The 72,089-nt window shown below is 48.2% G+C and overlaps 1 protein-coding gene across 1 annotated transcript; it reads right to left on the bottom strand.

The window, feature by feature from the left end:
* Positions 1-54,191: 54,191 nt before the first annotated feature.
* Positions 54,192-68,833, bottom strand: LOC122365738. Its single transcript, XM_043337209.1, has 9 exons — positions 68,705-68,833; positions 66,425-66,632; positions 62,554-62,731; positions 60,056-60,140; positions 59,551-59,614; positions 58,699-58,812; positions 56,910-57,068; positions 56,320-56,505; positions 54,192-56,168 (listed from the first exon to the last, which is right to left on the bottom strand). The coding sequence occupies exons 2-8, from the start codon at positions 66,626-66,628 to the stop codon at positions 56,356-56,358; spliced, it is 954 nt and encodes a 317-aa protein (XP_043193144.1). The 5' UTR covers positions 66,629-66,632; positions 68,705-68,833; the 3' UTR covers positions 54,192-56,168; positions 56,320-56,355.
* Positions 68,834-72,089: the final 3,256 nt, after the last annotated feature.

Below are 72,089 nucleotides of genomic sequence, written 5' to 3'. Positions count from 1 at the left end.
ATCCTCCAGCAACGGGAAGGAGGAGGCCTATGCAATCCCCTTGTGAGTTGTGATCCCTCCCTCAGCTGAGACATGCAACCGGAGAGCATTTTTTTTCTTGGTCGAGACTACTATCAAAATGGTTTATCATTTCTTTACACTTTCATCAGTCATGGCGATATCTCCTCTTTTTCAATGTCGTTAGCAGCAGGGAGTTTAGAGGAGATGGAGAGAGAGAGAGAGAGAGAGAGAGAGAGAGAGAGAGAGAGAGAGAGAGAGAGAGAGAGAGAGAGAGAGAGAGAGAGAGAGAGAGAGAGAGAGAGAGAGAGAGAGAGAGAGAGAGAGAGACGAGAGAGAGAGAGATTTTACCACATACGACATATAGCTATAAACCTAAAATAATAATCGGTTACACTTATTGGTAGAAAGTCGCTCTATGGATTGATGGCTAGAAGGATCTTAACGAACATTAAATTAAAGAAATTTAATCGTGCATACGAAACTCTTATTGCAGAAAAATCGTATTCTAGAAAATCCTAAATGGAAGCTGGGCATTATAAATGGGGTAAAATCTATTTGATATTTTTACGCTTGGCGTAGCTGTTTTTCGGCAGAATTAGGAGCATGTGTCGATACTTTACGAGTGAACTGACCTTTGTCTTCAGCAGCTAATTCAAAGTGGAACGATCGCACATTCCACAGTGCGTATATGTGCGTCTGTTTATATCGAGTTCGTGCGCCGCAAGTGCGCGATAATGCCCTTGGGAGATCTTCCTCGCCACACATGTAGGAGACTGTGCACAAAGTCCATGTTTGTTGTATATTGTGGGGGCCATGCGCGGGCAATGATGAAGAGATGAATGACCACATCTGTTTATTTTCGTCTGGAAGTGCTGGTTCCCTTCAACGGCGGGTCCTCCCCTCATTGAGGGCTGTCCCCTCGCCTTTGCTGCGTAGAAGCCGCACTTCTTGTTGATTCGTGCCCAATGCGTACCAGAGCTGCACTTTGGCACTGCTTGTATTCGATATGTGCGCTTCGGAGGAAGTAAAAGGCAAGTGGTCGTGAGAGACTTCGTAAAACTTGTTTCTTGCTTGTATAGTGCACTTTGACACATGATGTAGACTGTTGAGGATTGCCTAAAGAAAATAAATTAGGAACAGATACTGAGGAAAATATGGGCGAGGCTACTCTATAAAGACCCAATGGCACTGCATATGCTGAAGGCGGTTGTATCCAGGGTTGTATACGACTCAATCAATAGCAATCAATTCAATCACGACAAATCTGGGAAACAAATCAAATCAATCAAGTCAGAGCAGTTTTCGGGAATTGATTCAATCGACTCAAACGCGACAATGAAAGGAATCAATCAACTCAATCAAACGACTAAAACCAAGACATACATTAGGTTTTTTGCCCCACCAACTTGGAAAAGTGTCCATAGCAGTCTGGTGTACCTAACTACCTACCTACCTACAGAAGAAACATAAAAATATTGTCATTTAAGATTACTAGAGGTACAGGTTTACGCGATAACTGTATGTTTTGATTTATGTTACGTTACGGGTGCATTAGTTTGGGTGACTGACTTGTATTTTTAGATGCATTATTTGGATAGATTTGGGTAGCTGTTTTTAATTAAACTGTAAGGGTTGGTGATAGGTGCGGGGTGTTCAAGTGTTTTGTATGTTAGTCCCTTTCTGAACTTAACCCTACCCATACCCTACCCTACCCTACCCTACACTACCCTACCCTACCCTACCCCTACACTACCCTACCCTACCCTACCCCTACACTACCCTACCCTACCCTAACCTACCCTACATTACCCTACCCTACCCTACCCCTACACTACCCTAACCTACCCTACCCTACCCTAACCTACCCTACCCTACCCTACAATCCCCTACCCTACCCTACCCTATAATCCCCTTCCCTACCCTACCCTACCCTACCCTTCCCTTCCCTACCCTACCCTACCCTACCCTACCCTACCCCTACCCTACCCTACCCTACCCCTACAATCCCCTACCCTACCCTACCCTACCCTACCCTACCCTACCCTACCCTACCCTATCCTACCCTACCCTTCCCTACCCTACCCTACCCTACCCTACCCCTACCCTACCCTACCCTACCCCTACACTACCCTACCCTACCCTACCCTACACTGCCACCGACAATCCAAGTTTCAGCTAAATCGGCCCAGAAACGGCTGAGATATTGCAAGAACAAATTTATTGTATTTACTGGCGAATCCCCTTGGCGAGCGGTGCCCGGCGTCGGCCTTCGTTGTCAAAGGTCAATGACCTGCCGGCTCTGATTTCGCTCAGTTTTGTTTTGCAAGCGAACAACTGAGCCTAAAGCACGTGCCTTCTGCTCGGCGCCGGTCGCGGCCCCACCACGTGCACACCGCTGAACCCACCCCCTCGAAAATTTCATACGACAAATTAGTGCACGCGTCCGACTTATGGCGAAAATTTCACCCCCGTAGCCCTTACCGTTCGCGAGCAATAGTCTGTTGCCGATTCTAGTGTAAACCCTATGGCACACCACGTGAGCACGCGCCACGGGCGCACCCCCGGCCACATCGTGCCCAAAATTTAATACGACCTGTTGAATGACGTGACCCACGAGTCGTGAAAATTTCACCCTCCTGCGTCAATCGACCGCGCCGTAATAAGCCTTTTAGGGAGTAACCCCGACGGCGGCGGCGAACTTTTTAAGATTTATAATAGTAGACTAGAGGTACAGGTTTACGCGATAACTGTATGTTTTGATATGTATGATTAACGGATGCATTAGTTTGGGTGTAGAAACTTGCATTTTTATTGGTATGATTTTGGTAGAAGTGGGTACCTAACTGCTTTTAATTGAACTGTAAAGTATGATGGTGATGCATGCGAGTTCTTCGAGCCCTTTGTAAGTTAAGATGTTACTGAACGCAACCCTACCCTACCCTACCCTACCCTACCCTACCCTACCCTACCCTACCCCTACACTACCCTACCCTACCCTACCCTACCCTACCCTACCCTACCCTACCCCTACACTACACTACACTACACTACCCTACCCTATCCTACCATACCCTACCCTCTACCCTACCCCTACACTACACTACCCTACCCTACCTTACCACTACCCTACCCTACCCTATACCTACCCTACCCTACCCTACCCTACCTACCCTACCCTACCCTACTCCTACCCTACCCTACCCTACCCCACCCTACCTTACCCTACCCTTACCCTACCCTACCCTACTCCTACCCTACCCTACCCTACCCTACCCTACCTTTCCACTATCCTACCCTACCCTACCCTACCCGTACACTTCCCTACCCTACCCTACCCTACCCTACCCTACCCTTACACTACCCTACCCTACCCTACCCTACCCTACTCCTACCCTACCCTACTCCTACGCTAACCTACCCTACCCTACCATACCCTACCCTTACACTACCCTACCCTACCCTACCCTACCCTACCCTACCCTACCCTACCCTACCCTACCCTACCCTACCCTACCCTACCCTACCCTACCCTACCCTACCATACCCTACCCTTACACTACCCTACCCTACCCTACCTTACCCTACCCTACCCTACCCTACCCTACCCTACCCTACATAACTCTACCCTACCTAACTCTACCCTACCTAACTCTATCCTATCCTACCCTACCCTACCCTACCCTACAATCCCCTACAATCCCCTACCCTACCCTACCCTACCCTACAATCCCCTACCCACCCTACCCTACAATCCCCTACCCTAGCCTACCCTACCCTACCCTACCCTACACTACACTACACTACACTACCACCGACAGTCCAAGTTTCAGCTAAATCGGCCCAGAAACGGCTGAGATATTGCAAAAACAAATTAATTGTATTTACTGGCGAATCCCCTTGGCGAGCGGTGCCTTGTGTCGGCCTTCGTTGGCTCTGATGCTTTTCACTCAGTTTTCTAAGCGAACAACTGAGCCTAAAGCACGTGCCCTCTGCTCGGCGCCGGTCGCGGCCCCATCACGTGCACACCGCTGAACCCACACCGTCGAAAATTTAATACGACAAATGAGTGCACGCGACCGACTTGGCGTGAAAATTTCACCCCCGCAGCCCTTACCGTTTCCGAGCAATAGCCTGTTTTTGCCGATTCTAATGCTAACCCTATGGCGCACATGAGCACGCGCCACGGGCGCACCCCTTGCCGCATCGTGCCCAAAATTTAATACGACCTGTTTTATTACGTGACCCACGACTGGTAAAAATTTCACCCTCCTGCGTCCATCGACAGCGCCGCAATAAGCCTTTTTGGGAGTAACCCCGACGGCGGCGGCGTGGGCGGCGGCGGACTTTTTAAGATTTATAATAGTAGATAAATTGCCATGCCATTCAAAGTTTCTATGTAATAAGGAAGGATAACTAGTGATGGACAGGTGGATCATGATATTGAAGCTCAATAGAATTGGAGCAGAAGTTTCATTTAATGGGTGCAAAATAACCCAGTAGGTAGTTGACTCGCCCCTTAGCACAAATCACCACCTTTTACCTAAAAGTTGTCAATTTAATTTTGGTCATATTCCAGCTAAGTCATCAGGCCATCTACCCCATGTAAAGCCCCTGTCTATCTCTTATGTGAGTTATGCTGAGCTCTTCTGAAATGACCCTGAACATAATGAACCTAGCTAGGTTTCATGCCACACTGACACCACATGAAAGTGATGAAAATGTGCTACAGATTTTACAACTTCATTAAATATGCTTTATGAAGACAGCAGGAAAGCAGGTAGGTACCTACTTACCTGCTTAGATGTGTCACTGGCTACCAACAGTACCAACGAAGGTAGATAGGTTATTTGTGAAGAATTCAAAACATTTTATTGCAATACAATTTGAAACTGTTAGGACTGGGGGATAGGGATGAGGATTAAAAATATATTTAAAAAGAAATGGAGAGGACAGGGACTCTGGAACCACAGGATAAGTTAAGGACAAAGGAAGTAGGAACAAGGAAAATTAAGACGCGAAAACGGCACGGTGCGACTGCGAAGCAAAGAAAACGTTTTGCCAATAAGTATGCTAAGCTTTTATAAATCCTTATTCTACGTCTTTTGATTTTTTGGTAAGATGACGTCATTGATTATCATGTAGTATGGTAGATCATCATAAAATAAATCGGTTGTACAACACCAATTTCGTTTTAATTATTATTTCATTTGAAATAAAACCACTTAATAATATTCGGTAAAATATTTTAAGGAAAATGAAATATATTAAATATGTTATGCTTAGGCTCTCAGGAGAGAAGGATCAACAAACGTTCTGCTGCAAATTAAACAATGCAGCAAATTAGCTATTAATTAGATACGTAAACGTAATTAGCGAGACGAAAACGTCGCTTTTGTTTCAGATATTTTTTGGAGATATTTTTTGGTTTCAGATATTTATAGAGTTCAGTGGGTTGTTTCTGAGGAGATGTGGAGATGTGAATTATTAATTAATCACACTTTATTAGTATATAGGGCCTTGCACTTTATCATCTGGATTATAAAAAAACGTTTCCTGCTGAGTGCAGAAAGGTAGGCAACTAGGTAGGTGCATCGCCAGGTTCTATCACCAGGATTGGAGCAGTTATTGCAGTTGAAAGACAAAGTTGGCTGTTCATGTTTAGGCCCTGTTCTTTATTTGGCCATCTACCCCATATTGCAGTTGTGATGACAAGCAATTTTCAGTGTAGTTTTGTGATCTTTGATTTCATCAATTGGTGTCATTATTTTTCGTCAACTAAAACTTATTTGAACTTTCCATTCAATCGACTCAATCATGCGAGTCACTCTAATTTTCGGGAATCAAATCAGTCAACCAGTCGCTAAAGTCAAACGAGTCAGTCAACCAGTCATCTCGAAAAGTCAATCGACTCAATCCAATCAACTCAAAATACGCGTTGAAACAAATCAATCAATTCAATCGACTTGATTGGTATATGTACAACCCTGGTTGTATCTTGACTTCCTGAGAGGGGAAATTTGTAGAGCACAGTACAGAAAGCCTGTGTGCTGACAATTATTTTTGGTCGGTCGCTGACCTAAATGGTTGCTGACCTTATCACTAAACTGCATCCTATCATATGCGAGATGGGGCGGGCATTCAACCCCAGATTCCTTTTTCGTTTTGTTTTGAAACAACCTTAACCCCACATATATACCATCTAGCTAACAGCGTGACAACGCGAAGTGATGTCACTTTAGTTCAAAGCAAACAGCAAATGATCAGACAACACTATCACGCTGATCAAAAAGTGTGCCAATCATGTGTCACAAATGTATTGGGTCATTTATGTCTGCTTACTAGTTACTATAGTACGAAATCCTTAAAAAGAAAACACTCCCTTGGTATTTGAATAACTGACACCATGATTTGCAGTTTGTATGCTGCAAAAACAAGCCATTTTTACAGAATACAGATGTTCGTAGAGGAACTCTAGAATCCAATGTCAAATAGAAGTCACAATTGAGCCAAATATTGTGTAACATAAACCATGTTTTTTGCTAAATGGGCACGCCTCAGTTGGTACCACGTGCAGTACATCTGCTAGGAATAAACAACTCTATCAAAAACGCCTCTCAATCATCTAAACATCCCCACTTAATTCACGTTGTAAATACAGCCAGGATCCCGGCACAGTCGGCGCATGTGGAACTGAGGCCCTGGATAGCTGTCTCTAAGGCCACTCGCCATTCCCTTTTTGTGACATTGTGACATGCGGATGCCACGACATCACCAAGCTGACACCACATGGCCACCACCCCGCTGTCACCCCGCTGTCACCGCGCTGTCACCTCGCTGTCACCTCGCTCTCACCGTCTAGCTGACCGCAGTGGGGGTTCACCTGACCCGCCGGTGGCCCCCTTCTCAGGCCGCTGACCGCACGCACGCCAGGCGACAACAATGCCGGGCTCATGTTTCTGGGAAGCCGCAGAAAAACTGGCCACCGCGAAGCCGCGGCGGGATAACAGTACCGTCTAAGCTGCCGGCGGCCAGCGAATCCCTGCGGCTGGCTTCCCCCGTCCTGGCAGACGTCTGCGGTATTGTCGAAGGAGTTGCTGGGCGGACTGGGACTGGAGGGAGCTGATGAGGACTGATGGGACTGGAGGAAGCTGATGGGAGCTGCTGGTAGCTGATTGGAAAGTGATGGGACTGGTGAGAGCTGCCGGGAACTGGTAGGAGCTGAGGAAACTGGTGGTAGCTGATGGGACTGATGGGAGCCGATGGGACTGATGGTTGCTGATTGGAAAGTGCGTGGGACTGGTGAGAGTTGCTAGGGAACTGATGGGAGCTGAGGGAACTGGTGGTAGCTGATGGGATTATGGATGTATAGCTGAAGGAACGAGTTTTTGCAAACCTGAGTGGAGCTGCTTGAAAAGTGCATGCTGGCCTGGTATGAGCTGATGAGAGTTGCTGGGGCTAATGTTACATGATGGGATTGAGAAACTGATGGGAGCTGGCTGCTGTGACTGCAGCAGGTCCCGTGGGAGCTCCCGGCAGCTCCCACCATGGTGGGAGCTGCTGATAGCTGGTGTGACTGGTGGGCGTTGCTGTGACTGATGTGAGCCGCTGGGAGCTGAATGCTGATGGCGACCATTGCACCCGAAGCAGATCAGGATGGTGATGGGGATCGCAGAGGCTTCCATGGCTTGCTGAAGCAACTTCAACTGGCATCAATTCTCACGTGTTTTATTTGTATTTTGTGTATGTATGTATTTTTATTTGTATTTTGTATTTTATTTTATTTGTGTTTTATTTTTATTTTTTATCACGTGTATTCTATGTGTTCAATTTCCGATTCATAACCAATGAAAATGTAACAGAAGAACGAAGTGCACCTGCACTAAAGATCGCCACAACGTCGCTTGCTCGGCCGGCCCCAGACGGTTACCCCAGTCCACACAGGTCACCTCACATTATCCTCGGGCTACAATCGTCATTTGTCAGCGCTAGCCTGGCCTTTCTACGAATGAATGAGCGACCAAAACACGATCCAGGCGTCGGTGGGAGGTCACTGTTTGCCGTCGAGCTCACCTCGAGTCGGGATGACACAGCACTCCCACGACCTCGGGCGATCAGCTGCCCCCCCCTGCCCCCTGTCTCCCCCGGCCGGGGTCTTCTCTGGGGGGGGAGGGGGGGGGGGCACGGATTTCCGGCGCATCCGGAGCGCTGCGCATGTTGTGTGATCGCCCCAGGGCATGACTCGCACCGGACGAGATCGTAAAGCTGTTCTCGGCAGCTCAGGTAGCCGGAGAGATGGTGTTCTACCCAGGTATTTCCGGCGGTAAAAGCTAGAGGGCATGGCCCCGGTGTGGGATTCACGAGGACGGAGTTTTGTGGGGGTGGAGTGGCATGCGCATTGCGCCACGTGACATGCCGTTTGGGGCCGATTAGATCGTTACTGGCCCATTGTTCGAGCATTAGAACATCATGAGGTTGTGCAGACACGTAGAAGCTAGCGTGCCTTGCCACGTGCCAGATTATGTTGTAGATAGCACGCACTTACGGGGCATCCAGAAACGTCTCACACTTTATTAGTCTGAGACGTAAAAGCCCTAAACAGATGCTAAGATGTTAGGCTTACCGACGAACGAATAATTGCGGTTTTGTGAGAGCATCGTTGCATAACTCGTTGAAATCATCGGCCTGGAACTCAGTTCCGTCAACGTTCACTGCCAATGTCCAATGTCCAGTCACATATCACGATGACGATGTTATATAAAATATACTGCTAGACTCACCACTCTAGTTTGTGGGATAGGTCATATCAAAGCGGTTTGTGCGAGGAAGACACTCTGTAATCCACTCATAAATTTACCAAGAATTCACAAAGTAAAGTAAATCCTTGGTCATCCCGGGAAAAGAAGAAGAAAAAAATCAAACTTGATGGTAACAAAGTGGCCACTCAAGATACTTAGCGTTTCAAAGCTAAAAGTCGAGGTCAGGTTGTAAGAATCGCGTTGTTGTTTTGGAAAATGCCGCATGACGTGATTGTCAGGCGATCAGACCGAATGACAGTGTCGGGCTATTTACTAATTTATGTAATGTTTCCTACTAAAATCACATGAAATCACATGAGCTTAATGTCAAGCGGAGACGAGTTCACTGAAAATAAGCCAATGGAATTTGTGGCCTCGTGCTTACAGCCACCGATACCTAAAAGATGTATGAAGATCGGGTGAAAATGAAGTTCGCGTGGAGTTTCGTCATAGCGATGTCGTTATCGAAATTGTGAACATTTCAAATCATTATCAAGGGATTGTGTGCTACAGTTAGTAGGTATGTGCCGGATTGGCTTTCGTAGAACTGTTTTATAGCGGCACCGTCGTACAGTGATTGTATAACACTGGTATATGAAACTGTATATGAAAGAATATAGGCAGGAACACTTTTCCTCATTCCGTTCAGCCGAGTCACTTACATAATGAGCCCGCACGCAACTGTCAAATAACGAGTTTCCGATTTCGCGGATTTGGCCCAATTTATTCAACTTTGCAGTGTGCAGTCAGACCTAGATCATCATAAAGTCACTTTGCACCAGCTTGATTAATCAATGGACTTAGCTAACGTAGGTATATCGCATACAGTCCCTCCAGTTTCCGACAGTAGATTTATACAAATCGTCACACGATTTTTGATGTAACTTTTGTCGACGTCTTATGCGTCTCTGACTGAGACTGAAACGAAAACTCACGGACGTCATCTGCATAGCATATAATACGCCAGAGACACACATCGGCACAGTATGTGACATAACTGACATAACAAGTTTGCTAATGTCCTCTTATTTCGCAATGGCGCAGCTATAATCTGTAAACACATCTCTCGACTCCCGATCCTCTCAATTTCTGAAACATGCATTCGCAGACAATTTGGCAGGGATCAGCTTCGCATGCGGCATGTGGCCTGCAAAGGCGATCCGTCTATCGGGACCTCAGTGTCGGGACCACGTCGCTACCGATCGGTCACATGTCGAAAGGCCAGCTCACAGGGCACGTCGTGTCGGGTCGGGTCACCACTGGAGCAGCCGATACCTCTCCAGCTGAGACTCTCATGTCGTTGTCATCTGTCGGTAATCTCTCGGTACTTTTCCATGCCTCTGGCCGGGCCGGGCCGCCGCCCTGCTGCCTCTCTTTCCCCGCCCTCCGTCTACTGACCCACCCATAGTCCATAAACGCGGGGCAATGCGGAGTGGGCGGCGCGGCGGGGCCAGCGCGGGGCGGCGACCGCCGCCGGCGCGGCGGGCAGCCCCGCCAGGCTCCGGGCCGTTATGCCTCGACTGTCATGACTCTGTCGACGTCAGCTAACAGCTCCTCTGGACGAAAACATGGACACGTGCATGGTCGACATGCGACTGTGTGCTTGTAATGATGCATGTCCATGTAACGGCTCTCTGGATGTTTCGTGGCTTAGTGTGTGTTTCTGACACGGGAAAGCGCTTCTTTATTGTGCCCTGCACTCGAGCTGGTCCATAATGCAGCCACTGATGGGTGGTGTGTCCGATAGAGGAGCTGGTTGAGTAATCCCGAATTCGGTGGGTACAATGAGCCCGTATCCGGTGGTTATCTTCCCCCTCCCCCTGAGGTGTCGTCGGTAACGCTGTCTTGCTCAACTTGCAGCGCTGTTTTTTATAATAATTGTGAATATTTAATCGCTCAGCATGAATCTGTACATTTTACTGGCGTATATTTCTATCTAGACGTTTTCTATCATGAGAAGTTCAGCATATGCCTGTAGTCTTATTTGTTTATGTATTTACCATTTATCTTTTGTTTGTTCAATTTAATACGTGTTAAAAAAACTTTAAAATTGATAGATCATTGGCGACATTTTTTCCAGCAACCTTTCATGCTTCCTCGCCAGTAGCCTACCGTTGATCAATGATGAGCTCACTTGTCACCGTTGCATTGATCCCTGATTCCCTGCCTGCCCCATCCCTGGACGGGGCCCATCCAAGCATGGTGGGGAGTTGGGACCAAGCGGTGTAAGACGGTGGCGACATGATGTCACATGCCACGGACAGACCTCCATTGGTTGGCGCCAGTCGCCAGTGACAAGTCCTGCCAGGCATATACCGAGACTGTGGTGGGCACTGGACAGGAGGGGGCCGAGGGGCAAAAACAGCTCGTCGCAGTTTATGGACCATTCACTCCGGAGATAACACATATTGCGTAAACATTCATGGCGAGATTTGATATTAAACTGACATTCCAGACTGCTGTGTGCCTCCGTCGTGGACTCGAGGCGAGCGAACGGACACCGCTTTTTGTCCAGTCACTGAACGCGATGGACGTTAGACTATGGACATCAGACGGCGCTCGTCTCTGGACCGGCTAGTCCGTAATCATATGCTGATGGAAACCATCCGGCCGGCCACCAGCCCAGGACCGGTATATCAGCATTGGGTGGTCCCTCCCCTCCCCTCCCCTCCCTCCACTCTGCTCCGCTCCTCTCCCACTCCGCCAGATGCCCCACAGTGGAGTGCCGGAATGAAGCCTGCCAGGCGGAGAAGGGAATATTGGCGTAGGTGCTGCCACCTGCCTCAGCTCTGCTTTCTGAGGCTGCCACCTACAGCGCTTTTCCTGAGCCATTATGTGCTCTTGGCTCTTGAGCACATAGGGCTGTAAGAAGCCCTCCCTTTTTATGGGAGCGTCGAGGAGAGGGTCGAACACATTTTCGATAGAATGGATATGCGTAGTTCCTTCCAAAAAGCTGTTTAGAGCGGTGACTGGTGGCCAATCATATTAGCCAGAAAGGACAAAGAGATTACCTATGTCTATTTCAGAGTAGGGCATTCTCCCTGGATCCTTGCAGGGTCATGACCTGCAACACCCCAGGTTCTAGTCTAGAACCAAAGTCGTAGACAGTAAAACAGGATAATTCCAGTTTCCACATTAGCACATTGATGGATCGGACATAACTACACAAATATCACCAGGTGGCGCTGCCATGGCCTGATCCACATCACAGGTGACGCCACCATCGCACAGGGAGCATTGCTGCTGGTGCTGCACCGGCCCTCTAGCGTTGAAGGCTGTTTCTGAGCCGTCTGGAACATGCATGTTGCCATCCATCCCGTCATGGTCCTCAGAGTGAACTGTAAAGTACGAACCCATCCGCATCCCTACTTACAGTACCTTACAGAGGCGGATCCAGCTCAGAGGTTTGGGGGGGGGGGGCAAACCATAAAAATTTATCGATTCTTTCCATGCATCGTCCATAGGCGTAATGTTAAAATCATGCCGTTTGGGGGGGGGGGCAAATGCCCATTTTGCCCCCCCCCTGGATCCGCCACTGGTACCTTACCCGGCTAAACGGTCACCTTATACCAGATAACCAGGGGTGAGGGCGAGGTCCATAGATAAGCGAGGTCAAAACTCAAATCCAACTGGGATATGTGCAAACTCTCCGGTGTGACCGCTTGACCTGCAGAGCGGGCTGTTCCATCGGGACAAGTCGATCCCACTGGGACGATCTCGGAAGGCGCCAGAGCACCATTGGTGGTCCAAGCAATCCAATATCTCACCCTGTCCCTTCATCGTACAGCTCTGCAATGTCATTGTTAGACTAAAAATATTTCCAACAAAACAAAGCGAAGCGAAACTCGTGTTGCTTGCTTGAACACCGAACAAACACTTCTAACTACGGTAAGTCAATCTTTCCGTTGCCATTCATTGATGTTTGATAGAGATAATTGATAAAACGGTAAAGACGAGTGGCATGCTATGCACGTAAGCCCCATTAGTGCCGATAAAAAGGCACATTTTACATGAAATATTACTTTCTGCGTGCTACTACGCCTGAAACACTCGGTTTCCAGACAAAGCGCGGAGGTGTTTGGCCACCGCTGTCGGGCCAGCACCCAGGGTGCATTATAGGTGGGCCGGGCCTGCCATTACAGACCGAAAGGCGACCGTTTTTCCCTCAGTTTTTGCTGGAGCCAACCTTTGTAGTGCCGCCCCTTGAGGGTATCCGTACGGTGTCTCTGAGGCCATACCTGGGCTTCTTGGGAGGGGAGTGGACTTTCCATGAGTGTGGGCAAAGGTGTCTTTTGGTGATGTCTCCACTCTATCAGAACTACCAACTTTTTTCGGTCGCATCGGATTAACTATAACAAACTATAACAGGCAAGCGACCGGCAGAAGAAATCCCAAGCGAGGGGCAGTGCAAGTGACCGGGATGCGCTAGCTATTCTTTGTTGCATAATGCAGTTTATTTCATGGTTATGCTACAGGTACAGCCCACCGCTAAAGTAATGTGTGGTTTTACCAATCTCAACGGATGGCTTTGACCGACGATTTTTAAATGCGGACTGATTGAAAAGAAGACGTCAGTAGATAAAGTTGTAGCTGCAAGGGTGAAGATACATGTAAGCTACATTTAAAGTCTCGTTGCAGTCTGGCTAATCGTACCTAGGCTTCAGAAACAGAACATACCCATGACTGAAACCACACATTACTTCTGCTGTGGACTGTACATCCTACGTCCGGCGATTTACTGTAGCAATTACACTCACATCACCAGAAAGCGTACATTTCGGCAAACGCTGCGGGCATGCAGTATGCAAATCGCCCCTAGGAATGCGTCCAGTCCGGTCTATGGGAACTGTCAAGGCCGTGGCGTCTCTCGTTAATCGTCTGTCTAAACCGCTGGACTACGCTCCTAATCAGTGCGGTTTCCTGATGAGGGGCCACCCTGGCCGTCGGTCTGGAGCCTGCCCCCGCCTCCGCCGCCACCGCCGCCGCCGCCGCTGCCGCTGTCTGCCTGCTGCCGCTGCCGCTCCCACCAGGCTCGGCATGGGAAAATGGCCCTCCAATTAAACCATCAGAGGGGTGCTTCTGACGGGACAGGTGCGTCAGCCGCTACTGGTGAGGAGGTGCGGTGCCGGGCGCCGGGGATGAGTTGTGCACCGGGTGCTCCTAGGTGGTCAAAAGAGGCTGGGACAAGGCGGAGACAGGAGAGTCGATGTTCATAAAAAAGAAACATTTCTTTACAATTTTGGCAATATGATACATCACCTCGCGTTGGACCTCCCTTCCTAGCCCATCGAGCACACTTGGTGACGTACTTTCTGTTGTTCCCTATTGATTCAAATCAAATGAGACCCGCATCGTGCAGCCGACCTATGCAGTCCACAACACCTAGGCGTCCTACAGTCTTAAAGGTAGTGTGCCACCTTTGAAAGATTTCCCATTTTATTTTTCCTAGGATAAGAAGCTTCTGTTTTTACATAATATCGCAAAAAAAATCAAAAATGGGCCTGGAATAGTGCCTTTTTCGCCTAAAAGTTTTTCGGTTTTTAGATATGTATAACAACTGTAGTGGGCTCACCTGCAAACAGGCGTCGGGCAACAATCGCGAATGCGGCGCACTTGTGACAATAAGCAAAGGTCATTATAGTGTTACGACCATACGACGTACGGGAATGAGTTATCAGCTGTCTAATCGTAGACAACACAATGTCGAGCCTTAACCTTCGCCCCAGTGGGGGGGAGGGCATATGTTACCACCCTGTCGCGTTTTTTCGCGTGTGAATAAAAAACCGTGGCGCGTAGCGCCGCGCCGCTTGGGGTAGCTTTTGGTACATCAATTTTGGACAATGTGTGAAGTTTTTGACCCCAGGTCATGTCAGGTCAGGTCACCAGGTCAAGTTAACTGACCAAGCCTTAAAAAAGTTTGCAATCATGTCCAGCCTGCAGTGTTTGTCAGAAATGTTTTAAACTTGGTGGATTGCATGCTGTTATGGGAGCCTACAATTTGTATATCTCGGATTTTTTATATCCGTGACCTAAGGTCAGGTCAGTGGCATGACCTTTCCATTACAAGTCAATGGAGAAAAATGAAAATGCCTCTAGATCCGTGTGTACGCATAGGAACAGTCCAAATATTTCAGAATCACAATTATTTAGTCCACTCGTGATGACCAAGGTGTCATTTTTGCTGATAGCCTCTAGGAAGGTCATCCGAGGTCATTTGAGGCTACAAACAGTTTTTTGCCAATAACTCGCGATTGGAAAGAGATAGAACGCTGGGGATGGTCTCATTGTGTTTATCTTGTTGAGACGCATCGACTGATATGCAACATGACCTTTTCCGGTCAGGTCATGACCTTGACCTGAGGTCAAATTTTTAAGTTGACCTTTCAAGGTCAAATTATAGTTCATTCGACGCGTCTCGGTGAGGGAAACACGATTCTGGCAATAGAAATGTCGTGGCTTTTTGTAGTCGAAAGTTATTGTCGAAAAACACTTTTCGTAAAAACAGCTATTTTTGGAGTTTTTGCCCTCTGGAGGCTAAACCGTTGACCTGAGGACAATATTGATAATGACCTTTTCAAAAGAAGAGTTCAAAAGCTATCGATTGCTGTTCCATGCGTTTTTCTAGCTACCATAGTTCCTGAGATAGCGGCATGTTTTCTGAAAAATATAATGACAATTGGCAAATTTTGACCTTTGATGACCTCTGGTCAGGCATCGGTAGGATTGTGATTGCAGGATTGCAAAATCCTGATTGCATTCCCTTTTGGTGGATTGCACCTGGATTTGAAATCCATTCCAAAAAACAGGATTTGATTGCGGATTGGATTGCATCATACTTCTACCTTTTGCAATCCAATCCGGATTGTGTTTGATTAGTGCTCTAAAATGGTTTGTTGCGATTGAAAATTATGAAATCGGCTTCATCGGCTTAACGTACTTTGCCATCAATGGCTTTACATCGAAACTTGAAATAATTTAAACGCTTTTAATTTAAACGCTTAAAATAATATACGCTGATGAACTACATAGAAAGGGCAAAATTACGTATTTGAGGGCGAGTTTTAAAAATATAAAACACTGGTTGGGTAGAGCTTTAAATGTTGGGGTGTTTGAGGCAAAAAATATTTCCCATAAAATACTTGTGCCTTAGATAGAAATTACTCGCAAGACTAGGTACTAGAAATGGATGATTTGGGGATGGAGGCACGGCCCTATGCCCCCTCCCTCCCCCAAATCCACTAGTGCACATAATAATACAACAGGATTGCAAAAAAGGATTGCGGATTTGATCACAATCCAAGTGAAAAAAGGGGATTGCGGGTAGGAATGCAATCCACTTCGGCACTAGGAATGTGGATTGGGAATGCAATCCTTTTAAAAAGGATTTTACCGATGCCTGCCTCTGGTGACCCCAATATTGCTCTAAGGTGAAAAATGACTGAAATACTTTCAAACGTACGTATTGAGAGCTATCGACTGCTTTTTACCGCGTCTTTCTAGCCCTCTTAGTTTTTGAGTTAGAGGTGGGTGGTAACATATGCCCCCCCTCACTACACAGTGATGCAAATGGGGTTCACGAGTGGCCATAAATACCCAAAAGTCAAGTTTACCAAATCGAGTTAATTGCGATATGGCCGAGTAGACAAATGTTTGGGGCATCTGAAATCACATGGTTTTCATGTTTTTGTCAAAGCTGGCCTCGTGTATAATCGTCAGAAGTCGTGACATTTTCTAGGTCGTAAAATGACGGTCAGACACTCGCAAGTTCAAACGCAGCTGGTTTGCGTTCATTTCGTACAAATTGAAAAAAATTATACATGAGAATGATCCCCAAAGCCTTCTGCATCTAATGCCGGGTCACAAAAAGCCGTATCTCATTCGCCTTGGCGGTAATCTAACTATTTATCATCATGTTGCAATCCCAGTTTTTTACTAAGAAAAAAAAATGCTTTCGTTTCACCTACAGCACTTAACACAGTGTGTGCCCGTTAGTCCACCATACCATACCCTTCCCTAATCATTTCTGAGTCGCATCGTGAAAGAATTAAGGCGCTAGCACAGGGCTGACCGGCGCTACAGAGGTTTTTGTCCGGGCGGTCGGGTGCCGCAGTGGGCGCGCAGTGGGCGGGTGGGTGCCGCCGCGCGGCGTCCGAGCGGCGCGGCGGCGCGGCCGCCCGGGCTGCCCGCTGCGCCGCGGCACCCGACCGTGCCGGACGAAAACTTCTGTAGCGCCGGTCAGCCCTGTGCTAGCGCCTTAATTCTTTCACGACAGGGACGGCGCCACGGATTTCGCCTTGCGGGGGCAGGTTTTCAGAAAAAGGGCCCAAACAAGATGGGGGCCCAAACTTTCCGAAATATCGTCAATACCACCAATACTGTGCAAGCCTTTATTTGTACCTTGACCCTTGACCTACCATTCCCACAACCGTTGCCTTCTACACAATAACTTTTGTGTTAAAAGACACACTCTTAACTGTAACCCTCGCATGTGTAGGGGGGGGGGGGGGGTCGGATGGACCCCCCACGGGTTTTCGCAAATAACTCGCGCAAAAAGCGGCCGATCAAGACGAAACTGTCAGTACCCTCGATTTGATCAATTTTACACCTACTCTTAAAATCTCATGACCCTGACCCAAGTGACCTTTGACCTGTGACCTATTTTCCGAGACCATGTTTGGCCGGAATCGCGATTCGGCGTAGGTATGTCGGCTCGCATTAGCCGCGCGTTTGCAAGCTTTTCGTGGCTTCAAACGTTAAAACATGTGATTTGATGTTGCTTCCATGCATTTGGGTGGATGTCAAGGTCACCTGAAGGTCAGGTCAGGCCATTGACCTTTGGTGACTTCGGTTCACTTTTTCTAGTTTTACATGTTTCTAGGCTAGTTTTTGGAGCTGAATTCGAATTTAGAAACCATTTGAACATTTACGAAGTAGTTTTGGTGCCTTTGTAACATGTTACGAAGCTGTCAGAGGTGGTTGACACGTACTACGAATACCCGTCACGACCCCTACTGGTTGACCTGACCTGACCCGACCTGGTCTAAATGCTTAAAGATATCTGAGATCAAAACTAACACGATATTCGTGAGCAGCACCGCGAATAACCCCTTAGCAGCCACACTTTACGACTTTCTAACAGGTCCCGATTTTCGTGACTTTTGGGTCATTGACCTGACCTGGAAGGTCCACCAATGACCTAGGACCTTAAAACTAGGTATCGTCGGCTTCCTCCCGTCACGGGCAGCACGCTCGTTTTTTTTTTTTCGCGAAGCTCTAGCTCGATCAGGGGCCAAACGGCAAAGGGGTCCAACCGACCCCCCCCCCCCAATACACATTAGAAGCTGGCAAGCGCTGCACACATGCGAAGGTTAACCCTCGCCCGTATTGGTGTTTTTCCAGCCACGAACGTATAGGGGGCGGGAGTCCGTTGGGCCCCCCTTGCCGTTTCGCCCCTGATCAAGCTAGACCTTCGCAGAAAAAAACGAGCGTGCTGCCCGTGACGAGAGGAAGCCGATGATACCCAATGTTAAGGTCCTTGGTCATCGCTAACCTTCCAGGTCAGGTCAATGATCCAAAAGTCGGAAAATCGGGACATGTTAGAACGTCGTAAAGGGTGGCTGCTGTGAGGCTTTTCGCGGTGGTGATCACGAATCTCATGTTAGTTATGATCATAGATGATGTCTTCATGCATTTAGACCAGGTCGGGTCAGGTCAGGTCAGTTCAACCAGTAAGGGTTTTGCCGGGTATTCGTAGTAGAAGGCAACCGCCTCTGACAGCTTCGTAGTTCGTAACATGTTATGAAGGCACCACAATTACTTCGTAAATGTTCAAATGGCTGCTAAATTCGAATTCAGCTCCAAAAACTAGCCTAGATACATGTAAAACTCGAAAAAAGTGAACCGAGGTCATCAAAGGTCAATGACCTGCCATGACCTTCCGGTGACCTTGACACCCACCCTAATGCATCTCGAATGGGCATTCGGAGACCTGTTACGCCCCATTAGGCCTATTGTGGACATGCTGAAGCCTGGTATAGGCACTTTGTGGCTTGATACGGGACTTCCGAGGTCTGTTACGGTCTATGCGGCCTGAAATTGGCCTTCTGAGGCCTTGTAGGTGCCCTCTGCGGACTGGTCTGGGCCTTCGGAAACCTTTCAGGTCCCCATTAAGTCTATTATGAAACTTCTAAGACCTAGTAGAGGCCTCAGAGACCTGGCTTGGCCCGTTGAGACTTGATATGGTCCTTCTGAAGCCTGGTTTGGGCCCCTGAGGCCTGGTATGGGCCTTCTGGTGTTCGGTAGATCCTCAGTTTGTCATGGCCATTGGAGCCTGGCAAAGGCCCTTTCTTGACTGGTAGGGACCCTCAGAGGCTTGATATGGACCTTTTTTATACTACTAGGGGGCTTCTAAGGCCTGGTATGGACCCTCTCAGGCATGATACGGGCCCTCTCAGTTCTTGCAAGGGCCCTCTCAGTACTGCTGCAGGCCCTCATGGGCCCTCTCAGGTATGGTACGGGCCCTCCTAGTCATTGCAATAGTCCTCTCAGTACTGCTGGGGGCCCTTCCATGATTGCCATTGACATAACCCCCAGTAATATGTCAGGGTATGGGCCCTCACATAACTTGTGGTGGTCCCCTCAGTACTGTTATGGGCCCTGCTGTGGGCCCTCTCAGTACTGATATGGGCCCTGTCACGGCTGGTATGGGCCCTCTCAGTCATTTTACAGGCTCTCGCACTCCTTCCACGGGCCATCTCAGCACCGCTGCGGGCCCTGTCATGACTGATATGGACCCTCTCCTTCTCAGGCATAATATGGTACCTCCCAGACCTTGCCTGGGCCCTTTCATATACCTATTGAATGGGTCCTCTCAGACGTGGCATGGGCCCTCTTTGACCCGGGCGGGCCCTTTCTACAGCCTGGAAAGATAGGACAGGACCACAATCACCCAAGATACAAAATAAATGATTTTCTTTCACCTTTTTTGCTATATTGGACCCTTTTCCAAAAACATGGGCCAAAGCCCGTAAGTTTCATCTTGGCGGCGGCACCTTGAGAAGGCCCCCTTTGGCTTGATTCCCCACTCCTGAAGTCATTTCTACAGCTCTGCCCAGAAGTCTTCTTTCTGCACAGCCAGAGAGTATTCCGTCCATACCTGACCTGCTGGCTGAAAGAGGGCCCCAGTGTTCAGAGTTGGGGGGGGGGCGACTGCCCCTCCTGCCCCCCCTGTGGCGCCGTCCCTGTTTCACGATGCGACTCAGAAATGATTAGGGAATGCTATGATATGGTGCACTAACGGGCACACACTGTGTGAAGTGCTGTAGGTGAATTGAAAGCAAATATTTTTGGTAAAAAACTGCGGTTGCAGCATGATTACAAATAGTTAGCTCACCGCCAAACCAAAATAGATACGGCTTTTTATGACGTGGCATTAGAAGCAGCAGGTTTCGGGGATCATTTTCATGTATAATTTTTGCAGTTTGCATGACATGAACGCACGCTAGCGGCACTTGAATTTCAAGTAACTGACAGTCATTTTACGACATCGAAAATGTCTCGACTTCTGACAATCCTACACGAGGCCGGTTTTCACAAAAATATTAAAATCATACTTTTTTCAGACACCCCAAACATTTGCATGACTGACCATATTACGATTTATTCGATTAAGTGAACTTGAATTTTGGGCCTTTTTCGTATTTATGGCCACTCGTGAACCCCATTTGCATCACTGTGCACTAGGGCGAAGTTGGCCGAGACCGCCACTGGGGCGCGGGTTAAACTGTAAGCCCGTATTGGTATTGTTTCTTTTATTTGGCTGTCGAACATTATTTATGGTTTGAAATATGATTTTATGTAAAATAATTGATATGAAAAAGCCGTCTTATCCTCCAGCGACCCACCGTATAGATATCTATACACAACTTTGCAAATTTTTAGCGACAAGAAAACTTTTAGCATTGACCTTAATCCCAGGCGTATGGGTTTCTTTACTATTTGTTAGCCACCTGGCGAAAAATTTTGGCACTAGTACTTCGCAAACGTCCGCAATTTTCCTTTTTGTGAACTATGGCGACCGGCGGAAGAAGTACAGGTTAGTTAAACGCTGTTTTCAAATGTTTTTACTAATTGCTGAGAATAATTTCATGTAGCATTACTTAAAACTAACCATTACGGTTTATTTGGTGTCTTGTCTGTGTGTTTAAATTAATTGGCTTGCTTCCTATACTGTCATCAATCACAATGTAAAGGTGTCTATACGTTGGGTCTGAATGCTGTCTTTAGGGGGTTATATTTGATCTCTCTCTCTCTCTCTCTCTCTCTCTCTCTCTCTCTCTCTCTCTCTCTCTCTCTCTCTCTCTCTCTCTCTCTCTCTCTCTCTCTCTCTCTCTCTCTCTCTCTCTCTCTCTCTCTCTCTCTCTCTCTCTCTCTCTCTCTCTCTCTCTCTCTCTCTCTCTCTCTCTCTCTCTCTCTCTCTCTCTCTCTCTCTCTCTCTCTCTCTCTCCTCTTCTATTCTCTCGCTATTTCCTCTCTTTCTTCCTCTCTTCTATCTCTCCGTTCGTTCGTTCGTTGGTTTGTTCGTTCGTTCGTCCGTCCGTCCGTCCGTCCGTTCGCTCGTTCGTTCGTTCGTCCTTCCGCCCGTGCATCGTCCATCCCTACGTCCCTCCCTCCCTCCCTCCCTCCCTCCTCAATCCCGCCCTCCCTCCCTCCCTGCCTCCGTCCATCCGCCCATCCGTCCAATTTCCCTCATGGTTACAATCCCTGCCATTCCAGGATGTTCTGGGAGTCCTTCCTGTTCCACACGTCCTGCAACTGCCCGCCGGAGGCCTCCCGCAATAACTGATGAACAGCTGCGTGAGATCCTGAACAACCTTGACATCTCTGATATTGAACTCTCGGAAGATGAAGATGACTTGGCCGGAACTGCACCGATGAACGCCTCTGGCGAAAACGAAGACAGCCCATCCTCAAACGACGAGCTGTCAGCAACCGATGAAGAGACGTCCGATCCACCTGCCAGCAGAAGAGTGTTCTGGAGACTCAATGCCGATTTTGGAGAGCCGGCACAGCGTCTCTTGGAGATGGGAGTAAGCACGGGAAGAGTTGAGCTGCAGAAAGTGCTTCCGCTTGAGATGTTTCTTCGATACGTATCTGGTGATCTGCTTGCCGTCATTGCAACATGTACTAACCAGCGCCTAGCAGAGCAGGGAAAGACTCCTAATGTCACACCAGGAGACATCTTCAAGTTCTTTGGCATCTGTTTTTACACGTCAGTCATCAAGTTCCCATGGCTTCGGATGTACTGGAGCGAGAAGTATCGTCTTCCAGTGGTTGCCGATCAAATGAGCAGAAACAAGTTCTTCAACATCAGGGCCAATCTAAAGGTGGTCGATGATAATCGCGTTAGCGAGGACCACAAACAGAATGATCGTCTGTGGAAAATCCGACCACTGCTGGACGCCATTCGGCAGCGCTGTCTTCAGCTGGATCGTCCTGAAGCCGTGGCAGTGGACGAGCAGATGATCCCGTTCACCGGTACAACCAGCCTGAAACACTACGTTCCCAACAAGCCGAATCCTGTTGGACTGAAGAATTGGGTACTGGCGGGTGACAATGGCCTAATGCTCGACTTCGAGATCGATCAGGGGAAGTCGAAGCTGATCAGCATGCTCACTGATGCCAGACCTGGGGTAGGCCTTGGAGAAGCTGTGGTGCTTCGGCTGTCGGAGACTCTTCCGGTAGAAAGCAAGGTTTACTTCGATCGGTTCTTCACATCACTTCCGCTGCTTGATGCTCTAAGCGACAGGAACCTCAAAGCAACTGGCACTATCATGAAAAACAGAATCCCAAAGCCGGTAAAGATTCCGACTCAGAAGGACCTGGGAACTCGCGGCACGTCTCAGTGCTCTGTCCGCCAAGACCCAGCAAAAGGACCTGTGGGAATAACCACATGGCTGGACAACAAACCCGTGATCCTTGCATCCAACCACGAAGGAATCCACCCGGAGGACGAGTGTAGGAGATGGAGCAAACGAGATCGGAAGTTCATCGCAGTCAGTCGGCCTGCAGTCGTGCGGTTGTACAATAGGAGCATGGGAGGGGTAGACCTGCTGGACCGGATGGTGTCCTACTATCGGACGTCAGCTCGGACGAAGAAGTGGACGGTGCGCGTGATACTCCACATGCTCGATGTGACAGCCACCAACTGCTGGATCGAGTACAAGAATGAGCTGGAAAGAACTGGTCATGGCGAGCGTAAGGACATGCTGCAGATGATGGACTTCAAGCTGAGACTGGCAGAACAGCTGATTGAAGAGGGATCGAGACTAGATCGTGACATGGACAGGACGATGCCAGAAGACGCTGACAACACAGCCGCTCTCCATGAAGCTGACAACCAGTCGTGCTCTCGTGTTCCTGTTCCTCCCGTAAAAAGGCGGCACGAGGAGGCCAGGCACATGCCTGAGATGGATTCAGGGAAGGCCTCTTACCACAGGTGCCGACTGCCAGGATGTTCAAAACTGGCCAGAGTAAAATGTTCGTCATGTCGTGTTTACTTGTGTCTGACGTCTGACAGGAACTGCTTCATGAAGTTCCACCGGTAGCAATGGAAGGGAGATGACGTTTCTGGAGGATTTGACGTGCGAATCCAGACGAAATAGTACCTACTGGTATCTTCTTGATAAGGATTGCAGTAAAAGCACTGCAACTGATTGTTAGCTGTGAGAGCATTTTAAGTTCGCCTGCTAGTGATGAAAGATACTCACCTGTTCTGTGGCAATAAACGTGGTTGGCAGTCACCAATATATTTGTGAAAGTAGGTAAATCGAACGGCTCAAATCAACGAACTGAGACCCAACGTATAGATGTGTATACATGGCATATTTTGAAAAATATTTTTCAAATAATTTTTTGAAGACCATTTTTGGTCTATTTACATCTCCCTTGATATCCTTTTAAGTTTTTGTCGTTGTAGCTTTCTCACTTAGTGCATGGGTCGCTAGAGGTTATAAGTTATGACCCCATTTCACCACACGCAAGTGGCAGAAATGACAATGATCAGCTGACGCATTTTTCTTGGCCGAAGTCAGAGCGCGCGGCCCGACGCACCACGCGTATTTGGAAATTCCGACCTCGACGAGCATCAGAAGCCACCTAACAGGCGTGTTCGAAACCGCAGGAGATGATGATGAACGGGTTTATCGAAACTTGATTGGATGAGCAAATCGGTAATAGCGATTTCAGTGTGTGCATTTATTGTTCATAGTGGTGTGAAATGTGGTTGGGGTACGACCGACAACCCGTCGGGGCGAATTTCGCACTGGGGTACTCAAAATTTGAAGAATTTAAGACGTTTTCATGAGTTTTGAAGGTATGGATAAGTTCTAAAAATCCGGTTCTCCTTATCTGGGCCATTAACTCCATACGGTCCAAGAAAGCTGGCACACTACCTTTAATATTGTACTGTCTCGAGGAGGCACACTCCCATCGCACGTGTTAGCTCCTTAAACTCTGGTCTACGGCTACTCTGGGCTCGTTCCGTCGAGTGTGGTCCACTCCTACTATAGTGACCCGCCAGTGACCGCAGGTGACCCCACCAGTGTCCCTATCTGGAGCAGACCGCTCCCACCGGTCGAGCCCCACTGTTTAACCGCCCGGCTGGGGTCACCTCAGGAATGCAGCGGTCAGTCCCAGAAACTCGGCCTCGTCCAGTCGGCAAGGTCGCGGGGTGAGCGCCGCCCCGGCCGGGTCACCAAAGGTCACAGGAGGTCAGCGGCAGTGGCGGCCCGCTAACGACACGGCCGTGAGAAATGACGGCCTGTAAATGACGATATAGGCCGCGCCCCGAGCGCAAACGGTCCGACTTCAACGCTGGTGGCACGGGATTGATGGGTGCATACGCGGAAATAAAATACGAGCAGGCACATACATCGATAAATGTATATGGATTTTAATTATAAACTAGTTCAATTTTGATCCTAACTTCTAATAAAAAATGATCGCAAAATATTTAAACAGGTATGCATAAGCATATAAATGCAAAATGCACTTGCCAGGTACAAGTGCCTGGTGCAAACCACTGGCTGAATCATCGTTGATTACGGTTGATAAATAATCGCCCCAGTGTGACTCCCCTCGAGTTCATCCTGTCTCCATTCCCACCGTCCCTCTTTACCCTGCACGGGCCTTCTCATTACACCGGTCTGGAATGTGCCGACAGACAGAGGCGGATCCAGCTCAGAGGTTGGGGGGGGGGGCAAACCATAACAATTTATCGATTCTTTCCATGCATCGTCCATAGGCGTAATGTTACAATTATGCCGTTTGGGGGGGGGGCAAATGCCCATTTTGCCCCCCCCCCCCTGGATCCGCCACTGCCGACAGAGCGAGGTGCCCGCGGCCCGTTCCGCCGGGTCAGCTCACTCCCACGTCGCCTACCGTTGGCCACCCCGCGCCGGTGTCCCAGGTGACCTCCGCGACCTCTGGTGACCTCCGGCGCTCACTGGCGACCCCTGGGTGCCGCCGGCCGCGGTGGCAGTGTTTTCTGTGCCGCTGTCTACCAGAAAGCTAGGAGGCGGTCTTAGATGATCCAAATAGTGACCAACTGCCTACTTTGTCATGTTTTACCTTCTGAAACCGGTGAGTGAGCCATCCGGCGGAGATGTTACGATGAGTCAGCACCCCTCGGGCGGGATGGTTAGTCCCGTCAGAGGAGATGACTTCTGGTCGTCTTACTAACGTGGGAACTGGCAGTAATCACCTCTCCGACTATAGCGTGCATGGCCGCGGGTAATAGGCTGGGTCTTTGAGCGACCTGTGATTACGCGGGTCCTGTGTGCGGACTGCGGAGCTCCTGTGTGGAGCTGCCCTGTGGTGCACCGGCCCGGGATTGCTGACCGTGTAGTTTCCGGGCTGATGGCGAAATTATCCTTACCGCCAGATAAATTCACTGTATTTCCGGTGGTGTAGCTCTGCAAGGTGTGGGAGCAGCCTTGCAAAATGCAAGGCCGAGCACCTGCACACTCGAGTGGTTCGTATAATGTGCAGTGCTACAGGTGCAGCGATGCCCGGGTACTATAGTATACAGAGTTGAGAAAGTAAAACGACGGTGGCCTGGCTCTTTTATCAGGCACATTAAAGCAAAGTTTCGGCAAAGGATTCCTACCGATCGACAACAACTTTCTGGGATCAATATCAGGTCCCATGGGTTGATGACGTTGCCAGGTCATGTCAAGTCAGGTCAGGTGCCACTGAACTTACCACGAAGGTCAGTACCTAACTATACCTAATGTCCTGACCTACTACGGTGAAGTGCCAAAGGTCGAATCGCGATACAGTGACTGTATCAGATCATTTTTGGGTCACGATCAAACAAGAGTGCCCCGGTGGGCCGGAACTATCACACGAGCCGGGAAAGCGTGCCAATGAGTATCCTAATCATCTTCTCGACTATTGGTATCATTTGAGAGGCATGGTATATTCTTGTGGGCGGGAAAATAACCGTCGAACTATGTCTGATGCATCACGGGCTTCCAAAAACTCGGGTGTATTCGGGTCGAGCGGAGAATTTGCCACAGCTATTGGTGCTAACGACATCTTGTAATCGAGCTTGGGTGGGCTTCATTTATTTCCTTCCTACTATGGTCGAAGGTATGGGGAAGGAGAAAGGCTATAAGCATAAGTGTCAACTTATGTAGGCCAGCTCCAGCCACCGAGATATTTACCTCCATTTAGCGCATAATATGCCGCTTATAAACATAACGAGAAATGGACGCAAGCAAATACCTATAGCCGCGCCAAACAGCCCCCAATTCAAATGTGACCATTCCTTACAAATGATTGACGATGAGGCATGTTCTGGGCGTTACCAACGGCATACCATTGTATCTCAAGCTTTGAACAATGCCCGTTGACAATGGGTGTGTATAGCGTTGGTCCGAGTGCCTCTCTTCATCCTCAAACTGCCGTCATTCCTTCACTTGTCGGTTGGGACCACCGCTGTGGTGACGCGTCATCAAACGACGCTCGGATGACGCGTCAGATGACGGATAATGCCCGAAAGCACGCGAATGACGGGTGGATTTCGGGGCAGGTGTCGGGAATGATGGCGTATTCTGATAAAGCTGATGATGCTGGCTGATGAGATGAAACCCTGATGATGTCAGATCTGTCACTGAGGATGAAGATTTAACATTAGACAATTACAATACTAATCATATGTGGAGATAATATGCGTCAGATGGCTTTAAGATGATCGCAGGGATATCTCCCGACTTGCACTGCAAGATGGCCATCAAATGAAACGCATAACAAGCATGTCAGACGGCAAGTGACCGCTTAGTAACTCGACTCTCGTTCAAAACCTGCCAATCATGTCGACTTATACCATCCGAAATAAAGACATAACTCGGACGTTTAGAGACAAGTAAATGGACGGCGTGGATGAGCCGTGCTGGGGATGAAGGGCCAGGGAGAGTGAGGGACGAGGATGGGCCGTCTAAAGGACCAGAGAGCGCAAGGGAGGGCGGGGCGGCGTCTCACTGTTGCTCAGGGGACCTCTCGATCTCTGGTGACACGAGCGATAGATAGAATGGGCGGAGGTAAAACATTAGGGCGTCACATCTTTGCCGACCCGTTCAGGGGCGTAACGAGTGAGAGCACTGAGTGCGGTATTCGTTAGGTGTCAAACGTGCTGTAGATAACACTTTTTCTAAATAATATGTCACCTATGAACGGATAACCAGGCATCCAACATATCCGTACTCAATACGAATACTCAGGGTGCATTCATTCTCCCGCGGTCACTGTGTCAATGCATCAACACTTGATGCGCTCTGGTCTTGCCTCAACGAACGAGCTGTCTCTTTACCACACCAATTGGTCTAATCTATTGACATTAACTGCCCATGGGCCGTGTGAACGTTCATCCGAGGCCCATCAGTCACTGACTACAGTGAGGTGACGAGTGATGGAACGCAGGACGGCACGACAGGGGCATGCTCCATCCGTTGACCTATAGCTCACGGCTTACCATTAGCCGTTATATCAGCGTCATCCAAGGGACAAATGTGTTGATTTTACATTCCTGCGACGTTTTGGAAGGTCGCTACGCTCGGATTGGTGATGATAAATGGCATAAATTGAACACAACTTGCCCAACGGTCGCCCAGGTATGCTATTTCGGCGTGCTCCACGTAAAGGGTCGATGCGTGTGACACCTCACGCTGGTCCTTGAATGATTGATGCTTCCTAACGTCGTTAACAATGCTATTTGCCAGTATAATGCTCAGACCAATGCACTGGGTGTTAGTATAGCCGGCGATTTGTTTATACATGCGATAAAGTAGGTCTCACATGTCCGTGAGACTTGTCTCTGTCAAGGTTTCCGACTGGCTGGTGTTTACGTTATCAGGAGAGCGGGATGAGGTGTTTGAATGTCAAACTGGACTTCCAATCCAAAAGTTTGGTTGAACGTTCTCGCAGCTGTGGCCAGTGATTGTAAATGGAACTCAATGCTACGCCATCATAATTAACTAATTACCTAAAATCATTCATGCATTTACTATGTTTATATTTTTTAAATGTCTGCTGAAACTCTTCAAATTTCTATCATTCCCACCACCTGACTATACGATCACTCCAGAGACTCTGCTCTAGCTTCCTAGACACCAAACCCAGCGGGCCGTTGCACTCCCCTCTCCTCACAGCAGTCGCGGCATCATACCCGTCCTTAGGACCGTATCCTTTTACTGACTCCACACTCATACCCTCCACCGCCACCGCTCTCACGGTGTGACGCGTCCACTCCACAGATCCACCCCTCCACCCTATCGTCCCCCATTCACGCGTGGAGAGACCCAGGCGAACCCTTTATCGGCGGCGACCCTGCCCGCTGCCGGGCTTTGTGCCAGTGTCCAGAACCCGCCTCGGCAGTCAACCCCTGACTGACGCCTATTGGATGTCAACACAGCCCTCGATACCCGGGTCGGCGATTTCAAAGGACTTTATTGGTCCCTTCAGAGCCGCCTTTGGGGCGTGTTCTAAAGGAAAAACGTCTGCGGAACGCACGCTAAATTCGCGATGCTAATCGGTTTTTGTGATGATAAACAGGATAGGTGGCTGGTGCGGGAGGCAGGGTCGGCTCATGACGGCTGCGATTTAAAATATGTCGCTCATCGCTGTACCCCGTAACGTAGTCAATGTCCAACTGAATGCCAAATGTCCAATCATCGCTGGAGGATTTTAAACAACTTCTGTTCAATAGTATTGAGAAATAACCGTACGCTCACTATCTTTAAAAGTATAAACTTGGCCGAAAATGAATGAATATATTTCAGAAACGTTCCTTCTTCAGTTCTTAAATTAACAATATAAGACACAGAAAATCACAAATTACTAATTGTCACACAAGCGCCGAATTAACTAATCACACCAACGGATATCTGTAACATTCCCGTGCCATATACAAGTAGCAATGCCTCTTTAAACTAACCCAAGACTAAAGGGGGAAAGGGGGACCTTATGACAACTTCTGTTCAAGTTGCTTTCATTTCGGGTTAGATGATAAAATATCACCTAGAATCTCGTCGAGGCGTTCGCGAGGTAGCGACTTATACTCCGGAGTTTCAGGCTAATATCATAAGTCGGGTAAAAGGTCAATGTAAAAGATGAGGGGCGGAATCGAACCAGCTCAGCCAGCGCAAACTGACAGCTCCTAAAGAGCCCCAATCAATTACGGTGGTCGGCTAACGCCTCCTTAGAAATGTCAGTGGTGAGGGCTTATAGAGGTGCAGAGTGCGCGATCAAAAATCCTGTTGGCCATTTCAAATAACATACGATTACAAAAGGATGATTACGTAATGTAAGAATTTGCAACAAAAATGCACAGAAAGCATAAATCAATTTTGTGTGCTCAAATTTCGCTGACCTATAATTGTATTATGGGCCGATGATACTGTTGTATTTTAGTGAGTCGAGCTAGTTGTTTTCCAGTGCACCGATTGTGTGAATGTCAAATGCTCGCTTTGCATTTCCGCCTCCTCCGTACACCGAAACCTCGGCGCTGAGTCGGTGCCTTCCTACGAACCCATAGGCGGCGGAACGGGGAGGGCACCGGGGCACCGTGCCCCCTTTGATTTTGGCATTTTAACATTAGCCCTATGGGCGTTGCATGGAAAGAATGGGACCAAAAGTCGGAAGTGCCCCCCCCCCTTAATTGAGGGTGTTCCGCCGCTACTGTACGAACCCCTGAAGTGTTCGTCACAACCGAGCGCCCTGTCTAACAGCTGTCAACTCCGCTCCCGACCGGACCTTTCCACGGATGACGGAACACGGTGAGCAGCGACACCCACGAATGAGGGAACATGGTGAGCAGCGACGGAACGCCCCACATCCCGGAGACGACGAGCAGTTGAGGCATAGCTCAGTGGAGGCAAACGATCGTTATGTCCGTCAGCGTCCGGGTCATTGTGCGATACGGTTCGATGGCATCTCGATGTACTTCAGAGTCGTCCGAGTTTAGAGACGGATCTGTGAGGGTCTAAAGTGAGGGTCTAATTGTCTTGCATAAGTCTGTGCTGTTACATGAAATATTTTTGGACAATAAATGCAGCTGCTGATGTGAAGAGACATTAAAGTTTCCGCCAAACTTTAAATTTGTGGCGGATCTGAACACCCATTAGCTTATCCTGAAGTGACTTTGCGACGTTATTGTAAGAATGAATCTGCAATAATTCCTTTACGAGTCATTTGAATCATTTACTGCTTTCAGCACTATTACCTAGATTACGTTCGAATGCATTCATAATATCCCTCAGACGAAGAAAATAACTCGCTGCGTCAATACGAATGATGTAGTATTATTGTACAGTTGCCGCCAAATGATTCAACAATTACCATCAAATTGAAATATAGGTCTGTTACGTGAACGAAGACGCAACATATCCCCATATAACCTGCTAATGGAAGCCAAACTTCCGGCTATAACTTTCGAAATACTTTCAGGCTTTAGCACTAGCAGTACAAAATATATCAGCCAATCGTTGAACAAACAGCCCATTTCGCTAAAACTATGGCCCTCTGTAGTAGGCAGACTTCTGCACTTTAACTGTCTGTCGATATAAATGGTGAACGCCGTTGAACGATCCCCGACCACCTTCGAACACCTGATTAATGTTCATTTCCGAGGAAGCCATGGTTAGATACGAAAACGTATTCTTTCTTACAGGTGCGTGGCAGGAAATAACTATATGCTAGCGTATCAATATCTGAAAAATTGTGTGTCTGGTCATCAGGTTCAGCGCTATTTTTGTCGTGCCTGATAGCTAAACGGTGAATCGGTTCGATCATAATTCTGATTTCCGGTGTCTGTGTTTGTGTGTCTGTGTTTGTGTTTGTGTGTCTGTGTCTGTGTGTCTGTGTCTGTGTGTCTGTGTGTCTGTGTCTGTGTGTATGTGTCTATGTGTCTGTGTCTGTGTGTCTGTGTCTGTTTATCTGTGTCTGTGTGTCTGTGTCTGTGTGTCTGGGTCTGTGTGTCTGTGTCTGTTTATCTGTGTCTGTGTGTCTGTGTCTGTGTGTATGGGTCTGTGTGTCTGTGTATGTGTGTCTGTGTCTGTGTCTGTGTCTGTGTGTCTGTGTCTGTGTCTGTGTGTCTGTGTCTGTGTGTCTGTGTCTGTGTCTGTGTATGTGTGTCTGTGTCTGTCTGTGTCTGTCTGTGTCTGTGTCTGTGTCTGTGTGTCTGTGTCTGTGTGTCTGTGTCTGTGTGTCTGTGTCTGTGTGTCTGTGTCTGTATGTCTGTGTCTGTGTATGTGTGTCCGTGTCTGTCTGTGTCTGTCTGTGTCTGTGTCTGTGTGTCTGTGTCTGTGTGTCTGTGTCTGTGTGTCTGTGTGTCTGTGTGTCTGTGTCTGTGTGTCTGTGTCTGTGTGTCTGTATCTGTGTGTCTATGTGTCTGTGTCTGTGTGTCTGTGTCTGTGTGTCTGTGTCTGTGTGTCTGTGTCTGTGTGTCTGTGTCTGTGTGTCTGTGTCTGTGTGTCTGTGTCTGTGTGTCTGTGTCTGTGTGTCTGTGTCTGTGTGTCTGTGTCTGTGTGTCTGTGTCTGCTGTGTCTGTGCGTGTGTCTGTGTCTGTGCGTCTGTGTCTGTGTCTGTGTCGGTGTCTGTGTCTGTGTCTGTGCCTGTGTGTCTGTGTGTATGTGTATGTGTGTCTGTGTCTGTGTGTCTGTGTCTGTGTCTGTGTCTGTGTGTCTGTGTGTCTGTGTGTCTGTGTCTGCTTCTGTGTGTCTGTGTCTGTGTGTCTGTGTCTGCTTATGTGTGTATGTGTCTGTGTCTGTGTCGGTCTCTCACGCTCGCCCGCCTCCCTCGGCCACCGGTGTACCGCCGCGCAGTGTGGGAAGCGTCGGACCGCCCCCGGCACTCCGTAATAGCTCCACCGCGGAGTGGGGACCGGACCGTCCTCGGCGTGGGACCCAACTGGACCGGGGCGGGTGGGCAGTGGTCAGTGGACTGGACTTGAGGAGTGGATAGAAGGAGCGCACGATTGGGCAATGGGCATTGAACGCTGAACATTGGACACTGATGACTTGAAAGGGAGCATGAGGACGGGATATTGAGGATTGCACGCGCAGCGTGCAGGATTTGAAGACGGAATGGAGGGCTGTATCAGCCAGCCTCCGATCTAGGTGGACACTGGACAGTGGACGGACAGTTGACGGAGCGAGGCGAGGCGGCTGTCGGAAACTGCTGGCAATGCACCGTGACAGTTTACCACATGTGAACTGACCAAGTATGGTGTATGGTACACCACCCGTGGGGAACAGCTGATTCATGGCTCTATTTCTGGCGCGGTCTTACCTCAAAACAGTTCACACCATCTGCGCTCACCAGCTTTGTCCAGCCGCTGAGACGAGCAGCGCCTCATTTCAATGGTGTTGACAAAATCGTCCACAGCTCCACGCAGTCGAGGGTCATTGGAGCATTGTTGGAATCTCTCTTCAGTGGGCCGCCCCATCTGTTTGTACAATTTGGTCTCATCCCCTGATCTATTTTCTTTCCACCTTCATGGTCCCTCTCTCCGAGTTTTTGTGTCCTCTCTCCCAGCCCGTCCCCCCGTCCCTCTTTCTCCGTCACCAGGGGGTGCCCGGGATTATCTGTCGGCGACGAGTGTAGACGGAGACAACTGACAACACCCTCACGTAAAACAGGGATTGTGGCAGCCCTTTAAATCCAGCCGAGTTTTCCTAGCTTCATTTGGCACCGATCCTGGGTAGATGCGAACGGACAGATATGGAAGTTTCCATGAAGCGCTAGCAACTGGAGCGCAACTGACCATTTTGGGACTTCAGAATCTGTTTCGGACTTCCACCTGATGGTTGGGATGGGAAGTGTGTGGAGATGCAAATTTAAACTTGGTAACAAAAATAACTCGCTCACGGCTCAACCAATTCAGAGCTCGTTTACGGCCGTGCAAGGCGGAAAATGTTCCAAACGTGTTCACCACACTCATTTTCACCATATGTGCACTTACATGTTATTCAAAAGAAATGATATAAATAAATTGCATAGTCTTATTTTGAATTGACGCAGCCATTTTATTGGCATTTTGTGCATTATACCCAATTACGCATTTCATGTTACCACTTATGTGGAAGAAACAGTGGGTGTGATGAAACTTTACCTACCGACCAACTTCATTTCAAGGTGACGACATGAACTAATTAGAAACTGCGCCTTGCACAAGTCTATCTCGTAAAGCACCCCATTAGCGCATCTTTTGTTGCTCGTGACAGCTCATTTTAGGCCTGGGTGCCTCCTGTAGCTTGATAAGCCCTGCTCAGCACCCCACGAATCTAAATAGGCGCTGGATGCTCGTCTATGCCGGGGTCCGCCCGCTGTCCTTGCGTTAAACGGTTGACCTCTGGGGGTGAGGAATCGTCCCTCAGTGCGTCGGGACCGCACCGCGCTGGCTCCCGCCCCGGGCGGTACTGGGTGACCCTATGACCCCCAGCGGCCGCTCCTGCCCCGCGGCGCAGTTTCAAACGGCGCCGCCCAGAAATAGCTACCTCGTGGCTTCTGTCGGTGCCTTTTACTTACCAACGAATATCCTCCTCCTTCAATAGGAGCGGCGGGGAAGATATCACCACCGAAATAAAGTTACGTCACAAATCTCTATGGTATGATTGGTAGGTTGAAGGTGCTGCGTGCAGGCGTATACGAGAACGTTCAGTATCTACAATCTGTCATTGTAATTGGCACGACGGGCACAAGTCATCACAAAATAGGTACCTATCATTGTTAATCAACAAGTCAACGGAACACAAAGAGCGTTTTCCAGGACAATGGATCATAATGGTAATGCATTTTCCAGACAGAATGCACGCTAATGCATTGCCATTTTAAAAGGCAACTGATCAGTTCCATCACCGAAATAAAAATCATATTATATCAGTTGTTTTCAAACTAAGCACGGGCTGGTCCGGCATAGGCATAAATAAAACAATGTTATTTGCTAGAGCGAGAGCAAAGACGACGGCTAAATTTATATTTCTGAAACATGAAGCAGCCAGTCATAGCAATAGCACCGGTAGTTCAAATAGTTTTCGGTTTTAACTTCGAAATGGTGTATCTATTTTTACCAAATGTTCAGCATCGAACATGCTATTTTGCATTTCTTGATTATGTTGTGATAGGCTAAATTTGGCCGGTCGCTCTCAATTTCTGCTTTTGATATCCTGCACACCTAGAGATCAGCCTGGGGCCGTATTCACGTCAGCTTCGTAAGTCGATTTTCTTTCGTAAGTATAATTTGGTATTCACGTCGACACTCCTTAAGTTTTTATCGACGGAGTTCACGTGATTAAAAAAATTTACTTAAGAAGTAGGTCAAACTTAAGAAAATTCTTACGAAAATGATCGACGTGAATACGGCCCCTGCTCCTTATATAGCATGATCTAAAATAAGTCGAATCAATTTCGTTTCCATACGACGCAGTCAGTAGCAGCACAAAATATATAACTGCGAAGAAGGGTGACGAAATCGAAGCCCCAAACTTATTCACAAGTGGCAAACATCAGTAGCTCCTAATAGCATAGGTAAAGGAGAGAATCTTACGTGTGCACGACTATTACACTACTTCGGGAGGCAATCGCCGTCTGAACTTACAACTGCCTTCGGTGTCTTGAGCCGGATGGATTTTATTTAGGGAATGAATTATGAATGTGAAATTATGAAATGAGTATATTGTATAACATGTGTCCTGTCATAACACAATGTTTATCTTTGCATTTAAAATGTGAATGAAGTGCTGGTTTGAATCGCACCAGCAAACGAATGCGCTCTGAATGTGTTCTTAGAGATTCTCAATAGGAGTTACGTGATAGTTAACTTCGTCCAACAATTTAGTGTTATGCTGCTTTTTTGCGAGGCTTCAGGGCAGCTGCATTCTGTCGGTAACTGAATGTAAAGTTCCTGCTTTTGCTTGGTTCTAGCCAATAAATAGTTGTTTTTATATTTGACTATTTTGAGGTTTGAATAAACTTAAAAAAGAAATATTACACTTGACGTGAATCGTATATACGACAATGCCAAATTGTCCAAGAACGCAGGTATATGTTTTCAAGAGAGAGAGAGAAAATAAACAATTATAATAAAAAGTGTTTTTTTCTATTGACTTAAAACCTCACTTACTTCTGAACTCTATTCCTTTGTGACTGTGGTTCTCCTTGTTATCTGTAGTGAGCAATGAACATGCATCATTTCCTTAAATTACTGTCGGTTTCATCTCTGGAGCCCGCTGTGTCTCTCCAGTCTGGAGAAACTTTCTTCATTGAGTGCATTGTTTCCTGTTGGAGGTGACATCCCGCCTGTGGAGGACGATGGAAAGTCGCCGGTGTTTTGCTGTGCCCGCGCTCTGAGGCGGAGCCTATCCCTCAGCGTGAACACTGGTTACTGAACAGCGTGTGGCAGGGGTCTGTGTTTGATAGATGACCAGTTGGACTGCAGTCTTAGTTAGAAACAGCGCTATAGTTTCAATTGCATAAAGGAAATGGGATAATTACACGTGAGAATAACGGTGTTTAGGGGAAAGTGTTGCGATTGTCAGCGCTTGAGGGATAATACTGCACTTCGGAATTACTATTATTTCTGCGTAAAAAAAGAGCCATATGCCGTGTTCCTCTGATAAACACTACTGAGGTAGACTTCATAATTTAAATCGCATGGCGAGAACACTGAGTCAAGTGAAAGGATGAACAGTTATAAAAATATGTACATTCACTTCACGTAACATCTGGTAAACCAAACCGGACACAATAAATATAACAAATGTTGTACCCAATGCTCAGTAAATGCCACGTTCGCTTCATGAAGTGATGCAAACGCAATGTTTGGACCATGCGGTCCGCACATTTATCATATCCGGGACCGAACGGCACCGGGCATACAACAAGTTCCAACACCGGCATACTTTGTCATGCATGCCTTATATGCATGGCAAAGTGGTATTGGCACTTATACTACTTTGCCATGCTCATACTTTTAGACTCATACTTTTAGCGTAAGAAACAGGTGATCAGGGTAACAACCGAATATGTCTTCGAAACACTAAACAGGCGAGACCGGTTGTGAAGCTTTCACAGGTCGCTAGTGAAGCGTTGTATTGCCTGAAACACGTTGTATTGCATGCCAGAGTTGCCAGCTGACTTACAACATCGTGATCAAAGCACGAAAAACCAGTTCCCGAAAGCTAGATCTCACTCACTTTGAGTAAGCAGTCTATAACATAGTTATGAGACGTTTACAAGCCTGCTTGGCATGTAAAACAGACAAATTACTAATTCCCTCGTTGCCATGACCATGTGATTTCCCATGAAGTCGCTACAAAAAGTGAAGAAATCAAAGAGGGGACGTTTACGCCCGTCGCATTTGGTCAAGACTCGCCCAGTGACCACAGGTTTCGAACAGTTTAACGCCAGTGGCACACGCTTTACTGAGGAAACGATCAGGAGCTGAATCGTAAATAGAGTTTAACGCGACTCGTAAATTGTTCCCCACGCGTGGCTCCTCTAAGGCGAGTTTCGGGAGAAGAGCGCTCGGTGCCACGCCCTGGTATGTATGTACTACAGGGTATAGCGCAGCGCGTGGACCGCCCTATGAAGGATTGGAAAGCTGTTTACTTGATGCTGGTAAGCTAACAGTAAATTATCCCAATCATGGGTACATAAAGATGCTAGAAGATTAAGAAACGAGTGTATTGCCGTAATTTACTATGCCTGTTCTAAGCCACTGTGCAGTGTGCAATAAGATTTTGCTGTTCAACTCTTACTGGCATTGCTTCTGTTCGATATGATAAACAATGTATGTGACGTGGATTGTTCGAGAGTTGTATTGCATGTTTTTTTTTTGCATAATTCCCTCCTCATTCGCTGATGCCTGACATACACGTCATTTCATTTCATCTCGAGAACATAAACGTTAGTGATGTCAGTTACAGAAAATCGGAATACGGATACCAAAACAAATACCAAACAAAGCCACGGGAAAATACCGAAACCGAACCAGCTTGGGAATTTGAGGAAATAGCAACCTTTTATCAAATTCACAGCGTCTTATACATAAGTTAGGATTCATAATACCAGCCAAATATCAAAAACATTAGGACTGAAATACCAAATACCAAGTTCGTATCGGTTCGGTATCGGTATACCAAAAATTTGGTATCCGATTGACGCTCTTTTATAAACGTATTGCAGTTGTTTTTATCGACAACTGCTTACTTTCTATCAACACATGCGGTTCCTTATTTGGGCAATGTTCCTAAGACATTCCATAATTTTGCACGAGTTTTTAGGATTCGTTATCAGCACCATAGCACCTGTTTACACCTGTTGCGCGTCACAACTGCACCTGTTTACGTCAGATGCTCGGTCACCCTCACCTGGCATGCCCCGTGCTCACTGCAGTTGCCACGTGCTGCCCTGTTATCCTCACGACTGTACTTCCAAGAACGCCACTGGTGCCAACTGATCACCACGCACCGAGGCGCCTCGTCGCAGAGATTGATTAGTCTCTGCTTTTGTGAACTACGGAGACGAGAGGCGTTCGCATCACGAGGAGCAAATTATTGCTAGTCGCGCTCGGCTGGTGTGGGCGCTATTCTGCGCTTGTCTACGTCAGCAAGCGCATGCCTATATGTTCGCCAGAAGGCCAGAATAATGATAGAATCCTTTACATAAGCCAGCTGTCGTCCTATGATTTACCTTTATTGGGTAGTATGAGGTCTGCCTCGTGAGGCATCTGTTTCAGCTTTCCAGACCTAAGAATTTTCCGCTGCTTCAACGCCATTTCTTACGAGTATAATCATTCTTCAGGTTGTGTTGTGGCGCATTCAAATTGACGCGAGTCTGCTTTTTTATCTGTCGTGTCAATGCAAAACCATAGATATTATATTTCGTTTCCATGGCGATTAGAAGAACGTGAAAATTTGCGAGTAAATCATTTAAAACAAATTCGTGGTTGTTACTTTAAAGCTCTATATCCTCGAGCTTCATAACTATTCAGTGCAGTCCGTTGATTGATGAAAGTCCGTTCAAGCGTTTACTTTTAATTCCTCAGCTCTCCAGACTCCAACGATCTATCAGCATTTTATAACTATAAATATTTCTCTCTATAACATCGGGCTCGCTGGATCATTATGTCATTATGAACATCTCGTGTTAGTAAATAAATTTAGCAAAACCTTACGCTAGAAACTGAACGGGGCGTGGCCCTGACAATGCAATGTTCTGTGTTTAGTTGACAGAAATTATATAACATTGACCTGTTCCATTCGTGTCGCACAACAACTATTGCGACAGTTACGTTATGTAAGTCCTTATTCACGAGAATATACTTGGGTGGGCTGGCCGCTGGCTTGATATAAAGCAGAAATGGGATTACACAAGCCCAGGATAATATGACCAAATAGTATTACTGAATGGCTGGCTACAATATAGTATTACTGAATACAATATAGTGAAACATTTTAGGGCTATTTCGTTTCATATGACCATCACTTTTGCAACTTGATTGGAAGCGACAATTAGAAGAACAGGGATATGACAACAACATTTGACGAGGATACTTACATTATACATTATAAACATTCAAGTTTGACTTAGCATATGATCCAGCCAACCGAGGCGTTTAGGGCGCTGACAGCCAGTCAGTCTATCCCCAATGAGTCCATCACAGACTCACCACGGGCGCCCGTCTAGCCCCAGGACGTTAATTAGGACCTCAAACCCCAGCGGTCCGAATATCCCACCTTGCGCACCACCTGTAATTGGTCCCTCAGCCGCGTCATTGCGGCCCTGCCAGCCAGACGAAAACAAAACCCCTGGCGCCGCACCGGGAGCCCATGGCCCCACCGAGGGTCGGTTCCACGGTTTTGGGAGGCAGACCTCCTCACTTGGCAATGGCGGCGAGGGTTTTCAGCGGACCTTCGGTAAGGCGCTGGCCGCTGAGGCACGCATTTCACGGCTGTGAGGCCTGTCACGCCCCCCCCCCCCCGAGCCCAGTTAGCGTACCGTGCTGACCGTGACAGGTCGGTGTAGGTGTCGGATGTGGCCGTGACAGGTCGGTGTATAGGTGTCGGCTACCTCCGTGACAGGCCGCCAACACGACGTTTCCGCCACCGGCGCCGGTCCGTGGGGAGAGGTGGGGGAAGATCGGGGTCAGCACATGGCAGGCACGGCGACAGCGATGGTGGAGGAGGGTCTGGGGGCTAGGGAGGGGTGGGCCATTTGTTCATGTGGGGTGGGATGGGACGGATCATGGCGGAAACTAGTGCAACGCTAGGCTGGTCAGGCCCAACGGACTGAGTGGGGGGAGGGGGGAATTTGATTTGAATTAGGTATACCTATATTAATAATTGTGGCAATGATTCCCGATTGCTGCATTGCTTAGTTGTTAATTGTTGTTTTAAACATAATGACAAAGTTGATTCATGACATACAATGGAGCTAAACCTGTGGTAGTTTGTTTTGGTAATTGTGTACTGTCTCCTTTATGAACTGAAGGCTTTTATTAGCGTCTTCGCAGTCCTGGCGAGCCGGTTTGTCATGAGGTCACCTGACGAGTCCATCGTGCGTGCTGCGGTGGGGTGAGGCCGCCCAAACGGTGCTGGTGCGTTTTATCGTGTCTACGTCCGACCATCGACCCGTCCGCTGTCACGAAACACGCGAGTGAACGGTCCCCGTCCTCTGAATGACACGTGACAGAGGCCGTGACGAATGCGGAATGATACATCATAGAGGCAATGATCAAAACGGGTGGGAATTAAAGCGTGCTAAGGATGGTGCCAGTGCAGTGGTTAGGATCAAAAGGATTCAATGTGTTATGGCTGAACGTAATTAAAAAAGAAAACAGTGCTGAACAGTTAGCATGGAGAAAACAGTGCTGAACAGTTAGCATGGGGACTGTGAGGGAAATGAGCGATCTGTACGTAACATGTGTCCCGTAGTGTCATAAATGTTTACCAATGAGATCAGAGTGTGTGGCGAATACACACAATTCCTATGACATTGCAGAACACCACAAGAAAGCAGAATGCCTCACAACGTAGCTGATAATTTGCGATGATGTCTAGCACCATTGACAATTTGTAGGGTGAAGTTGAAATGACACAATTTAGGGCAGGGAACAAAGCGTACAAACATGAAACAAAATCCAATTATGAGGCTGCTGACGCAAAAAGCAGCGGAATGATACATCATAAGAAAATATGAACAGATACGGAACAGTAATAGCTCGGTGGTTCTTTGATATCTGACCATAAAGTTATCAATGATCCTTACAAGTGCCCGGAGAAAACTAGCTACCAAAGCGGTCTTACTCGCCAATAACAGGCGCATTTTCCCGATGGATGGACGTCAAAGGAATGACACAAAGAGGAGGCGTTTGGATGATTTGAGTGCTACCAAAGGTCGACAGTGGCCGCCTATTAGTTTCTAACGGAGCGTTTTTCTACTGCGGAATGCGGATTGCGGATGGCTGCTGCAGTGGTAAATTGACAGAAAAAATGAATAAGGCAGCTGTTGTATAACTGGCACCGGACACATCTTACAAGCGTTCCCTGTAAATCTAGCGGTCACTGGTCACACGTTGTTCATTTTTCATTTTTATTTTTCATGAATAACGAGTCTTCGGAACATTTTCGCTGCATTTGCAGCATATCTTATCCGACATCCAAAAGATACTGGCATATAGGTACAATGTATATTATGAATGCAATGACCTATCTTTTGCTTTGACCTGCCGATAAAAAAGAATGTGTTTTATGTGTGAACGTGTTTTACCCTGTAGATGATTGATGGACACGGAAAGTTTTGGTGACTGAAGGACTTGGTAAAGATGCATCAATCGGATTTTTTTTTTTTTTTGGTACTTTTCCAGGCTTGCAGTTGGAAAAGCAATTGAAATGTTAATGCTCAACAACTGCACGTATTCGTAACGAATAACAAGCACCCATCTCGAATTTCGTTCCGAAAAACCAGCCGTTCAACACGTGTAGCTCAGCAGCACGTGTGTTATTTCGTTCAAAAGGCCACCCCGCCCCATGATGGGGCTTTCAGCGCCGCCGGAACTACAACATCCGGTCGGGAGGGAGACCGAAAAGAAAACGTCCTCCTCGGTTGGTGTCCGATTTCGTCCTCCTTCTGTCCAGTTTGGATGTCACTCCCGCCTAAACACGTGCACAACGACCGTTGGAAGAGTTCTACAGAGGCCAACGGCAGCTCGCTGTCTCCATCTGCACATATTGTCCCAGCAGCCTGGCAACAGTGTAATCCGAGCGACTGACTAGAGGTTTCCGGCCTCTGAAGGACTTGGCAACACGACGGCCGAAGTGGTATAGTTGACCTATCCAACGCCGACAATTCTGGTGGAATGAGAGCTTTCGCTTATTTACAGCAGAGTTGTCCCTTATCGACGCTTTGGACGCTGGCGCTGACGCTATCGAGCTCTATAAATAATGGGATCAAGTATCAGTTTCCGGGGCGGTAACAGTGCGGAGCTTTAGTGAATTGCACGTGACATTCTAATTATAGTGATATTCTTGAGACGTGGATTAGTTACTGCACTGAAGAGCGTCTGGAAAGGCTATATATTGATGCGCATAAATGCAAAACCTTTTCCTACATGCCGGGGTATGTCTTAAGCACAGCACGAGCCGGGCAGTAAAACTATGACCAAGAAACTGTCGGTGTCAAAAGGCCATGTTATTTGATAGGCCGGGCAGGAAACAAAAGTTTACTGCCTGGGTTTACTGCCCAGGGCAATGACCTCTAAACTACAGTTTATCGCATTAGCTCAGAGGTATAATTGACATCATTTTTGCATGATATTTGCCGCGTAAAATTAGAAAACTAACATTTTTTGGTTAAAAAATATCTGCTCTGCTTATCAAGGGTTTTGAAATATTGTATATTGGTTACAAAGCCGAAATTATGGTAAGATTATTAATATCTTAGCCTATTAATCGAAATCCGTTATAACTTGTTTTCTTATCTTCGTTTGATATGTCCACTGATACCTTTGTCCTAAGTTATTGCGCTATTATTTGACAGTTAGACACCTGACTACTTTTTTGGAAGTTCTACACTTTTTTTTGGAAGTTAGACTTTTTTGGAAGTTCTACACCTCGTACGGAAACAAAAATAGCACCATTCGATTCGCCGTGAAAAACTGCATCAGATAGACACCTTTTTAGGCCTTAACAACCAACTTCAAAATTTGACCTCACTTGACCTGACCTTGACCTGACCTCGACCTGAAATTCATCCAGAGGTGGTCCATATCACTTATTGAGTGTGCCTATTGAATTCTATGAGTAAAAAGACCCATAAAACATGTGTCGCACATGCCCTTTTCTATATTTTGTTTTTTGGTGACCTGACCTGACCTGACCTGACCTTGACCTTGACCTCTGAATGATATTGTATGCAACGAATATTGTCTTGGTAGCCTAAGAACACGTTTTGGGCGATCAGTCTCAGTCCATGACTCCATTCTTCGGCAACTACGGTGCAAGGCCGATACTGTAGAAACTTGCAATTTGTACCCTTGACCTGACCTTGACCTTGACCTCAAACTTTAAATTAAGTACATGTTTTTAGTAGCTCGTTATGAGAGCTTTCGATTGGCGTTTGAATTTTTCAAATCGGACCATTAGTTCGGGAGATAACAGGGGGGGGGTAAAATTTACCCCCCCCAGCCCCGCGCGTTCGGCTGGAGACCCCAGCCCCGCGCGGGTTAAACTTGGAAAGATTCTTTCTATACCAATGTGATCCCTATTAAGTTGCCTTTCATTTCAACTGCGTTTTATTTCCAAAGGCGTTCACATATGGAAGATATTGACAAAACTTTAAACCAATGCATATTGGCCACTTTGCCCCATACCCTGGGGCAAAGCGGCCACTGGCGTCTTCTCAAGTCCCGATATGAGAAACAAAATTGTTGCCTCATGTACGACTAGGGTATTTGATGGTGACAAGGTTTAAGCGAGGATGGATGTTTGCTTTGTTAGCATCCCACCTGTAGGTAAACAAAGAAAGGATTTTCATGAAAAAAACATTTAATTGCATTATTTGGTAACTCATGCAACTGAAAAGTGGCCAAGATGAATGCATGACGACACATTTGAATATAAATAATGTTTTTTATCCAGATGGAAACAACTTATGGCCAATTGGGGGGTGGCCACTTTGCCCCGGCCACTTTGCCCCGCGCATACCGTCCGAGACAAAAATATTCCAGCTTAGCTATTAGTGGGGTAAAAAACATTAAAATTGGTAGAATACATGTACGATAACAATGCATTGCATGGACAAGAACGCTTATAAAAATTCCAAACGGTTATGAAATAACATAACAATTAAAAATTGTAAACATAGTTGGTAACCTGGCAAGAAATGCTTTTCTGTGTTTTATAGAACAATGGTGATGGGCCTGAAACCCCGGTCTGGCTCATTCGAACGACCGTGAAGAGAAGTATAATTGGAAACCATAAATTGGAACTGACGCCAGCTATGAAGGGCTAAAACGATGGGTGGCCGCTTTGCCCCGGGTGGCCGCTTTGCCCCACTCTCCCCTAATGTATTTCACGAAAGTTTAGCCATAGGGCATCAACAAAGTACGATTAGGTACACATAAATAAAGAAAAGATTCTTGCAAGAGCACTGGAAAATTCACGTTTAATCACTAGGTATATTATACCTTCCTCTTGTTCTTATGTCTTGGCAAATTATTCATGTATTATGTTCCCTGGATATCCAGTTGTTGTGCCATTCTGAGTTGATATTTCAGACGCGATTCTTTTTGAAGTAAGGTATTTTGATGCATTTTCTTCTAAAAATTTCCTTTATCCACAGCAGTAGCGCAATCTCTGTTAGGAAATTATGGACAAAACAAAACAATCGTATAAAAGTGTCACCAAAACCTGTCGAAACTACTTAGCTGGTATGCGGCATGTAGGAATATGTATTACTGAACGGCTCTGGGAAAGAAAAATGGAAACCGAGGTCTTTAAAAAATTGTAGGCACGAGGCGTAGCCGAGTGCCGGAGATTTTTTGAAGACCGAGGTTTCCATTTTTCTTCCCAGAGCAAGTTCAGTAAGATATTTCCCACAAGATTACTTTACTACTCAGGTTGGTTCACTAGGGAAATAAAGGCGCCGTAGCTACGTCACGGATTTGGTAGCAATCTGGTAGCAATTTTTGCAGACATCAATGGCGCACGTGTTGTTTGATCGTCGCCAATACTATTTTACTGCACTATTTTGTTATTTCACTGCAATGTATTTTACATTACATTTGAAAATGAAAATAAAGAAATATTCGTAACCCAGCAAGTCAGTTATTCTTTGAGGCAGCACTCTGTCAGCATTGAGCCTTCAGAATGTGTTATTTGATAGACTTTCCCACCTTTTCTACTCTTGTGGAAACCTTTCTTAGTCATCAAAAATGTTTGGACATATGAATAATTAGAACTTCATTTTCAAAGTTTTATAGAAATAAGATTTCACATTACATTATCACAAGGCTACCTGTCCATTTCGTCCAACCAATTAAATATTCATCCAGCAGAAGGCAGGTACCTCTGAGAAGGTACTGATATCTCTTATCTACACCAATATTTCAGGAAAATGACAGAGACTGAGAAGCTATTAAAACTTCAGCGTATGAAAGAGATGTTACTTGGCTTATGCACATTAAAAACATCAGATAATGCTTTTGAACCATCTCATTCACCAGCACACATCAAACCGGCTCCTGGCTTGTGTCAAGGAAACATTCCAAAATAATGCATTATTTTATTTCATTGACCACCTTGCAAAAGACAAACAGCAAACACATCACCACCAAAAACAAAAATATTCAACAGATAGGTACCAGCTGATCTAGCCGTGCTGTGTCATGTGCCTTTGAAAAACTTGAATAGTCAGGGTTGAATAAACACCCCAAACTTAGCCATTCATGCATGAACAAGTGCAAATTCTGGTCGAGCATTTTAATAAAAATGAAACTAACAGCATTGTAGGTTACAATTATAAAAAGACAATTACAAAAAAAAACAGCAGAGCTTTCTCTACAAGGCATAACCATTAATTTTATAACTGACATCCAAATTCGCATCTCCGAAGTTTAACCCACCTACCAGCCACCTGCACATTTCTGCGCACATGTGCTGCGCAGTGTGCACAGTCACTACACATTACACAATTATGAGAATTAAAATAGTTTTAAACAATCAAGCAAGTCAGGATTGGTATGCAGATTCACAAGTTCTATCAACATCTTCAATTACCAACAATCAAGAGCACCTTGTGATCTCAGTAACTCCGCAGATCCATCTTCTGTTTTCCATTTTCAATTTTCAATTGAAATATAAGTTCCATCTGGGAGACACATGTTGCATGATTATGTTTAAACAATTATTATGCTTGAACTTTTGATTTTTCATGTGAACTTCACTTCAAAAGTTGATTCAATTTTTAAAGTTGATTATGAGCATATTTTTAATTGACCTAATCCTCAATGTAATCTGAATAAAATGACAAATAGCAAAAATTTGGGTATATTCGATCACAGATCTTTGTCAACCCTTTGACAATGGGTTGACAAAGATCTGTGATCGAATATACCCGAATTTTTGCTATTTGTCATTTTATTCAGATTACATTGAGGATTAGGTCAATTAAAAATATGCTCATAATCATCAATATGATTTTCCTCACTACGCTAAACTCTCTTAAAAAATTTTTAAAGTTGTATAATGCTACGATCACGGCGCACCAAATCACAGATAACTTGAAAATAACCAAGCAAAAGCCACATTCTTCAGCAAACTATGAGAGCTATCTGATCCATGCTGCGTTGAAATAATTGAAAATCGCCAAAATCAGTCAAAATATGACAATTAAATTAATATAAACTTCACAAAACTCTGATTTGTGAGGCAATGCGCAACAGAAATGCGAGGGAATATGGTAGTAATCTGGTAGCAATTATGAAGGATTTCCCCTGTCGCTGATGAAAAAACACTTGAAACAAATTTTTCAACGCAGAGGAAATCCTTCATTATGAGTTGCAGGGACCATTTGATTGGCCCATTTTATATAAATATAGGCCGAATGTTTCGATTTCAACCCCATTTATCGTAATGAGACGAATCCATTGGCTTAGTGGTACGTCTTTTGAACACATGTAGGCCTTAGATTTCTCCTTAGCCCGCCTGAAACACACCATGCTTTGCATGCATTTCTATGGGTGAAGGAAAATTCATGCGCCGTGATGACGTCACGGTAAAGGAATTCTGAAGCTCGTGAACGGGGGCTGATTTCCCATACGTCGTTGAATATCTATTCAGAAACTCACAATTTAATTATTGAAATCACTTTTTTAAGATTTTTATCAAAACATCACCAGAACTGTAGGTCATCAACCCGTGCCGGAAAACAGTGCAGGAAAGATCACGTGCAAATGTTTACCGCACGGCTAGGATAATGCTAAAGTGATATCTCGGCGTATGGGAAAAATCTTACTGACCTCAGCCGTACGAAATTATTTGGAAACTCGGCTTGCAAAACTTGACTCCGGCCCTCGTGCTCCGCACTCGGGCCTCCGTCAATTTTGCAAACCTCGTTTCCAAATAATTTCGTCGGCCCGGTCAGTAATATCATCTATGATATCGGAGAAACTCTGTGCAAACTGTAAAGTTCAGCAGTTGCGATGCCTATGTTGCGGGCCAAGTGCGAAGGCTAGTCCATTCGCGAATGGCCTAGTCCAAGTGCGATAACGCACTTGGGCTAGGCCGTTTGCGAATGGACTAGTCCATGTGCGTTATTGCAGTTGGCCTAGGCCGTTTGCGAATGGTCGGGCGTTTATGCTCCCAGTCCAAGTGCGAAGTCAGGCCAAGTGCGAAATATCCAGCAAAGTGACGTCAACTTGGCAAGTCAACTTGGCATGTGCAAAGTCCCGTGTGAAATGATGCGTGCAAAGTATTGGTAACTCAACCTTTATTTCTTTATTTCCTTTAACCTTTAACCTTTATTTCAACCTTCACTAATCCTTTATTTCACTGATCGGATCAGTGAAATCAAGGATTAGTGCGATTACAGCCTGCTTTCCGTAATTTCCGATACTTTTTTATTCTCAGCCGATAAAACGGAGGCATTCGAACCCTAATCCACTTAAAAACATGGGTTCCGTAAGTACGGGTCGGAATTACAACCCTAATCCTCCCGTAATCCGCTATGTCTCAAAGTGCCCATGGAAACCGGGTCAGTGTCACCCTTACTACATCCTGAAAGTTTCATATCGATTGCTCAACACAGCTGTAGCTTTGGTGCAAGTGCAAACTTTTTCGAAAGTGACGTCACTTAACCCGCGCCCCACTGGGCTATTCAGCCATACGCGCCCTGCTGCCCGCAGATTCTGCCCCCCCCCCCTGTCTTACTTCCGAACCGATGGTCGTAGAAAGACGGGGAAAACGGCAATCGAAAGTTCTCAACAAGGCGGATCTTAAGAGCCCAATTTTTTTGCTTAAGTAGGTCAGAGGTCAGGTCAAGGTCAGGTCAAGGGTACAAAATGCAAGTTTCTACAGCATCAGCCTTGCACCGTAGTTGCCGAAGAATGGACTGAGACTGATTGCCCAAAACGTGTTCTTAGACTACCAAGACAATATTCATTGCATACAATGTCATTCAAAGGCCAAGGTCAAGGTCAGGTCAGGTCAGCCCAGCCAGCAATTTTACTCCGGGCCCAAGCAGGCTCAAGTGCGGATTGCCCGAGATTTTTAGTCGGGCTAAAGTCGGCTAGGGCTTGGGCTAAAGTCGGCGTATGACACAGAAACGCCGACTAAAGCCCATGCTCTGCCGGAGGTATGCCCGCTCTGCGAGCTCCGGGCAGCCGTAGTTTAGCCCTAGTTGAGCGACGATTGGCGTTAGCCCGATTTAAGCCCGAGCAGTGAATCCATTTATATAATGGAAATTACTCTGGGCCCGAGCGGGCTGAACTCCGGCAAGCCCACTCTGTGTGCCCTGTCTATCCCGACTTAAGCCATAGAAGTGAATGGGGTTTATACATTGCAAACTGCTGTGGCTTTGCTCGGGTTCGGCTCGAGTGACGGCTCCTGTTTTCTCAAGTCTCGACTTGACTTCATCTTGCTTTTGCTTCACACTGGATCAAGTAGCAAGGAGCAGCCAATGCACTTTCAGCAGGTTGTGTGGTTTTAATGCATATTTAAAATTGCTACGGTCACTCATATGCTCTGATAACCGGTCATCGAGCATTGCGAAAGGAAAGTAGTGGTTGACTTTGATTGAATGTTTATTTCAAACGACTACAGACACGTCAAATGAAACACAAATACATGAAACAGTGGACTGCAAACTGCAGCAATAATATGGCATGAGTCATGAAAAAGCGCCATCAAAACCATAAATCAATCACAAGACCCGCTAGCTCCTTCCTCCCCGTTCGGCGTTCATAATACTTGGTTGAACACCGAAAGCATAAAGTAAGGACAGCAAGTAATCGCTCATAAGACATAAAGCAATTAGCAAACAATCGTTTATAAAGAACTTCACTCTGGTGAATGGGAGCTTTGGAGGCGTCTGACTCCTCCACACACACACACATCTGCAGTAGGTGGTCGGCCAGCTTTCGGCGCAGTTTCCGTATATGTAGGTATACCTACTTAATTATAAGCAGGCAGTTTCCGCTAAACCACTTGGCGAGGGCGACAGCGGCGTCCACCCGGTCCTGGTTTGTATAACTATTCCATTTTTTGGAACAATTTGCTCTAATGGTACGTACCTGAAAAAGAGATCAATTGGTTTAATTTACATTGCATGTTTGCTTGAAAAATAACTTATTGTTGCATTAATACTGTAACAGCACTTCTCATTGATCCGTATAAAATGTTCATTCGAATTTTTCAACGCGGACAGAGAATGAGCGTGCTCGGTGATAAGTAGATAAATATTTGTGTTTTGTATTTCATTTTCCTGGTTCAGAAGTGCTGGTATTTCACAAAGATATGCATAAAGGCACGGAATGCGGCTTTTCTGAGCGAGGGTATAAGTCGCCAGGCTGAACAGCTATTCAGCTTCATGTTTGATGGCAGCGGCGTATTTAGAAAATCGCGAAGGGGGGGGCCAAGGGTTTGGAGGGCGGCACCTCACCCAAGGAGGGCGCCATACGGTCGCGAGATAGAAAATCACTCAACGGGGGGGGGGGGGGGGGGGGGTTGGGAGGCGTTTTTTACCATGCCACCAGTTTTTTTTTTGCGTAACCTCGTATAGGTCGTGCTGCATTGATTTTGCATCGTGTGTATTCTTTATACTCCAGGTCACAAAAGGTCAAGTGGTCTTGAAATGCTGCGCCGAAGGCGCGCGAAATTTTTGAAAACAACCTTTTCCTCCGCTTTTTAGGCACGCCTTTTATACGATCACTGTTCAAAGCTCCTCTCGCTCTTTTACCAAATTTGAAGGTATAAAAAATACCTAAGGTTTGGTCGGGCCGCTGCCACACAAACTGTATAGAAAGCTTGGCTCATGGGTGTCGATGTATAAAAGTTTATTGGCGGTGGCATATCTACGCACCAGATCACCGTATCGGATTGATACCGGAGCGCGAGATGCGTAAACATCATCCAAATTACCTCAGACCAGCCTTCATAGCCTTCTCACAGGTGCATACAGTGTACCCACATAACCAGTTTCAATCACCGAAACTTCAGATGCCTGCTGTTGCGGCCGAACCTGTTGACAATACTTAATCGTAATACATATAGATGCCATGATGCACGTAAAGTAGGATCAATCCGTTAAGACCAAAGGCGTGTTTTATGCATCGTAGAGCGTAGATAGTTTTGGTAGGTATAGGTACTTCATTCATTGTGCTGAATGCACGTTCATTTGTGGCAGTTTTCACAGGCAAGACATCAACTATGTGCAATAGAACGACTAAGTTGAAGAACATGCCAAAGGAGTAAATAAATGATAGGAGGGCAGCGATCAACGGATGTTGCCAATAGGTAGAAGGGCTGCGATCCACAGGAGGGCGCTAATAGGTAGAAGAGCCCCGATCAACATCCAGAGTTTCGACAGTAGGGCACCGATAGGTAGGAAGTTGGCGAGCAGCAGGAGGGCGCCAATGGATAGAAGGGCAGCGATCAACAGGAGGGCACCAATAGGTAGGAGGGCCCCGATCAACAATCAACAGGAGGGCGCCACCAGGTAAGAGGGTGGCGAGGAACAGGAGAGCACCAATAGGAGGGTGGCGATCAACAAGAGGTCGCCAATAGGTGGGAGGGCGGTCATCAACTGCAAGTCGCCAATGAGCGGAAGGGTGACGATTAAAATGGGGGTGGCAATGGTGAGGAGGGCGCCTTTGCTCAAGAGGATGACACGAACAGGACGGCGTCTGTGCGGAGGGCGCTGGTCAACAGGAAGGTGCCAGTAGATAGGAGGGCGGTGATCAACAGGAGGGTGCCAGTGGTTAGGAGGGCGGCGATCAACACGAGGGCGCCAATAGGAGAAGGGCCCCGATTAGCATTCAACAGGAAGGACTAGGGAACCAATAGGTAGGAGGGCGGCACTGAACAAGAGGGTGCCAAAAGGGAGAAAGGCGGCCTTCAAAATTTCACATGAGGGCGCAATAGGTAGAAGAGCGCCAATAATTATGAGGACGCCGATCAGCAGAAGGGCGGCAATGTGTAGCAGGGTGGCGACCTACAGGAGGGCGCCTTCGGGTGAGAGGGCGCTTATTTACAGGACAGCGGCTTATATAGGCGACCACCGTTACGCTTAGAGAGCTACAGCCTACAAATGTGGTTGGAGGGCGCCCGAGGGAGCCCTCCAACCGTATTTGGAGGGCGTATTTGGAATGGGCGTCCTCCGAGGGCGCCCTCCATCCGTATTTTCCCTGTAAACACATTCGCGATTGGAGGGCGCCCTCCAGTCGCGATTGTTTTTCGATTCGATTATATCACAATTGCATTTGCGATTGGAGGGCGCCTTCGGCGCCCTCCAATCGCAAAGGGCGCCTTCGGCGCCCAAGGGGGGGGCCATGGCCCAGTGGCCCCCCCCCTGCCTACGCCCCTGTTTGATGGCGTGAAACTCAGTCAAAATAATGACGTTTACATACGATCAAGCGCACCATTCAATACAATTACCTATCGTAAAACTTCATGCCAGTCCACTTGATAAGAGCAATGAGCACTATCCCTTCTTCGCGCTGTCACACGCGCCCAAACATCAACCACCAAATGCCCCAACACCGGTGTGTCGTTTCGTCGCACAGCGCGCAGACTGTCACAAACGCTGCAAATGATTGGCGCAGAACTGCGCATGCGCGAACAGCCGAACAAGTATGGCTTAACTCCGGCTTTACTCCAGTTAGCCGAAGGACACAGCCAGCTTGATCAGCTCGCGCTCCGCCCAAGTTAAGCCTGTTTTGGATGCGTGGGCAGATGTCGGGCTGAGCTACTGCTATCCGCACGTGGGCATAGCTGCGGCATGCCCAAGCTCAGCCCTAGTAAAAAATACATTGGTTTTGATCAAAGTGGGCAAACCCAAGCTAAGCCCAAGCTGCCCGACGTTTGCCACAGTTCAGCCCAAGTGAATTGCTGGCTGGGAGGTCAGGTCACCAAAAACAAAATATGGAAAAGGGCATGTGCGACATATGTTTTATGGGTCATTTTACTCATAGAATTCAATGGGCACACTCAATAAGTGATATGGACCACCTCTGGATGAATTTCAGGTCGAGGTCAGGTCAAGGTCAGGTCAAGTGAGGTCAAATTGTGAAGTTGGTTTTTAAGGCCTAAAAAGGTGTCTATCGGATGCAGTTTTTCACGGCGAATCGAATGGTGTTATTTTTGTTTCCGTACGAGGTCTAGAACTTCCAAAAAAATCATTTTTCAAAAATTTTGTGTGTCGTGACGTCAGAAAATTTTGAATAACTCCCACATTTTTGAACCGATTCTTCTAAAAATTGGTATGTAGGTGCACATAGACCACTTCTCTGACATATATTCCGGTTTTTTCGATAAACTCAAAATTTTGGATTTTTTAATTATTTTCCCAAAAAAAGTCAGTTTTTTGAAAACATTCGGGCCAAAATCCAAAATTTTCAAAAAACCGAGATAGCCATTTGATAGACAAAGTAGAATCACGTATAACCTTTTTTGTTACGTCTTGATTCCTTTACCTAAAAATGAAGATGTTAGCGGCGTTTGAAATTTTGCCGTTTTTGAAGCGAAAATGGCGAACATGACGACACTAAAACGTCAATTTCTCACAAAATTTCCGACCGATTTCGCTCAAATTTTCAGGGAACGTGTCAAATTGATGTATAATAAGGTACTGAAAGTTTGACGTCGTTGGCCTAACGCGTTTAGAAGTTATTGGCGAAAAACGGGAGGGGGGGCAGATTCTGCCCCCCTCCCAGCGGGGCGCGGGTTAACCTGGCCTGGTGACCTGACCTTAGGTCATCTGGAGTCAGCATTTTCACACAATGTGCGCAGAATATGGGAGAAAAGGTATACAAAATTTGGCTTTGCTGCGCGCCGCCGTTTTCTCGTGATCTGTGAAAAACCACAGGGGGGTTGAAAGCAACCCCCCCCCTGCAGTGCGCGTATTGTTAAATGCAATGCAACACAACAGTTTTTCGAACACTCACCGCACCGCACTCACCACACACAAGCCGCACCGTCCCGGTACACCACACCAGAGCAGAATGAATCGAGCGCCACAAACTCGACCAAGGTCAGGTCGGGTCATCAGGAGGGAGCCCGGAGCACGGTACTAATGGTCTCCGCACACCACGCGACTCTCCGCTGTTCGAAGGTCACGGGAATATTTGACCTCCCCAGATCCAGATCGGTGGCCGAAGCCTGGCCAGGGGCAACACGTTGCTATAATTTCCGCGTTGTGCAGGGTTCAGCGGAAAGTCGCATCCCGAATGGACCAGGTGTGTGGAGACCTTAACCCAGAGTTGCGCCAGCTCGCAGATCTGCTCCGGAGAACAAACTAAACATATCAATATAGACGCAGTGGCGTCGCCACGGATTTTCGACTAGGGGATCTGGTCGGACGGTCAGTCAAAGTAATCCCCACCAAATACTGAAAACTCCTCGGATTTAGACAATTTTATTTTGAGAATGCACCAAAATCGTTTTTAAAATATTTTATTTTATTCTTGATCGATTTTCGTGGCCAAAAGTGTGTGTGTGTGGGGGGGGGGGGCGTCGGACCGGCATATTTTCAAGAATGTGTGTGTGTGTGTGGGGGGGGGGGTCCGGACCCCTCCGACCCCCCCCCCCGTCGGCGACGCCCCTGCATCGACCAGCGGTCCCCCATTCATTCGGAATCGTACCCCAATCCGAGGATCCATGCTTCCGGCGGCTAAGTGCAACGCCACAAACCCGTCCGTTCGCAAACGGCCTAGGCCATTCGCGAATGGCCGGCCATTCGCAAACGGACTAGTCCGTTTGCAAACGGACCGCCATTCGCAAACGGCCTAGTCCATTCGCGAATGGACTAGTCCGTTCGCAAACGGACTAGCCTTCGCACTTGGCCCGTAACACCTATACATAGAACAAGCTCAGCGCGAGCTTCTTCTATTCAGCTATGCTCTGTAACTTCTGCAAATCTGCACCGTCAAGCCATCACATTTAGATGAAGCGCGAGAAAGACAAATGTTCTGGCAAGACACAGAACTGTTACTATACGCTGTTTCCATTTTAGAATGCTGCTGTGACGAACTTCCCGGAATCGACGAAGAGCACGGTTGTCTTTCGTGTTTCGTCATGACCTGAGCACGGTTGACACGCTCGCCAAACTCGGCAAAACAAAGCCTTATAATCGATATACTGGCGTGAGTATATTTGAAACGGCACAGCTAATAACAATGAACCAAATTCATGACTAGACAAGCCAAGGCCTCTTAGATAAAAATGTGGCAATAAATAGGACACATCACTTAGGACACCACGCACACATCATCATCAATAATATCAGCCAGAAATGTCGGCACGTCCCAAATACGAGTATATCACTAACGCGCTCATTACTGCCATCCATTCGTCACACATTACATGGACCGACCGACGCCAGCAGACGCCGCGCATGCGTCAGCACCAGCAGAGTACGGTTCCATTCGATCTCGCGCTATCAGCCAGCCCCAGCTGACCTGTCAGACATGTGACCGAATAACCACAAAGATACGGTTCCACTCGCTCTCGCGTTATCAGCCAGTTGACCTGTCCGACACGGGACCCATCACTCTTAGAACGACTGACACTCGGATCTCACAGTCGCCACAACTCTCCTCGTTCTCAGCATGAACAACAGGGCACAAAACGGCGATAACAGATCCTCAGAAACAATGCAGAGCTCGGTTCACGAGGCAAACAATTATGGTAGACAGGCGATCCTTGCAAGTTGCAACCGAAAATATATTTAACCCGCGCACCGACGGGGGTCTGCGCCAACTTAGTACCGACGGGGGGGGGGGGGGGGGCGGATGACCGCCCCCCCTGAGATCTCGAGAACGAAGCAAGATAGCGACAAGCGGTAAACGGCATCGGATACGCACGGACAAGGTCTACAATTTTTACTAAGGTCATTTTCAGGTCAGGTCAAAGATGACGTCACAGGGGTCGAAAAAGTCAAAATGGCGGCGCTAGATATGGAGAGGGTTTTTCTCGAATAACTTTCGAAGTAGTCAAGATAGGAACAAACTAAGGGCATCATCGTGATCCTCTCGTCGATCCACATCGAATGATATATATGTTGACCTCGAAAGGTCAAGGTCAAAGGTTGACCTCAGGTCACGTGACCTCGAGGTCATCATGTATATCATTCGATGCGTCTTGACGAGCTGAACACAATGAGACCATCCGCGCGGCTGTATCTTGTTCCTGTAAGGAGTTATTGGCAAAAAACCTTTGGTGACCTTTGATGACGTCACATGACCTTACAGCTGCCCAACAGCAAAACAGACCTCAAGGTAGTGAAGCTTGATCGTATGTGAAGTCATGTATGGTATATGGGGCCATTCCGACCCGTTTTAGTGGTAAAAACAGGGAGTTGATTTTTCCCCCATTGACTTATAATGGGGAGGTCGCGAAATTGACCTGACCTTAGGTCACCGACATCAAAATTCCGAGATATACAAATTGTAGCTACTAATGACCTAATAACATCCTGCGACTTTCAAAGGCCTCCGACATCTACTGTAGCTCTGGCACGGTGACAAAGTTGCAAAAAAGTGACTTGAGGTTGGGTCATTCAAAGTGACCTGGTGACCTGACCTTAAAAGTTAGGAGGTTCAAACTTGCACACCATGTGTAAAATTGATGAGAGAATAGTCATACCAAATTTCGCGGCGCTACGCGCCGCGGTTTTCCCGCTATCCGCGAAAAACCTCAGGGGGGGGGGGCGGATATCCGCCCCCCCGTCGGTGCGCGGGTTAACATCCTCACTTACGGACACTAGACGGACTTGAGGGAGTTTGCCAGCATTTTGAGCGAAGCAACGCATCACTAAGGAGACTGACCACTTCAGAGCATTGGAACTTCGAGCATTATCTCGAAATGCCGCTACAGGTAGATAGAGCAGAGAAGCTTTGAGAAGTTCATGACCTGTGCGGAAGTCTGGCAAACAAGATTAGGCGGAACGATTTGATGTCTTCGTTGCTGGTGACTGCAGCTGTATTTCAGTCGTCTGAAGCCACCATCGTGTTCGGCGGAAGTGGAGGACCGTGGAAAGGATGTTGTAGCAGCTGGTTCCATTTAGATCTGCAGTCCCGGGGCAGGCATCGATTAGGACATTCTGAAAAGAGGGAAGCTTTGTCAGTACTGGTATTCGCACTTTTGTGTCTCGCAGTTGACAAATGATCAAAGCTTCATCGTTCTGATTTTCTGTAAAAATCTACGCCCCGAATACAATTGAAACTCCTCACAAATACCAGTTTCTATCTCACCTTTGGTATAGCGGTGTTGTAACTGAAGGTCCCTCCTCAGATGTAAAAGGACTTCTCTCCCTCCTTCCGTGCCGGTGCCAGCGACAGCGAGGGGCTCCGGTGGCTCTTGGATCGGCGTTCTTCTATCACGGAAATCTCACGGCCCGACCACGAGGCAAGCTCACGGTTCCGGCTCCACTGCAAGAACTGGAAAATTGACACAAATATTAATATAATTGCCAATCAAAAGAACTATTCAACGATAGTATTCAGATCAAAATAATGTGGCGCAAGGCACACCATTATAACTTCCAAAAATATCATCGTTTCATAAAAGGCAAGGGCAAAATGTCCTATGCATTCAATGCAAGGTCAACGTATGTAAACCGACAGACGTCTGTGCGCAGCGCGCATTGAAAGTGTGGGCGGTACCCTTCGGTGTGGGCTGCCTGCAAATTTGTTTTGTCGGCCGGACGTCAGATGATTGAAGGCTGAATGCACATGCTGATGTCACTCGATTTACTGCTCACGACCCCACCAAGCGCACGCACAAACAAAACAGACGGCACGCCGCCGACAGCCCCCGAAAACGCCTTCACAGCGCTACTCACCGATCTCCTGAGCGGGAAGTCTCGTCCTGACCGCGGCGTGCCCGGCGGCCGCTTCATCAGCACGAAGCTGTACTCGGCCAGAGAGGACCACTCCTGCTGGATGGCCAGCGGACGGTCGTCGGCGTGCAGCTTGCGCTCGAAACTCGTCGTGCGGCACACCTAAGGGGACAGAACGCATCGGCTGTCAGTTGTGATACATCCTACTTGGAACAATGGATTCTGATAATCAAAACTTTCATCCGAAAAAAATATTTATGTACACCGTTTCAAAATTGTATAGGTACATAAACCATTTGACACAGCTGGAACGTGAGGCATATTTTACTGCTGAACCAGTGGTGGATCCAAGGGGAGGTCACATGGGTCATGGCCCCCCCTTGAGGCCCGGGGGCCCAAAGACCTGCCAGGGGCACCACCGGCCTATCAGGGGTGTCACAGTCCTGACAGGGGCACCACAGGACCGCCAGGGGCACCACAGGCCTAGCAGGGACACCACGGGCCTGGTGCCCCTGGGCCCTGACAGGACTGTAGCGCCCCTGACAAGCCTGAAGTGACCGCGGCAGGCACGTGGTGCCCCTGACAGGCCTGAGGCGCCCCTGCAAGGCCGGTGGTGCCCCTGGCAGGCCTGTGGTGTCCATGGCAGGCCTGTGGTGCCCTTGCTAGGCCTCTGGTGCCCCTGACACGCTTGTAATGCCCCTGGAAGGACTGTGGTGCCCCTGGGCCCTGACAAGCCTGAGGTGCCCGGCCATGACAGGCCAGTGGTGCCTAGCTAGGCCTGTGGTGCCCCTGGCAGGCCTGTGGTGCCCCTGGCAGGCCTCTGGTGCCCATGACAGGCTTGCGGTGCCCTTGGAGGACTGTGGTGTCCCTGGGCCCTGACAAGCCTGAGGTGCCCCTGACAGGCCCGTGGTGCCCTTGTTAGGCCTGTGGTGCCCCTGGCAGGCCTCTGGTGCCCTTGCTAGGCCGCTGGTACCCCTGCGCCCGGAGAGGACTGGTGCCCCTGAAAAGTCTGAAGTGCCCCTCGGCAGGCCCGTGGTGCCCCTGACAGGCCCAAGGTGCCCCTGCGAGGCCGGTGGTGCCCCTGGCAGACCTCTGGTGCCCCTGGCAGGTCTGTGGCGCCCCTGGCAGACCTGTGTTGACTGGTGCCCCTGCTAGGTCGCTGGTGCCCCTCACAGACCTGTGGTGCCCCTGACAGGCCTGTCGTGTATACTTGCTAGACCTGTGGTGCCCCTACTTCCTGGCGGGCCTGTGGCGCCCCTACAAGGCCGTAGGTGCCCCTGACAGGTTTGTGGTGTCCCTGGAAGGACTTTGGTGCCCCTGACAAGCCTGAAGTGTCAAGGACAGACCCTTTAGACGCCAGGGTCAAGTTCGTCGGACTGACAACGATTCGCTTACCTGATAACGTTCCTGGTAAGTACTCACTACTCAGCGTCCACAACATATATACACATAGCACATTCATATATACTTGCTTACAATTGGTAAATGTGGTTGTGGCAAGAGTTAAGATACTGACTTAAAATAAAAAATAAAAAGAAAAAAAAACTGAAAATGGGGGCACCACCAAAATGAAGTGGACGAAATCCGTTGAGTTTTTAATTTTGGGTATAGGTAGGGGAACCACTTCGATTCATGACCCTCCCCTTGGAGTTTTCCTGGATCCGCCCCTGTGCTGAACTCTCATCTGACCAAAAGACAAGTACTTTACTGGCTTAATTTCAGGTTACTGAGAAGCAATCATCGAGAGCTCAACTGGACTGTCTCCATCACGAATTCCTATTCCATTTCTCACCTCGTAGAGTGAGTAGTTGTGGACGCTCTCGTTGGACTTGTAGCAGGTGAGCAGCAGCTGCACCAGCTGGTCCACCGAGGTCCGGTCCGACACCAGCAGACTCTTGTACTGAGACTGAAACAAATACAACACCTTGTTAGGAAAGCGGCCACCTTGTTAAAGGGACCCTCCCACCTTAACATTAGTTTTGAGTTGAGATAGCCAAGTTTGCGGCCAGGCTCAGAAACCACCATTTATCCTGGTCGCAACCCCCGCAGCTTTATGGTGTTCAAGAAATTTCTTCCCTTTACTTGCAGGGTGGGACCAGCGTGGTCCCTATCTCTTAACCATTACGGGAGTCTGATGACGTCATCAGGCTTTCGAACGTCCGTTAAATGTTTGACTAAAACGTTTTGTAGCACGCGGTGGTATATGCTGCTTTGCGCGCAACAAATGCCGCACTTTCAAATAAAGTCGCTAGGAACAGCGGAGATCCCAAAAAGTAAACAAAAGTAAAAGTCTAATATCTTGAAAACCGGTGAATATTTTTCGATGAAATTTGGAAGATATTCGTTTTTGCTCTTTCTGAACCGAGCGACATCACTTTCATGCCAATTCATTAACTTTTTTGAAGGTGGGAGGGTCCCTTTAACTAATGCGTTCCCAAGAAAGCCGCCATTGCATCCCTGGTCACCGAAAAGAACTTTGCTTTGTTTGCTTATTACGGTTTTTAGACTGTGTGCTGCAAATCGTCTACCCATCAAGTTTCGCCACTGCAATTTCACAAAAACAATGGACGACACTTTTTTTAGCAGGGTCACAGGCCAACCATCGCCAGCCCATCAGGAAGTAGAGCTCGGCAGCCGAACTCACCTCGGCCATGAGAACGCTGTCGTACACCTTCACCAGACCGCCGTGCCGCATCCGGACTGTAAACCTGCAACGGAACAGAGGTCGGTCAGACATCGCCCGTGGGTGACCTCTGACCCCGCGCGGGTCACCGGGCGGGCGTGTTGTGTGGAACTAGCCGCCCGGACATGCGAGGAACGAACGGTCAAAGAGGAAAACCGGAACTGCTCGCCGTGGTGCCGGGTAGGACCGGTAGCGGTCGCATTCCCAGCATGACTGGGATAGATAGGGAATGGGGTGGCTCATTGGGGGCTGGCTGACTGATACTGCCAATCGTTTCGAGTAGATTCAAGGAGCATATTTACAGTACGCCTTACGAAAGGAGTGCTTTCTTTTGTCTACCTGTAACATAACTTAACTCAAATTATACAGGAGTGATTTGAAAATTGTTTAGGTGACTGCATTAGAAGCGTTTGAGTTTACGGTTCAATCAGATTTCACTCGGTGATAAGGTCGCCTGGATGCTTACTTGGAGTCGGCTCTCGGGTAGCAGGCCTGCAGCTGGGCGGGGCACGAGTCGTCGTCCAGAACCAGGATGGTCCGCACGGCGGTCCCTGACAAAAAAGGAACAATCAATCAATTCACTTCCCATGACTGACAGGTAGACGCCACGACCATCTGTAGAAACGGTGCTGAGACCTACAATCACCTCTCGATTGGGGTAGCCGGTCACAATTCAACCATCCCATCACATCTGAAGTAGCCCTCCCACCCCGCCCACCGAACCACCACCGCGGCGAGCGTGACCTTAATTGACCCGGGTGACCCCGGCGTGGCCGACCCACTTGTTCGCCGCTGGGCGGGGGCGATATGAGCGTGACCAGTCGATCGGATGTTGCTGCTGTCCGATGTGGGCCGCCCCGCCCCCGCCCCCGCCCCCGCCTCCGTCCCCGCTCCCGCCTCCGTCTCGCTTGCGCGAAGTTTGAGCGTCACACTTCTATTAGCCCGCAATAGCTCGTCTTGTCGAATAGCCGAGCGATGTTGAATATGTGGAACATTGCTGCTCAACAGCGTCATTCCACTGACCTATAGCTCCTAATTGACAAAACATCCAATTTCGGATTCTCTGCGATACCTATCAAAGAAGCAGGAACGCTTTATTACCAGTAGGTGATAAATGTCAAACACATCCGGATTTATGTAACGCTGCTCAACCGGATACACACAATAGGTGTATTTCAAAGAAGGCACGCAATAACAGGTATTCAATTTCATCAAACATTCTTACCGTTACGCATTTACACATTCCCATAGCCTTTATTTTTTACATATTGTGGCGATGAGTTTTTGCAATACATACATGTAGCCGTGAGCTTACTCGTGTTGCCTATTTGTCATTGTATTGCATAATGTACCAGTGCTGCATTCGTCCACATAAATTTTGCTGCAACATTTCGTTTTGAAAATGACAGCGTACATGTTTACTACACTGTTATTTTATTTTATCCGCTGTTACCCGCCTAAATAACAGCAGAAAGCCCGGAGACAGCTACCGCTAGGCTGGCTCCGACATCCTTAAAAGACACTTCTATGGCAGGTTTGTGTCTTTGACAGGCGACAGCGCCTTTACACCACTAGAATGTCCCTAATCGGAGCTAAATGATTGTAATTTAAAACCAGCTGAGCCCCAATTTGTAAGATTTCATACGATAAAATGTCGTCGTGGGCAAATGCGCCAATAAATCTTGAAACTGCGAATCGAGTTGGTGTAAAAACATTTTACATTTTATTTCGAAAAGACCCTGCGGTGCTTGAATACTGGCGGACCATGTAGCACTTGTCAATTTTACAGCTATTCATGGTCCAGCAATGAATTAAAATGGCAGTTGACAACCAATCGCAGGTCAGTAATACGTAGCTACATGTGTGTAGCTATGTGTAGTATGATTTGTTATGCCTACGAATTAGCAGTTGCAAATATACGCCCTCTAGCAATGAATATAAATCACTGTGTGCGCATTGGGTCGATTCCTGGCACATCTTTTGACCTTAGTGTCAGGGCGGCCAGCAATACTCTCTAACAAGGAAGAGCTTCATTTACACCAGTCTCCGCCGCCGCGTGCCGCCCAGAACACAAACAGGGGTGCCGCTGTGGCCTTGTCCCACCTCCCACAGCCCGCACCCAGCACAGAGGCGGCTCTAGTAGAACTGAGAAGACTGTGTGTGAGCTCGCATATACGGCTCCTTCCGGTGGCAAATGTGGGAGATGCTGTCAGCACAGTTGGAGCCTTGCGGTAACAAAAGGGTCTTATCTGTTGTGCCGCATTGAAAAATAGAACTGGAAAATAAACAGACCGTTTTGGCATTCGATCCAGCTATTTAGTTTTAAATAGTATATGTGAGTTCCAATTATCATATTATTTATTATTGAGAGGCAAACGCCGTATACCCTAGCCTCGCCTCACAGAAAGTTTTGACTGCAGGTCAGAACTTTCAACTCCAGCTAGCTAACGAGACTTTCTCCTGCCACACATTACCGTCATACCGGTGCGGTGACATCGCTCGGAACAATGCCATTTTCACGGGAAGTGTGATGGGCTGGACGGAAACAAAGACGAAAGTCTGACTGGGACCATCAGCTCCACACAGCAGGAGTAATTACCTTCGTCCATCGCAGGGAGTAGCGGAGGCCCAGCTCCGTCGTGGGGCCGCCCAACCCGTCCAGGCATAACGGGTGTGGGAAGAAGGGGACGTGGCCGGTGGCGACCGGAAGCCTGACGCCATTCCAGACAGCCGACAGTGCCCAGCAGCGTCCTTCGCGCGACCTTTACCCGGTTTTCGTGGTCCCACAGGAGTCTGTGACCCAATGGGCGTGACACATGACACGCCACGGGCCGTCAAACATGGCCTTCAGACACTGTTGCCACTTCTTTGGTCAGTTAACCATAAAGGCCTATCACCAGCCGTGAAGAATTGCCATGAACGTCGAGGAAGGAAACTGAGTGGTTTCAAGGTGATTCAACTAACCTGTGCTCCTGGTGGCGACCTCCATGGTGAGGAAGAAGAGGTTCGGGTCGCGGTGCTTCATCCGGTACTTGTTGAGCAGCTGGTCCACCAGGTCTCGGCAGGTGGTCGTGTATTTGACGCTCATCGTCTTGTACTCGAGGTCGGGGCGGAGACAGCGGGTGTACACCTTCACCGTCGTCTGTGAAAAGAAGAGCGTTGTCACGCATCGTCCTAACTTCTGTTATAGCCACATTTCATAAACAGATATGACATTGATGCCAAGTTAATTTCTACGTGTCAGCTTCTGTGCCTGGTTCAGTGAACATGTTACGTTACAGGCATGCATTCTTTTTTTCAGCAGGACCGACTGATACGAGCATCAATGATCATACAACACTAGGCACCACTTTGCAAAAAATCATTACGGAGTGAGCGAAGCGAGCGTAGTCTTTCCTTAGATTAACGGAAATTTCTGAGCATGAGCGGCCGGCCGTGGTCACGCTTTTGCGAGGCTTATATCTCAGCAACCACTTGACCGATTTACACGCGGTAATTTTTGTAGGGTAGCTTCATTCCTTCTACCAAGTATTGGACTATTGCCGATGCATGTGGGTGACCCCTTATGCACGTGCCACGTGCAAAACGAAGAGGTGTCACTTTTGTAATTGTTGCAATATCTCGGTAACTACTTGGCCGATTGCGCTGAAAGTTGGCATGTAGGTAGGCACTCACTAGGCAATGCATATCCATGTGCCAGAGTTGGGGTGCTGCTGCACGTGCGCACGTGCAGGGGTCGATTCCAAATCTCGAGAACGGCTGGACCGATGGCGCTCAAATTTGGCACATGGTTAGGGACCGGTTAGTAGGGTGTCGTGCAAAAGTCAGTTGGGACCCATTTTGCACGTGCGCACGTGCAGGGTGCCGATTCCAGATCTCGAGAACGGCTGGGCCGATTGTGCTCAAATTTGGCACATCGCTAGAGACCGGTTAGTAGGGTGCCGTGCACAAGTCAGCTGGAGGTACCCCCTCGAAATTTCGCACGTGCAAGGCTCACCCTCTCGCTCGCTCCGTTAGTCGCCCATAAGGCGTTATACTGGTATTAGCTGTTTTCACGACGGCCAGCTGGTACACATTTGGTGCACATCTGGTACAGATTAGATGCAGATTTGGTCAAATCAGGTTCAGTGTGTCTCTTAGCAGCTTTCAGCTAGGGTTGCACTAATTGCTTATATGCCTGCTTTGTCATATTATCAGAGAGCATCATCGATTAAAACACTGAAATAAATTCATAAAATGAAGATATTTGCTATAAAAGAGATAAGGTGCAGATTTGGTCAAATCAGGTGCATTCGCTGGATAGCCCGTCGTGAAAACGGCTATTGATGAACCAAAACTAGCTGTAATGAAGTTTGGACTTCCATTTCGTGACTCATATTTATAGCCTAATCACGGGAGAGCTTCCCAACCACTGTTCGGCCAGCACGAAATAAATGTGAACACAACGCGCAGAAAAGGCACGCATGACTAAGGGCATGTCGCACATGATGATCAAGCGTGTCGTTTCGTGTGTATTTCGCGCTCCTTGATTATGACTTAACACAGCCGAAGGCTGGGTTCACGTGGATTCATTGCACATTGCACAACCTGTTCACCCATAGCGTGCAGGGAATAATTTGACGCAATTCAGTCACGCTACTGATCCAGCGGCCAAGCAGCAAATACCCATAAATCAACATAGTGACTCCCACACGAGTGCGCTGACTTAGCATACACTGATCACGATCTTAACCCGCCGTCCCCGCTTCGATGAGACATCATTCACGGTAGCTCAGGCGTTGCATGTGTTTACCGCCTTGCCGAGACTACAGGGGCTGAGCGCCTACGCAATGCGTGGCGCTGATGACGTCAAATGAGGCCCGCGTGCGGAGCTCCCGTGGGGTAACGTGCCCGTAAATTATCGTGACCGATTGCATCGCACCTGGACTAGGAGGTGTCATGGACCTTTTGACCTGGGTGTGAAAGAGAACTGACAAACAAGAAGCCGATTCGGAACTATGTGGCACAAAGACACGCATTGATGACGAATGCAAAAATAAAACGGGGAAGCAAGTTTGGCTAAGAAGTGGTATAGATGCTTTTTGGCGTCATAACATTTGTCAAATTAACACTCGCTTTATGAAAGGTGGCGTTGTTGCACATAACATAGCATACGCACTCGATTTATGCCCGCAATGAACACAAAACACTTATCATTTGATCAAGAAAGGATGTTAAGTGGTGCCTAATTATTTCTGTACGCATTTTAATCCTTATACAAATACATTTTAACTTCCATTTCAAAGGTAACCGTGTCCTCTTTAGCACACAAGGGGCCGAGTTCCATGGGCTCGAGCGGCGTTAGGCCAATTCGTCACAGTTGGGTCGGGCAGCGCCATACAAGGTGTGACCAATCGCGGGGCGGTTCGACCGTCACGCAGCAAATCGGGGAGGAAACGTGGGGGACGGCGAGTCGGGGGGCGAGCCTTATCCGTCAAAAAGCCTGCAGAGGTGGAGGAAAGGCAAAGGGTGCTAAACGATGCTTAGTAGGACCGCCAGGAGCATGTGAAGATCGCGGCGATGCTGAGCTTTCCGTCTCTGTTTTACTACTTCAAAGACGTAGTCTTTGCTTGCAGGAAAAGTGAATGACCGCAAGAGAAATGGACGCAAAGGACTTATCACCGAAACTCAAAGGCATATTCAACTCAATAGGAAACTATTGTCGATTGAAACGGGAGTGGATTGTCTCTGAGTTCGCTGCTCCATTCAAAATAAACTATCGATCTTATTTTAGATGAGGATGCAGTGAACCGCCAACAAACGTCATTGAAAACTATTGCGAAACAAAAAAAAACTGCCAATGCTAGAAGAATGAAGAAAAAGGCATTGGTAAGATCACTTACATGACTATTCAAACCCTAAAATCTGTAGAATGGTAGGGATCAGACCACCCAGCGCCCGCGTGAGGCTCAAGGTCAGGCGTCTCCAGCCTGCCCATGTGTCACCCGAGGCGGCACCACACCTCATCACACCGTCACTCCTGCTGAAGGCGGTAGTTCATCGCACCTACACCTCAGCCCGAGGGCTGTAAGGACCAGCGTCTCCCCGAGTCTGGTCCAGCCCGCCGCAGGCAGCGCCGACAGCGCACCTTCGACCGGGCGCCCAGAGGGACTCATTACAGGGTGTCCTCGGGGTCGGACCTCTCCCCAAGAACGTTCCCCATGTAATATGGAGCGGCGCGCAGCGACAGGTGGGCATTAATTTCCGATTGATTTATCGCGCCCCCACCGGCCGCCGGTGCGTCGGAGTTCATTAAAACTGTCGCGGGGAGCCCCTCTTCATTACCGTCCCGTCGTGTGCCCGTGGCGTTTCGAGGTCCGGTCCCAGATCCGCAGATCCCCCGGACGACACCCGGGGTGTCGCGGGTGACCCGGGACGTCGGTTTGAGCTGCTTTATGGGGTCTCCACAGCTGGAGACCGAACGCGGCTGGTGCGAGGTGCCGGGTAGAAGGATTAGCGCGCTCCGAGGAGCAGTTTGGAGGGCGTGTCGCCATTGAGGAGCAAGTGATCGGTACGTGAGATGCAGGTGCAGGCTGCACGCATGGTGTGCGTAAAGACAGCTTTTCGTGGGCGTACCTGGCAGAGCTTTTGACATCTCTCTTCTTAAGGCTAGTGATACGTCCAATGACATCAATCCCAGGATGTTTGCTCGTAATTTCAGACCAGCCTCGCGACATCAGGACCGTGATGGTATCACGGTACTCGGTGGGAAGCTGACACCGGTGGGATTTTACCGTGAGAAATCTACAGGAGATCCTATGCCTGTGGCCGGAGGATAATGGCCACCGAAACTCACCGTGGGCGGTGCGGCGGGCACGCTGGCGCTGCCCGTGCTGCTCTGCGTCTCGTTCAGAGACGTGTACGAAGACGAGCGAGACGACAGTGCCGGCTCGTGCAGCGAGCAGAAGCTCATGTTGGAGTTGATGCTGAGCGTGTCGGCCTTCTGGCCGCCGGGCCGCAGCAGCGACGAACTAGAGCGCACCTGCACGTGCTTCAGCATCTTCCTGTGGGAAAACAATCAGACACCGAAATTGATTCCACCGCATGTTACAAATGATTCTTTTGTGCTAATGATATCAATAACACCCAATACCAGAACTCATCAGCATAACAAGTCATGAATATCGGCATATTACTCCCTCATCTGTCCCTCATTTCCTCATGGTTCTGACGAGAATCATTTGCCTCGCCTCCCGCAGATCAGTCTGATTTCGATCAGCGTCCGGCGCCGGTTCTCACGCATGGTCTCCCGGACCATAACACGCACCCATCGTGGGTGCCGTCTCAAAAGAGGTTTTTCTGATCCAAACACCGCTCGGCGACGTCGCTCACGCGGGGTGACGATGATGAACTGATAAACATTCGCGGCAGGACAGGTCCGGACGCCGGTTGTGTATTGGTTTAGGCACAGATCGTATAGTGTAGAGCGATGGACCGACATCGCCAGACCGCCTGGCCTGGGAACGATGTGCTGAGAGACGCGGCTGCCCCGGGGCGCATCGGACTGGTCTGGACCGGGGCCGGACATCCTGTCATGACTGAGGAGAGGGACGCCGCGGTGGGACAAATTAGTCGGCCGCACGGCAACGTGGGCGTGGGACGCGCCAGACGGGACCGGCTGGATGAGGTTAGGACGGGAGGGGAGGGATGGGAGAGGGAGGAGAGAGGTGGAGACAGGACAGGGACGGACGGGATAAGTGGGGACCAGCTGGCCCGACGTCCATGAAGACACACACGGCTGGGCACATCTGCCTTGCGCCGAGGACAGGTTGGGTTGGCTATTCTGGTGCGTTGGAAAACCAAGGACATGTAACGCAGAAAGGATGGTGGGTTTGCTACGGTAATTAGTGGGCGCAAACTGGCAAAACAATGGTGACATGGTCCTTAAAGAGGTGACCTGACTATGGCTACTAACATGACAGGCTGAGACATTGCACAACCGTGGCAAGGAGAATCACACATGTCATGGATACGGATAGGTAATGGACGCCGGTGAAAACAGGGTGCCGGAGGGCATATTTGGTTACGTGACTATTGAGAAGTTCTTCCCCCTTAATGCCTTTTACACAGTAATTGTCACGTGGTTTGTGCGAGTGAATTTCAAGAGCCTTGATCAAATCGCCCCAGGCGCCCTGTTTTCACCGTCGTCCTAGGTAATGGGCATTGGACATATCCATCTCACTCGCAGTTTGACTTTCAAGAACGTTGCATAAAGGAAAATCAATTATCCTAAACTTGGTAAGCACTCAACACATTCAGGACGTAGGCTTCCAGACAGACATTGGCGGCCACCCCATACACATCGTATGTCTAAAATGCAGCTAATGCCGGATTAACGTCGAATTAACGTCCACAATACCGCTGCCGCTGGGGTGATTGACGATTCAGCGCCACATGCTTTGCCATGTCTCAGAGTAAAATGGCTCAGATCGCAAGGAAGGACCGCTATGTAATTGAACACCGTGTCCATGTGAATATTTTCGTCATACACTGTTGCATAATGGGCTATATAACTGGTTTCCGCTGGCAACGTACGACTTTGGCGTCAGCCAGGGATTGATTGTAAAACACTGCCAGTGCCTTGCATATCAACATAACTATGGCTGAGTTTACACTTTTGGGACGGGAAAGGATATTTAGGTATTTAATTTAGAGCGATCGAGCTATCTCCGTCGAAGAAGGAAATGATAAAATTATCAATTCAGCATAACTTTTCGGATATACGCATGTGTGTCACGCGTCGCAAAATGCAGAGGGTCATAGCTCGGCGCTTATATTGGACTGGTTGCACTTGGCGAGGCTTAATTTATGAATTAAAAAGGACGAACTACATAGATGAATTCTTGCCTAACTTGGCAGGATTGTTGAACTATAATTATCCGTATGACTCGGTGTGATTCTGAATGACATCATAAGTAAATTTTAGACACAAATGAAAAAAACTTCATGTTTTTTATAAGAGCAACAGCGCTCATGAATATTGTTCACACCAGTTTACCACCGTAGCACAGCCACACAACAAAACAACAACAACAACAACAACGACAACAACAACAGCAACGATAACAACACTGACCTGAACAGATTCCTCAGATGCAGATCCACCAATCGGCTTCACAAAGTATCACCACTCAGCACACCAGTCACTCCATGACAAGACAGCCTCGCTTCCGCCACCCCACCCCGCGGTTACCACCACTCGACTGATGGGCCGCGGCGGAACCCGCGAGGAGTACTCCCTAAACGGTGTGACGTCACCGCCCGGAGGGCCAATGGCCGGCGTCGGACACCACCCCCAGCGGACACCACCTGCTCCTTGGTGAGGGGACGGGATTCGTGGGATTTCTGAGAGTATGGTGGGGATTGCGCTCTGCTTGGTTATGACTTGTGCCAAACCCGCAACCAGCACAACGCTTTCGTTACGTCAAAATATTGCATTTATATTTTATAGAATGCATCGGCTTGACATGATCGTCTTATAGAACGGCGGCTTGGAACGCGACCTTTATAAATCGAAGCAAAGTGTGCAAAGTGAACTTTCAATCAAAATATAAAAATATGTCGTCAGTAAAATCAATTATGGGATGTAGCTGCGTTTCAGTCTGATGACGCCTTGCATTGACAACGCGCTAATGAAGACACCTTTGGTATTTGAATGCCGCACACTGCACAGTGCACGCTGACCTGCGTAACAAGCCCGTGCCCCGCCGGAGTGCAGTTCACGGCAATATAACATTTGTGAAGAGTTAAAATACCTTGGACGTGCACGTTGCATGGTGCCGCATCACGCATGGCCTGTGAACCGAACACAGGCTTACGGTCAGTGTCAGGCACTGCGAAATGAACAATCGCGACTGCACGAAAAACTCCGGAACTCCAAATCACCACTCACATCACCCGAGGGATCTATTCAATCTAACAGCTGCGACCAATTCCAATCCAATCGAATTCCCTTCCATTTTAAGACGCGGCAGCAAATTACGTCCTACTGGCAGCTGTATTTGGACTCGGCGGTCAGCTGAGCAGCAGGTGTGACTTGTGACCGAGCACCACCAGTGACGTCATCGCGGGCACCAGCTGGCGGGGGAGCCGAGGGAGCCCTGCTGTGCGGACGATTCGCCGCGGTGACAGGCGCGGGCGGAGCGCAGACGGGAGCCAGGTGGCGCAGAGACGCATGGGCCGGCACCCTGTCCCCCTTTGTCATCCAGTAATGACTAATGATCACCCTTCACCGCGCTAGGCACCGGTGGTGATGGATATCATAGGCCACAGAAGCTTGCGGTCTTTTGGCCACGGATATTCTTTTTTTAAAGTCTTTTAAGGAATTCAGCTAGTGCGTGTACCATTACTGAAACTTGTTCTTTATCTCTCCTCACCGGCAGGCAGCCTGATGAAAGCGAGTTCTCGCCTTTTGTCATCCGTCGGGTAACATGAGCGATGAGCATGCTCTTTGTTGTCATGCGAGTTGCTATGGAATAGGTGTGGACAGATCATATTTGTGTTCTTTAGTCTCGCGTTGATCACATGACCGACACATGTCGTAGGTACACACGTCAATCCTCAATCAGATTTTTCCTCGGCAGAATGATCCTTATCCACGGCTCTCGTGCTGGCACTAACATGGACAGATTCCATTTGTGTGGCACCACACTTGCTGGCTGCTGCTTATAATCACCATCAAGCGTCGCCCACTCTCACTAGGATCTGCCCCTCCCCTCCCCACGCACACACACACGATCCTCGTGTCGGCACAGCACGTGCCACTCATCGGTTCTATAACGACATCAAGAGCATTTCGAGCCTTTGCTCTTGACCTTTCGTGCCGTTTGGTCGCCTATTCACGGCCTGCTCCATCTCCGGGAGGGTTGTCGCCCGGGGCGACGCACCATCTGTCCCCGCGCTGCGCGCCGCTACCTTTGATGTCCCCCGGTGTCCGGTGACGGCTGGCGCGTCTCCGTCGGGAGAACGCGACGTCCCGGATGGTGGCCAGAGGCGGTCCCAGGGAGGCGAGTGGGGAGGACTCGCACGTGCTGGTGAGTTGAGTTGAAATAGTTATAAGACCCAGAACAGGATATAAGATGTTTTCATGCGATGAGTCGGTGTGATTTTTTAATGTTAGCACTTTGCACCCCTTTTATGTTTGCTTGGCACCGCCTATGACGTGAGATATTCCAGATCATGTGGGGGAGGGGAGCACTCTCAGGAGAGCAGCAAATAAATCAGCACGCGCGTAGGGAATACATCCGGTCCGGGTGTGTTTTTACAGGGCACTCGCCTCCCAGGGCGCGGCGAATCATGCCTTCAGAGTGCCTGGTTATTCCTGGCTGAAACACCCTGCATAGATCGCAGCGCTCCACTGACTAGAGAGATACAAGCTGACAACCAGCCATCGCCCAAGCTATCGAGAGGGAAAAGTTGTTTGCATACCAAGCAATAGATCAGAAGGCCTTAGATAAAGTCATGGGCTTCAAAAGCGATGTGGTATGCAGGAAATGGTTAGCCTGGACCGTTTTACGTGGATGGGAGAGCTGAGAATAAATGCTTGGGTGGGCCAAAATATCAAATTCGAGAGACTGTAGGCCAGTCGGAATTTGTGGTTGCAATTGCACCTTTTCTTCCTGTATTGATATTGCTGAATATTGAGAAGCATTTGTGCCCATACACGCATGCTTTGTCTGCTTTTATAAGAACACATTTATCTAATTTCGGCAAATAGTTAGAACGCCATACGAATTCATTTTCAGTCGCTAAGCCCCAATGAAATTTGAAGGAAATTTCGTACCTAATGTCTTGAAACAACTTGTTTCGCCCACTGCATGTAGCCTACTCAATGGCATGCTCCCTCCTACCGCAGAACCAACTGATTGGCGGCACAACAGTCAACAGGGCCCACCGCTGTTCGCCCCCTGTCGTTTGGCGTTAATTGCCCGCACGTGCGGGACCTGGGCGGCGGTCGAGGGGGCAATTTCCGGTGGTCGGGTGGTCGGGACAGAAAACTGCGCCTCCGCTGCCCCTGCCGCCCTCAGCTCTCTCCCCTCCTACCCTCGCCGTCAGCAAAAAGGAGCGCTCCCGACTGGAGCCAATTTTGGCGCTGCGCACAGCTTTAATCGTCGTTCATTTCCTGCGCGGCGCAGAAAAACGGTGACAGATGAGCAATTTATGAATCCGGGACTGACGCTCTAAAACGACGATGGCTTGACATAAAATCATGTCGCATCAAAATGGGCATTAGTGCTATTCTATAAAATGTGCCAGTATTCGCCTAACGCAATTTTCAGAAAGTTGTCTGACAGATCTGTTTACCGTCCCTTCACGGGCAGACTCTCGCCGGGCGCGAGCCGCGTGATACCGGCACGGGCAGGCCCATGGCCACCATACACTTAGCAACACATGTTGCTATATAAAGAATGGTTAGCAGGCCAGTCCTTTTCCATGCTGCACCTATCGACTAGCACTTACCT

This window comes from Amphibalanus amphitrite, unplaced genomic scaffold, assembly GCF_019059575.1.
Source record: "Amphibalanus amphitrite isolate SeventyFive unplaced genomic scaffold, NRLGWU_Aamphi_draft 000760F_arrow, whole genome shotgun sequence".
NCBI lineage: Eukaryota > Metazoa > Arthropoda > Thecostraca > Balanomorpha > Balanidae > Amphibalanus > Amphibalanus amphitrite.
Note: the sequence above shows the minus strand (reverse complement) of the source record. Positions and strands in the feature narration are given on the sequence as shown.

Excerpts from the sequence above, each read along its gene's own strand:
- LOC122365738 (XM_043337209.1), bottom strand. The coding sequence starts at position 66,628 with ATGCTGAAGCACGTGCAGGTGCGCTCTAGTTCGTCGCTGCTGCGGCCC. Across the intron at positions 62,732-66,424 it reads TGCCCGCCGCACCGCCCACG|ACGACGGTGAAGGTGTACAC; the intron begins GTGAGTTTCGGT and ends TTCTTTTCACAG. Across the intron at positions 57,069-58,698 it reads ACAACTACTCACTCTACGAG|GTGTGCCGCACGACGAGTTT; the intron begins GTGAGAAATGGA and ends CTGTCCCCTTAG.